Genomic DNA, 72,089 nt, shown 5'->3' on the forward strand with positions numbered 1-72,089 from the left:
GTGCATCTCTTGCTGAGTGAGTACACCCGTGCCATCCGGACCGCGCCGCGCTGTCCCTGCACCTCACCAACCCTGCCTCCCCGTCACTCCACCGGGCCCCGGGACCACCGACCCCTACCCACGGAGGGGGAAAACAACATCCCAGCTGCTCCCTACCATCGCTCCCGGGATCCCCGTCACCAGCAGCGGTGGTGCCCATCTTCACCACAACCCATGGGTGGCGTGACGGACTAAATCCCCCCAAACCAACCACCATTTTCACTCACGGGCGAGGAGCGCCACTCGAGTCCCTGGATCCGGCCCACCACTCGAGCCACCGAGCAGCAGCCGCAGCAGCGCCGGACCCGAGCGTTAGCGAGCGCAGCAGCGGTGTCCTCCCCGCCCGCGACATAAACATGTCGGCAATCACCCAACAAATTAATTGAGTTCTGCTCATTTATCCGGGGATTGGATTGTTTATGCCAGAACAAAAATCCTTGTTCTCAGCAGCACATTGACACCGGGGAGGGGAAATAGATAATTGGGCACAATTTGGCCATTTTCATTAGGGGTGTACTCACTTTTGTTGCCAGCGGTTTACACATAATGGCTGTGAGTTGAGTTATGGGCACCAAATTTACACTGTTATACAAGCTGTACACTGCCTACTTTATATTGGCTCAAAGTGTCATATCTTCAGTGTTGTCCCATGAAAAGATATAATAAAATATTTACAGAAATGTGAGGGGTGTACTCACTTGTGATATACTATACTTAACATGTGCCTGAGCCTGGGTAGAATCTGACATAGGCCGGAGTCAGACTTCAGAGTCTCGCATCACCCATCGCGGCCGCACACTCTCCGGACGCGAGCATCTCAGCTGCATAGAAATACATGCAGCCAACCCGCTTCTATCAGGAGATTGTGCGGCCGTGTAGGATGATGCGATAAGAGTCACTCGTAAATTAGTGGGACTCCGGCCATAACCTTAGATGCAGATAACCATTTTCTCTCCATCTGAGAAAAACAATCCAATTTGCCAATCAGGCTTTGGTCAGAGTGGGATCAGTTTTTTTCTCATAGGTGGAAAGAAAAGAAAGTTTCTCCACAGTCTCCAATATGGGAGTGCTGTCCGATGCTTTCCTTGAACGCATAGGCTCGTATTGCCAATTTTGAACAGACACTAAAATCAAAATTGGACAGGTCACCAGGTTTTGTTTTTTCACCCCCTCTCCCCCTTAGGGCAAGGTAGCAGGAGGGGGGAATTGGACGTATGCATGGCCGCATAGAAGAACATGGGTATGACTTGGGTGTGTGTAAACCACAGGTAGCACTCATCCGATCTAATCGATTGTGTGTATGAGTCCATAAATGGTGGCTTCATCCCCTGAATAGGATAGGACACAAACTTACAATAAAAATATCACTCCTATAGATCCACGCACCATATAAATATACCATAAAGTATTAGAACTCAGATTTAGGTTAATAAATAAGACGTGAAAGCGTCTGCATGGACCCACAGACAGCAGGGACATAACATAGAAAATATACTTCCCCTCAGATCACCTGGCCCCCAGGAAAGACAGAAAAAGAAAAAAAAAAACAACCTGTGGGCGGCTGCTCAGTGGTTGGATATATAGGCTGACAATTCATTTCATTAATTAACACCTGTCCTATCATTTCAGGCAGGAAGAATCCCCCTTCTGTGCTGCTGCGGAGGATGGACCACAAGGAAACTAGTTTTACAATAGAAAAATATAGGAAGAGACTTTCCAGTGTTTTTAAAGCAATTTTTCAGATATTTTTGGAGCTGATCCACTTAAAAAAAATCCTCAAAAAAACTCAATATAATGGGATCATCTGATTTAAAAATGAATCCAGGTTCGAGTGTCACCAATGAGACTACACCAAGAGGGAAAAGTTGTGGCATTATAGAAATGACAGGATAGATATGTCGCGGGCGGCGGGGCGCTGCGCTCGCTAACGCTCGGGTCCAGCACTGCTGCTGCTGCTCGGTGGGCCGGATCCGGGGACTCGAGCAGCGCTCCTCGCCCGTGAGTGAAAAGGGGGTGGTTTGTTTGGGGATTTAGTCCGTGACGCCACCCACAGGTTGTGGTGAAGATGGGCACCACCGCTGCTGGTGACGGAGATCCTGGGAGCGATGGTAGAGAGCAGCTGGGATGTTGTTTTCCCCCTCTGTGGGTAGGGGTTGGTGGTCCCGGGGCCCGGTGGTGAGACTGCGAGGCAGGGTTGATGAGGTGCAGGGTTGCACGGACAGCGTGGTGCGGTGCCGGATGGCACGGGTGTACTCACTCAGCAAAAGATGCACAAAGTCTCCGGTAAACCAAACGGCTGGATGGACGGGTCCCGCAGCCGGCTCCAGTGTCTCTCCCCAGACAGGTGATGGTGGCTGTCTCTCCCTGCACCTTTTGTGTACTGTGATGACTCCAATGGCTTCCCAACGGTAGTCCGCTCCCCGGTGTATAGATACCGGAGGAGCCCGTTTTGCCCACAGGCGCTGGCCCTTGGATTTCTAGCCGGAGGCGGTGGCTGTATATCCTCACGGTGTGAGCGGTTGCCTTCAATTGGGACTTGGTTGTTAGGGAACCCCGGGGGTTCCTGTCACATTCGGATTTGACTATTGACGGCGGCTCCAAGCCTGGTCGGGATCTGATGGCCTTGCCTGTGTGCTCAGCTTCACTCCGTTCCCCGGTTCGGTACCGGTGGGCCACCGCCCAGCCCCGGTCCTTACGGCTCTGCGGAGTTGCACCAACTCCTGCAGACGGCCACCACCGTCTGCCAACCTTGCTCTCAGTGCCTGGGCTCCAACCCAGACACTTGCAGTACGTGACCTCTCACTTTCACCTCCTGAACTGAACTACTCCAAACTCTAACTCTCACTCACTGCTTTTCCCGCCTCCAGGCCTGTGAACTCCTCGGTGGGTGGGGCCAACCACCTGGCTTCGCCCCACCTGGTGTGGACATCAGACACTGGAGGGAGGCAACAAGGGTTTTTGTCTGACACATGTAACTGTCTGGTGTGTGTGTGTGTGTGTGTGTGTGTGTGTGTGTGTGTGTGTGTGTTTTGTCTGTGGCTACTTGGCTAGTCCAGGGCACTACATTCCCCCTTGGTAAAATGCAGACTGTCCGCGGGCTGCCCGTCCACCACCGGTTTTATTTTTCAAACTGTAAAAATATAAATAACATGGGAAAACGGTAAAACATTAGACATAAGCATACTTTTTAGGTCCTCTTAAACGTTACAACACATATACATTTGTAATAACGGACGGATGTCTTCCGCTCTCCCACCCAAGCAACCTAGCCCTGATGCTGCCCCTAAGAAGTGGGCAGCACCCCTTTACCCCAGTCCAGGTTCAGGCTGCCCGAGCGGGAATGGGTACGGTAACTCACACCCGACTGTCACTTCAGGGGACCCCACGTCCAGGGGGATGCCTGACCCCCGGAGGATGGCCACCGGTCCAGGTGGTGGCCAGGCCCCAGCCTGCTCTGCTGCGGGCCCTTCCTCCAATCTGCCTCTCCGGAGGCGGCAACGGTATCCATCCCACAACATTATTTACAGACCCACAAGATCGTGGGTGGCCTGCCAGTTTTCGGCCATGTTCATGAGGAGTTTCTCATGTGGGTATGGGGAGTGAACTTGATAAAAGGGGCAACTCCAGTCCCAACGGGGACGGTTCTCTTCGGACGGTAATCTGGTGATTTTTCGGATTCATTAGTTTTCATTTAACGGAAAGAACAAAGTGCTGAGGGTCCCAACGGGGGACAACAGGGTGCAACGGCGGACCGCTGCCTGTTGCTCACTTTCGTACTCCTCACCCGCCTCCAGGTGAAGAAACACGAGTTCCAGCCCCTCCAGCGCACGGCAGGCGCGACGAGGAAGGGCTGCCCGGTATCCATTATTTCCGCTACGAGGGATGTAAGTGGCCTCCATGTCATACAAGCCGAAGACTCCCTCCTCCTCCGAGACAAGCTCCGTGTCAGCCCCCGAGCCGCTGTCATCTGACTCCAGGGGGTTAATGACGGGACCAGGCAGGACAGCCACGGTTTCTAGCTGAGCCCAGACTTGTGGTTCCTCAGTGGAAAGCGACCCGTCATCGGTCGGTGTATGTATGTCCGCTATCGGTTCTTCTAAGTCAACCGCTCCAGCTATTGGTTGGCTGGCATCCTCTTGGGCATCCGGGCCCTGGTGGGCAGCACGGACTCCACCACCTCCATCGGGGACGGTGGCCTGAGCAGGGCCGTACGGGCGGCCAGCATCGGCGATGGAGCAGGCTCTGCTGGGACCAGAGGTAGACCGAGTCCTTCAGCCGCAGCGGCCGGTCCCTCAAGGACACAAGGGCGTGGGGCATTCACCAGCTCCTCTAGCATGGCCTCTATTCCATGCGCCCGCACGACCGCAGCCAGCTCCTCCATCTCAGCGGTCCAGCGATCCAGCAGGTCCCGTACTTGGGCCCGGTTACGACAGCACAGCAGCATCACTTGCATTTTCAGCCACGACGCCGTCCCGGGGGCAGGCTCTGGAGACTCAGGCCTCTCAGGCGGTGCGGACATGTTGCAAGCTGCTTCCAGGAACCGGATATATCTTGCAGAGTCCTGGCGTCCCCGCTTTTATGGCCTCGGTTACATTAGGCAGGCTTCCACCCGCTCCCCCTTGGCTCTTTCTAGCACTTCCGCTTTGGGGGCGGGGCTTTGCTTTTCGCACCTTCCCTGCTCGGGGAAGACGCTCGAGCGGGAAATCTTCGCGCCAAAGATGGCGGCGCTTCAAATTTTTTGGCCGGACACCGCCGGCGGAGACCACAAGGCGCACTTCTACTGGTAAGTAGATCGGTTCTATCCTGTTCGTGACGCCAAGTTGTCGCGGGCAGCGGGGCGCTGCGCTCGCTAACGCTCAGGTCCAGTGCTGCTGCTCGGTGGCTCGAGCGGTGGGCTGGATCCGGGGACTCGAGCGGCGCTCCTCGCCCGTGAGTGAAAAGGGGGGTGGTTTGTTTGGGGATTTAGTCCGTGACGCCACCCACGGGTTGTGGTGAAGATGGGCACCACCGCTGCTGGTGACGGGGATCCCGGGAGCGATGGTAGGGAGCAGCTGGGATGTTGTTTTCCCCCTCCGTGGGTAGGGGTTGGTGGTCCCGGGGCCCGGTGGTGAGACGGGGAGGCAGGGTTGATGAGGTGCAGGGTTGCAGGGACAGCGCGGCGCGGTGCCGGATGGCACGGGTGTACTCACTCAGCAAAAGATGCACAAAGTCTCCGGTAAACCAAACGGCTGGATGGACGGGTCCCGCAGCCGGCTCCAGTGTCTCTCCCCGGACAGGTGATGGTGGCTGTCTCTCCCTGCACCTTTGTGTACTGTGATGACTCCAATGGCTTCCCAACGGTAGTCTTTTTGCCCGCAGGCGCTGGCCCTTGGATTTCTAGCCGGTGGCGGTGGCTGTATATCCTCACAGTGTGAGCGGTTGCCTTCAATCGGGACTTGGTTGTTAGGGAACCCCGGGGGTTCCTGTCACATTCAGATTTGACTATTGACGGCGGCTCCAAGCCTGGTCGGGGTCCGATGGCCCTGCCTGTGTGCAGGGCCATCTCACTCACTGCTTTTCCCGCCTCCAGGCCTGTGAACTCCTCGGTGGATGGGTGGGGCCAACCGCCTGGCTCCGCCCCACCGGCTGTGGACATCAGACCCTGGAGGGAGGCAACAAGGGTTTTCGTCTGACTCATGTAACTGTCTGGGGGGTGTGTGTGTTTTGTCTGTGGCTATCTGGCTAGTCCAGGGTGCCACAGATAAACATGGTAATAATATGCAAAGAATTAAAAAATGGAAATCAAATGTTCAAAAAATTTCTATATATTCAGTATTGATTATGAATGCCACATGCAGAAATCCCACAGTTACAGCCTTGGCTGCTATGAATGAGATTATTAATGGTTCACATGAGGAATGTTCTGCCATGCTGAATGCACCTGGGCAAATCATCAAGATCCGCTGCTGGCAGCTCCTTTTGCAAGCCCCAGATGTGCTTGGTGGCAGACAACTCCGAAGCCTCTGCAGGTTATGGTACTATGTTAATGCCACACAGGCTGCTCACAGTAGCACGAGCAACATGAATACCGTTGTTGTGTTAAAAAAAAAACAGAAATAGTTGGCAAGTACACGGGGAGCTGCCAGCAGAGGATCTTGATGATTTGCCCAAGTGCAGTCAACAGCAGAACATTCCTCAGACGACCATTAATAATCCCACTGATAGCAGAAAAGGCTGTAACTGCTGGGATTTCTGTATGTGGTGCTCATACTTATTGAATAGATGGGGATACATTGAAAATGTTGCTTCTATTTTGTTACCATTTGCAAATCATTAATGTGTCTATCCATTCTGTGACTTTCCAAATGCCCTGACTTTTCCACCTTGATGTTTCAATTACTGAGGGGTGTATAATATATATAATATATACAGTACAGACCAAAAGTTTGGACACATCTCATTCAAAGAGTTTTCTTTATTTTCATGACTCTGAAAATTGTAGATTCACATTGAGGGCATCAAAACTATGAATTAACACATGTGGAATGAAATACTTAACAAAAAAGTGTGAAACAACTGAAAATATGTCTTATATTCTAGGTTCTTCAAAGTAGCCACCCTTTGCTTTGATTACTGCTTTGCACACTCTTGGTATTCTCTTAATGAGCTTCAAGAGGTAGTCACCGGAAATGGTCTTCCAACAGTCTTGAAGGAGTTCCCAGAGATGCTTAGCACTTGTTGGTTCTTTTGCCTTCACTCTGCGGTCCAGCTCACCCCAAACCATGTCGATTGGGTTCAGGTCTGGTGACTGTGGAGGCCAGGTCATCTGGCGTAGCATCCCATCACTCTCTTTCTTAGTCAAATAGCCCTTTGACAGCCTGGAGGTGTGTTTGGGGTCATTGTCCTGTTGAAAAATAAATGATGGTCCAACTAAATGCAAACCGGATGGAAAAGCATGCCGCTGCAAGATGCTGTGGTAGCCATGCTGGTTCTGTATGCCTTCAATTTTGAATAAATCCCCAACAGTGTCACCAGCAAAGCACCCCCACACCATCACACCTCCTCCTCCATGCTTCATGGTGGGAACCAGGCATGTAGAGTCCATCCGTTCACCTTTTCTGTGTGGCACAAAGACACGGTGGTTGGATCCAAAGATCTCAAATTTGGACTCATCAGACCAAAGCACAGATTTCCACTGGTCTAATGTCCATACCTTGTGTTCTTTAGCCCAAACAAGTCTCTTCTGCTTGTTGCCTGTCCTTAGCAGTGGTTTCCTAGCAGCTATTTTACCATGAAGGCCTGCTGCACAAAGTCTCCTCTTAACAGTTGTTCTAGAGATGTGCCTGCTGCTAGAACTCTGTGTGGCATTGACCTGGTCTCTAATCTGAGCTGCTGTTAACCTGCAATTTGCGAGGCTGGTGACTCGGATAAAGTTATCCTCCGCAGCAGAGGTGACTCTTGGTCTTCCTTTCCTGGGGCGATCCTCATGTGAGCCAGTTTCTTTGTAGCGTTTGATGGTTTTTGCCACTGCACTTGGGGAAACTTTCAAAGTTTTCCCATTTTTTCGGACTGACTGACCTTCATTTCTTAAAGTAATGATGGCCACTCGTTTTTCTTTACTTAGCTGCTTTTTTCTTGCCATAATACAAATTCTAACAGTCTATTCAGTAGGACTATCAGCTGTGTATCCACCAGACTTCCGCACAACACAAATGATGGTCCCAACCCCATTTATAAGGCAAGAAATCCCACTTATTAAACCTGACAGGGCACACCTGTGAAGTGAAAACCATTTCCGGTGACTACCTCTTGAAGCTCATCAAGAAAATGCCAAGAGTGTGCAAACCAGTAATGAAAGCAAAAGGTGGCTACTTTGAAGAACCTAGAATATAAGACAGAGCGCCGGTCACAGGACCATGGATGAGATGGGGCGGCCGCTCCTACATGGGTGAGGCTGTGGTTTATGACCCTCATACACTGTTACAATCTCACATGATTATGAGTAGTAAACAGAACTTAAAAGAGTTGCTTATATCTGGTACTTTCCAGGCGGCTTGATTACAGGGAACGGTTTATTAATCAGTTGTTTTTGGCCACTTCTCAACTCTCTGCTTCAGCTTTGATGAATTGCATTCTAGTATTTCCATAAAATTTACATGGGATTGCAGGAACCTGATATAATTATGTATGAGCAGGTTAAAAGAATTAAAGGAAATTTCCAAAATGTGGATCCCTAAATCACTGACACTGCCTGAGGATGCCAGAGAGAGGTAGAGAAGGGTTTTCATATGCCGCACCAATGATCATTGTTCATATAATATGATTAATGTATCTTTATTTTGCACAGGTCTACGCGTTTCAGGAGGCTCAGCTCCCTTCCTCAGGACCGTCAGGCACAAGAAAACATCAAATCTCTCTCTCTCTCTCTCTGTATATATATATATATATATATATATATATATATATATATATATATTATAGATTAATCATGTTATATGATACATTAATCATATTATATGAACAGTGATCATTGGAGCGGCATATGAAAACCCTTCTCTACCTCTCTCTGTTATCTGCCGCTTGGGTTGCTGCTGCCTTGGTCAAGTTTTACATGTGTTTACAGTATTGTGACTTTCACAACTCCATCTGGTGAGTATTATTGCTCCCTGACCTCCCCCCACATATATTGGGGTAAGACCCTATTTGTGCTTTCTTTCCACAGCTCTTCCCATACTGCCTGAGGATGCGACATTTACAGTCTGGATGAAGTGACCTATTTTTTTTCCCGTGGGACACTATCTGACATCAGAATGCGCTGATTTACATTTACGGACGAATCAAAGGAGAATTTCCATCGAACTTTATTATAGGTTTATTAGTGTACAAAAATATACAGTGTGAATGATTGTTCTCTGTCACCACCTGGTGGCCATTAGTGGTACTGCATTTATGGGCTAACTTTCATCTTTTCCATCACTATAAATACCGGCACCAATAGATCTTCACCGGATCATGAAGATTTAGAGATCGCCTCTGTTGTCAGACGGCCATCTGAACATATTTAGTCTGTTCAAAAATATTCATAGACCTAGGTAGGTTGTGTCTAATTTGCTGGAGGTCCCATTAAATTGTCTATGGGGCTAATGGAGTGCTGTACTTGGCTATCTCTATCATTCCCATAGACTGAATGGAGTGGCAGTTTGACTCTTTGATTGCTGTTCTACTCCCCTGTTCTTGTGATTGATAGCAGCAGGACTCCGCTATCACCCATCTTAAGGATCAGCGATAAATGTTGATTTTTTTTGGAAAACCCCTTTAAAACTTGGGTCATTATAATTGACAGAACTTTGATCTTCATCATCTTTATGTCCAGAAGTGGAGAAGAGTGGAGGTCTGCCAGCCTCTATCGGCCTCCTCACAGATGACGTGAGCACAGGCCCAATATATCATGACTGGCTTATTGCACTGGAGTAAAATGCTCCAAATTCATCATTGGCATGTGCTTCTTAATGAGTTTGGCACATAGTTCAGCTGCCGAGCACCATCGCAAGAAATGCACGCCAATCAGGGGCTAGCATACATCTCTGTTGTACTGTACCTTTGTGGGACAAATTATGATGAATTTGTCAGGCCTCATTTGGCTAAGCTTCATCTGCGAGCTCCAAGCACTTATCAAAAAGAAGTAGTGTTAAATGGAATCCGTCAGCAGGTTTTCTGAGAGCAGCATGATGTAGGCAGAGAGATCCTGATTCTAATGATGCATCACTTAGATTACTGGCTGCAGCCATTCTCACACAATCAGACTTTTTTAGATTTAGCCATGTAGCAGAGCTGTGTAAGCTGTCCTGCCCACACCAGGCTCTCTATAGAGATTGTACATAGACAATGAGGTGTCAATCAGAGGAGGGGCATGCCAGACTACCATGCGCGGGACTTTTTAGTCCGAGCAATGATAAGTCCTGCTTCTTAAACAAACATAGAAAATAAACAACAGATCGGACTACGACAATACAGGCATCCCTGAATTCTCTGTGTTAACCCTTGCAGCATGCTGTCTTCAGATTACATAGAAAAAAACTGCTGACAGATTCCCATTAAAATTGGCAAACTTTGAGTTGTGCAAACATTTTGATACCTTTCAACCTGTTTTACTCCAGAATTCTGCCGAAAAAACTACTCAATGAATCAGCCGCGTAGTCTAAAGACCGCATACACATTAGATGGCTGTCAGACGAACGATGCATCTGCTGATTGCTCAGCCGACGACTATCTCATTCTCCTCTCCCAGACACAGGAGCGCTCGTCCGGCAGAGAACGCTGCAACTAGTCAATGGCCCCATAGGCTCATATACCCGAATCCTGTTTTGGATGTAAACACCGAACAGAGCCACTGAACTGAAGGGCAAACTTTCCGTGAACCCGGCCTCAGGAGTCAGGCTCGTCTTTGGACCTCAAGGACGTTTTTTTGGGGTTTTTTTTCTGATAGGGAGGTGATTTTTACATAATATTAGGTTATGTAACAGATAACACTTCAATCTAAACCTCAAATTTATGTTGCACACCATGCTTTACACTGCTGCTCTGCTTATCCATTTTGATTCTCATGACAGCCAGCCATGACTGATAACAGAGAACAATAGATACATGATGATCACATTGGCTGTACACGGATTCTGCAGAGATGTATTGTCTTCATAGGTGAAGGCTGAGATCAGAGCACAGTGAACGGCTCCATATAGTCCGGATTCTCGGGCTTCGTAGTCCGGTGAGAGGACGGAGTCACTTGGAGATCAGTCATAATAATTACATATCCCTGAGAGAGAAGATAACGTGGTGAGCATCCATGAAGATGATGGAAGGAGGGTAAGAGCCGGGTATCTAAGCTCATTATGTGTGGTGCTGTCTGATGAGCCGATCATGGGTCATGTGGTCTAGCTTCTGTATCTAGTCTATTATGTGTGTGCTGAATTGTGTATCTAATTTTCAGATGTTATACTGTTAGAGGAGTATATGTATCTAAGCCTCTCATGTGTAATCCTGTGTACTAAGCTGCTGCATCTACATCAGTTGTGTGATACTGTTTGCTGAGCTCCTTTGCTCAAAACTATTGTGGTCAATTGACTGCTGAGATGGACTATCTAATACTATAATATGACATACTATCTGCTGAGCCTATTGTGTGATATTGTCTCCTGAACTGCTGTATCTAAGCTTATCATGTGTGATACCACCTGCTGAGCTGCTGTATCTAAGCTTATAATGTGTGAAACCACCCGCTGATCATTTGTATCTAAGCTTATCGTGTGATATTGTCTCCTGAACTGCTGTATCTGAGCTTATCATGTATGATACCACCTGCTGAGATGCTGTATTTAAACTTATCATGTGTGATACTGTCTGCTGAGCTGCTGTATCTAAGCTTGTCATGTGTGATACCACCTGCTGAGCTTCTCTAAGTCTATTATATGTGATACTGTTTGCTGAGCTGCTGTATCTAAACTTAGCATGTGTGATACTGTCTGTTGAGCTGCTGTTTTTAAGCCTATTGTGTGATATCGTCTCCTGAGCTACTGTATCTAAGCTTATCATGTATGATACCATCTGCTGAGCTGCTGTATCTAATCCTATCATTTGTGATAGTCTGCTTTGCCATTGTATGTAAGCCTATCATGTGATATTGTTTCCTGAGGTGCTGTATCTAAGCCTATCATGTGTGATACCATCTGCTGAGCTGCTGTATCTAAGTTTATTAGTTATGGTGCTGTCTGCTGAGCTGCTGTATCTAAGCCTATCATGTGTGATACCTTCTGCTGAGCTGCTGTATCTAAGTTTATTAGTTATGGTGCTGTCTGCTGAGCTGCTGTATCTAAGCCTATCATGTGTGATACCTTCTGCTGAGCTGCTGTATCTAAGCCTATCATGCGTGTTACCATCTGCTGAGCTGCTGTATCTAAGTTTATGTATGATTCTGTCTGCTGAGCTGCTGTATCTAAGTTTATTATGTATGATGCTGCCTGCTGAGCTGCTGTATCTAAGCCTATCATATACAATACTACTTTCTGCTGAGCGAGTGACTTGGTGGAGCAGACTTTACCTGCAGCACACGAACGATGGGGTCTTGGAGACGGACCAGAGGTGTTGGCAGTGGGAACATTTTCGCGAGTCGCTCTGTAGATAGATAATAGAGGTGAGAGACGCTGCAGTGTTCATCATAGGGGTTTATCACTAATAAATCCTCTGCCCTCGCAGAAAACTATTGGGGCCCACTGGACTAGGTCCTTTGTAGCCTAGATAGCGCATGGGTGGACACAAGATGACTGCGACTGATAAAACATTATAAGATAAAATGGGCTGCATAATGGATGTCTGAGGACCCTCTATGTCCCGCCGTAATGTTAAAAGACCCTTACCATTCAGAAACGGGGTCATTATTTTCAGGCCAAAGTTAAGCATTTTCTGCAGAGAGTCCATCTAATGGAAAAATACATGAAACATGGATCATATAAGGTTCAAACAGTGTATGAATGCACAGAAACAAATTTAAGGAAGCAGTGCTGCACTGTAAAGTATGATTCTGGGAGAGATCAGCCATCCAATGTAGGAGATCGACTCCAAGCAACATAACTAAGGTGAAGTCGCTGATAAGCTGAGCCCTATTGGAGCAGAACTAAAAACCTGCCGCCACTAAGGAATGGAAAAATAAAAAGTATATATACAGTATATAGTCTATACCCCACAAATGCATTTAATGGTAGGAATTTATAGACTATTTACACTCCTCATTATTGAAATTACAACACCGAGAAGGAACGTTGTGAAGTTAGGTAAATCACAGATCACACATCTGGACATTTTTGCTCAGCAATTTCTCAGGAAACTGCCAGCAGCGGATCTTGATGATTTGCCCAAGTGAATTCAGCGGCAGAACATTATTCAGATGACCATTAATAACCTCAGTGATAGCAGTGAAGGCTGTAACTGCTGGGATTTCTACGCATGGTGATCATACTCCATAATGAATAAATTGTGATGTTTTGAAAGTGTTGCCTCCATTGTTTTATCATTTGCAGATCATTAATGTGTCTCTCCATTCTGGGATTTCCAGAGTTTTATGTCTTTTATTTCTTGGTGTTTTAACTCCAGTGTTGAGGGGTGTACGTATTTAATCTATGTATATATATATGTTATATTGGCAAGTTTGCCGATCACCAGGGCTATGGATGGGATGAGGCGACCGCTCCAGGTGAGACTGCGGTTTATTGGCCATTATACACTGTTACAATCTAACATAATTATGAGTAGTAAACAGAACTTAAAGGGAACCTGTAATGTGAATAAAGTGCTATTAACCTGCAGATATGAGGTTAATCTGCAGGCTAATAGCGTTTAGCGTTTAGAACCTGCCTGACGCCAGCACATCAATACTCACTGCCGGGAGGAAAAAAACTTGAATCCTCCCAGCAATTGTTCTTATTTCAGCTATCACTCAGTATATATTGAGGGCAGCTGTAACCGCGCCCCTCGGACTGACTGACAGCTGCAGGGCAGTAGAGGAGGCTGTCAGTCAGTGCAGGGGTCACAGCCGCCGCTCTCCATACACAGAGCAGTGACTGAACACAATAAGTGAATGCGGAACGCTGCCCGGCATCACGGTTCAACGTGCAGGCACAGGGCAGGTTATAAGCTATTAACCCCTTCACCCCCAGGCGATTTTCCGTTTTTCGTTTTATCCTCCCCTTTTTCTGAGAGCTGTACCTTTTTTATTTTACCGTCACTCTTGCCATATGAAGGCTTGTTTTTTTTTTTGTGGGACGAGTTGTACTTTTCAATTAAGCCATAAGTTTTAAAATATAGTGTACTGAAAAACGGGATAAAAATTCAATTTTTTTGGGATATTTTATTCACCGTGTTTACTATATGGTAAAACTAATGTGTCGGTGTGATGCCTCAGTTCAGTACGAGTTCGTAGACCCCAAACATGTATACTTTTATCTAAGGGGTTAAAAAAGTTCAGAATTTTGTCCAAAAAAGAGTAGTGCTTTTCGCACCATTTTCTGTGACCCATAACATTCTCATTTTTCAGGATCTGGGACTCAGTGGTGTCTTACTTTCTTGTCTTGAGCTGATGTTATTAATTATACCATTTTTGCATAGATGTGTTGTTTTGATCGTCGATTATTGTATTTTAAAACAAATGTTGCGGCGACAAAAAATTGTAATGTTGATGTTTGGAATTTTTTTCTCGCCATGCCGTGTACCGATCAGATTAACTGATTTTATATTTTGATATTGGGCATTTCTAAATGCTGCGATACCAAATATGTGCATATTTTTTATGTTTTTAACTGTTTTATTTTCAATAGAGTGAATGGGGGGTGATGTGAACTTTTAGGCCGAGTCCACACGGGGATTTGTGAGAGTGCTCGCATGACACTCGGCTCATGCTTGCAGCACAGCGGGAGCCGAGTGTCATGCGACTGTGGTCCGATCGTGCGATCAGAGCACAGCTGCGGAGGGGAGGGCGGCGCTGCGGATGGGAGGGATTTATATCCCTATCTCCTCCGTTGCCGGCTGATGCGAAAATCGCGCTGCTCTTGTGTTACACTGGTGTAATACGAGTGCAATGCGATGTTTCTCTTCCCCCATAGACTTGTATGGGTGTGAGTGGAACAGGATCGCATTACACCCACAGCATGCTGCGACTGTTATCTTGGTCTAATTAGGGCTGAGAAAATAATTGCTCATGGGTGCTGCTCCATAGAGTAATATTGGTCCGAGTGGATTGCGATTTTTTTTTTTTTTTTTAATCGCATTCCACTCGCACCGTTTTTCTCGCTGAGTGTCCTAGGCCTTGGTTTTTTTTTATTTTTTCATACTTTTAAAAACTTTTTTCTTCACATATTTTATTTATTTTACTTGTCTCCCTAAGGGACTATAAGGATTAGCAGTCGGATCGTCTGTGCATTTCTGCTGATTAGAGCTGCACAATTCTGATCAGCAGAAATGCAGCGTTCCTGTGTGAGTCGTCACTTTATCGGCTCACACAAGAAATAAGTGATTGTCATCACATGACCTGCCGCTATTATGGCAACCATTGGCTCCCCATGATCACTTCACAGGGCCTCCAATGGCGGTGGGGAACAGCGCAATCCCCGCCGCAGCCATTTAAATCCTGCTGTCACATTTTCACAGTGTGACATAAGTGGCAAGCAGGCGAGTGAGGATCGCGGATCTACCCGTGTCTGTTAGCCTCGCGTGTCTGCTGTTCAAATCAGTGCAGGGATCACCGCTGGCTCACCACAGCAGCGGGGGTGATTACCGTGACATGACTGATGACTTACCAGTACGTCATTCGTCGCCTACAGATTAACCCCAAATCTGCAGGTTAATAGCGTTTTTTCATGTGACAGGTTTCCTTTAAAAAAGGCGATTATATCTGGTACTTTTCAATCAGGGTTGTTTTTGGCCACTTCTCAACTCTCTGCTTCAGCTTTGAATAATTTCATTCTGCAATGTCTATAAAACTTACATGGCACTGCAGGAACCTGGTATATGAGCAGGTTTATAGAAAAGTTTCCAAAACTATGATTTGTAAATCACTGTGATTGCCTGAGGATGCGACATTTACAGTCTGGATGAAGTGACCTGTTCACACGGTGCGGCAGAACACCGCGACTAATGGACACATGAGCTCCAATACTGCCAGAAACATTAAACACGGATGATACTGAGGTCGCCTTGACGTGGTTGGAGGCTTTTGCGTGTTTGATAAAAAAAAATTCTAACTGATTACCTTACCTTTTTAATGTTCACAGCAATATTGGCGCTCATGTGTCCATTAATCGCAGTGTGCCGCCGCACCGTGTCTGTATATTGGACTCAGAGCGGAGTTATGCTCCTGTACGCTATACATTTACAAATGAACCAAAGGAGAATTTCTATTAAACTTTATTATATTATGTTTTGAACCTTTTGTTTCATTCTTTTCCATCATTTGCATATCATTAACATATACTGTATACATCCAGTAATTTCCATCACTCCACAATTTCATTGAGTGGATACAAACTATATTACCAGTAATGACCAATAGGTGGCAGTCTTTCCATTGCCAGGAATTACTGCATTGCTGCAGAATGCAGGGATAGATACATAATGGCTCTCACCTTCACAGGACCAACATCAGAATGAACCAGTGTCAGCGAAAAACTAAGAAAAAAAGCGAGTTATCTGCCAGAAAATGAGACATCTGATCTTAGCCTTGTTTCTTTAGACAAGCAGTCTACAAGCTACAATCACTTTGTACATTCATTTCTTTTTTCTTGTACTGATCATATATACACATTGAATACACCTGCAGAATAGTGAGTGTGTGACGCCCCTGGACTAGTCAGGTCGTCACAGGGTACTGCACGCTCTTTACCTCTTAGCGCAGGACTCCCCCCCTCCATGGTTCTGGGTTCCCAACCTATAGTACTGTCTCCATCAGCATCGAAAATCCCAATCACACCTCACACCACACCCTGTCAGACACACCAGTGGGCTGCTGAGCTGGAATAGGGCCGCCCACCTAGGGGTCAGGCAGACTGGTGGGAGGTGACAGAGTAGTCGGCTCCAGGGGAGCAAAGAGAGTGGAGTGGTAGCCCTCGAGCAGCGAGGAGCTAGGGATTGTGTGGCTCCCGGGCAGTTAAATGTTAGGTTGCAGACGGTGGTCTGGGCCTAGAGGAGTCGGAGACCCAGTTGCGGGATATTGGGACTGGGTGCTTAGACCTAGTATTGGAGGACAGTCAGCAGCTGGAGTCTAATAGCCGATCCGGGACCGAAAGCACAGCGGGGTACTGGACCCTTGGTCGGGGAGTAGCTTCAAGCAACCCGGCAATTAACCTGCGGAGGATAGGGCCTTTATGGACTGTCCCCACGAAGCTCAGAGATCAGGGGCACTAGCGCAAGAGGGGGATAGGGCTTTCCAACCCATGCAGCCCACAGAAATCCCAAGCGTGAGCCCTTGAGAGCACAGCTCCACTACTAACAGTAGGGAGTGAGGCCCGGACAGTTCTAAGCCTACGGTCCACCTGAACACTTCTAATTTGTGCACGGAGGCAGGCTCCGGACCACCCAGCAGTACTATAGGGGACGAATACCCTGACGAACTCCCCCAAGAGGGCAGCGGCACCCAGAGACCTGGTTTACCTTGTTGTCAGAGTCTGCTTTTCATCACCGATGCCGTCTGAGTGAGTACATGGTCCTCCTCCACATCCAACAAGCCCTGCGCTCCCCTGTATCCCACTATCCAGAGTCCCGGGGCCTTCCCTACCCGTGGAGGGAAACGTCATCTGGCTGCCCCCATTCCATCTCCCCCAGGCACTCCCATCGGAAGCGGCGGTAATCCCCGTTAACGCACACCACGGGTGGCGTCACGGACTATCTTTCCCCTGTAAATAGGCCTCTTTTCATTTGCGTGGCTGCAAGCCCCCGGGTCCGGAGACCCTTGAGCCATGGCAACCCCCGTATCCAAGTGGTTCGACCGCTGCAGGGGCGGCACAAGTGCAGCTCTGAAGTATAATACAAGATGTAACTCAGTATCAGTACAGGCTAAGTGATGTGATGTACGGTATGTACACAGTAGCTCCACCAGCAGAATAGTGAGTGCAGCTCTGGAGTATAATACAAGATGTAACTCAGGATCAGAGTAGGATAAGTAATGTAATGTATGTACACAGTGACTGCACCAGCAGAATAGTGAGTGCAGCTCTGGAGTATAATACAGGATGTAACTCAGGATCAATACCAGATAATTAATGTGATATATATGTACACAGTGACTGCACCAGCAGAATAGTGAGTGCAGCTCTGGAGTATAATACAGGATGTAACTCAGGATCAATACCAGATAATTAATGTGATATATATGTACACAGTGACTCCACCAGCAGAATAGTGAGTGTAGCTCTGGAGTATAATACAGAATGTAACACAGGATCAGTACAGGATGAGTAATATAATGTATGTACACAGTGACTGCACCAGCAGAAGAGTGAGTGCAGCTCTGGAGTATAATACAGGATATAGCACAGAATCAGTACAGGATAAGTAATGTAATATATGTACATTGTGACTGCACCAGCAGAATAGTGAGTGCAGCTCTGGAGTATAATACAGGATATAACTCAGGATCAGTACAGGATAAGTAATGTAATTTATGTACACAGTGACTGCACCAACAGAATAGTGAGTGCAGCTCTGGAGTATTCTATACAATTTAATGGAGTTAATAACAGAATGACCTTTTAAAGGTATATTAATGTAGGCATATCCTTTCAGGATGTAGGTACAGGAAATTCCTAATGACATGTGGCTATTGGTTATATGGATTTTTGCCGACTTACTTCTTTATGGATATAGTTGCTCCCACTGTCTCCGCAGATAAGATTACATTAACAGCCGTCTCTGAGTCCTGTGCAGAGTATATTGGGATCATTACATGGATCATTGATGGGACCTATGTCATCTCGACGTACAGCAACTCACGGCCTGCATCTGGAAAACCGGGAACCGCGTCTGGTTCGGATACAAGACAAAGGCCTGGATATCTGCAGACATCTGCACTGTTAGAGAGTTTGGCTGGCAGCTGATGGACGGGGCTGATAGGGCAGAGACCTGGAGGACCACTGGCGGGGAGTCCGGGAAATGACTGGGAAGCTGCGGGTGAAGGGAAGACATCAGGAGGCGATCCTCTTGGCATTTACACAATTAAGTTTTGACATTAATGTTTTATGTATCAGGAGAATACTCTTACCTCTGGTGCAAACATGGTGAGACTCCTCACAGTCAGGCGCAGAGGAGATTGCTTCGGGATCTAAAAAGGCCAAAAATAATTCTTCTCATTGCATTGGACAATTCATGCCCAAAATAAATAATCACAGTCAATATCAGTCATTGATAGTCAAGATCCTACCGAGCTCATCACCCCGTCTGGGGGTATATTTGTCTAAGGGGTCTGGCTAAGAGTCTGACTCATTCAGGGGTCTTTCTGAGGACAATATTTAGGAGTCTAGTCTGGGTCTGTATTTTTCTAGGGGTCCTGTCTGGGTTCCAAAAATTTTAAGGGGTTCTGATCTGTGTCTAAATTTGCTTACGGGGGAGAAGTTATTCAAGGCGTCTGTGGTCTGATCCAGTTAGGGGTCTGGTTTGGGGTCTTTTTAGGAGCTCTAGTTTTGGGAGTGCATTTATTTAGGGGGTCTGTTTTATTTAGTGCATTTATATAGGGGTCTGTATTTGTTTAGGAGCTCTAGTTTAGGGAGTGTATTTATTTAGGGGTTCTGGTTTGGGGGATGTATTTGCTTAGGAGTCCTTCACTGGGGTCTGTGTTTGCTTGGGGGTCTGGTCTAGGGTTTGTATTTGTTCAGGAACTCTGGTTTGGGGAGTGCATTTATTTTGGGGGTCTGGTTTGGGGGTTGTATTTGTTTAGGAGCTCTAGTTTAGGGTGTGCATTTAATTAGGGGGTCTGGTTTGGGGTCTGTATTTGTTTAGGAGCTCCAGGTTAGGGAGTACATCTATTCTGGGGGGTCTGGTTTGGGGTTTGTATTTGCTTAGGAGCCCTGGTTTGGGCAGTGCATTTATTTAGGGAGTCTGGTTTGGGGGTTGTATTTGTTTAGGAGGTGTACTTTATGGAGTGCATTTATTTAGGGGGCCTGGTTTGGGTTTTGTATTTCCTTAGAAGTCCTTTACTAGGGTCTGTATTTGCTTGGGGTCTGGTCTGAGGTCTGGATTTGCTTAGGGGGTCTTGTTTGGTGTCTGTTTATTTAGGATACCTGCTTGAAGTCTGATTCAGTTAGGTGTCTAGTCTGGGGTTTTTATTTAAGAGCTCTGGTTTAGGGTCTGTGTTTATTTAAGTGATCTAGCCTGGGGTCTGTATTTATTTAGGGGGTCTGGTTTAGGATCTTTATTTATTTAAGTGATGTTGTCCAGGGTCTCTATTGGCGATTTGTATTTGCTTAATAGTTCTCAACTGTGGTCTGTATTTACTTGGGGGTCTGGTTTGGGGTCTGTATTGTGGTCTGGTCGACAATCTATATTTGCTTAGAAGATCTGGTCTGGGCTCTGTATTTATTTAGGGGGCTTGGCTTGAGTTTTATAGTTGCCTAAGAGTTCTGGTCTTGGATCTATATTTTTTAAATATTCTTGTCTTTAATGTATATGTATTAAGGGTGCAGGCCTGAAGTCTATATTAAGAGTCTGTATTTGCTTAGGGGGTCTGGTCTGGGGTTTGACTATTGGCTTAGAGGGTTTGGTCTTTCAGGAATTTGGACATCTGTTTCATAATATGAGGCACCTCTGCTCACCATGTCATCAGTGACGTTAATCTTTAGTACCCCCGCTTTATAGTGCACAAATCCAGCGGAGTTTGCCGTGAACTCGGACAATCCTAGGAGCAACATGCGGGAGTTGATATCCGGAAGGACAAGCTTTTCAGGAAGAAACGGTAGATCCAGTGCTGATACCGACCCTCAAATTCACCCTAGAGAGAAAGAAAAGTAATGATGGGGCCATATGTTCTCCCGCCACTGATCCATCCTTCATATCACTTACTTTCACCGAAAGATCAAAGCTCCTTTCTGTGATGAGTGGAGGACCCAGCAACAAGACCTCAAATATGGAGACCTGGTCCACTGATAAGGAAACTGCAGATACAAATGATGTGGAATTATATTGTATTATATACTGTACTGCTCTGTGTCAGTCTTCACTGTTCTTCTGCCATTCCATTCATAACCAGGAGGGAAGAATCCATAAGCTCTACATAGGAGTACATAGAAATATGGGCGGACACAAGAGGACATCCTCCCAAGAGGACAGAGACTGTATAGGTTGGTGTCATTGCAGACTGGTTACCTGGTAAGCTGCTCAAAATTTCCTCCACATTTTTAACTGCTTCTGAAAACGCGGGACAAATCTACAGGAAACAAAGAAGTCATGAAGAATTTCTCACCTACCCTGATCATGACGTGTCCATTCAAGTTCTTACCTGTGTGTGTAGAGCGTTGCGTATGGGTCCTATTATTGAGCCTTTAAACATGCTAAGTAGCCATCTGTGGATAGGTAGAGTTACAAGAAAAAGTAAGTGAACCACAGGGATTTACCCACATTCCTGCATTGATAACTTAAAGTGCACCAATCACCAGAATGTTCCTTTATAACCTAAAGCCAGTGCTATACTGGCACTATCATGCTGATTCTATACATACCTTTAGGTATCAGCTAGGATGTATAGGTTTTGAAACACAAGCAAGTAAAGTTTGTAATATGAGCAGCTTTATGACAGCAGCTGCCGATCAGCTAATAGTTGGGGTGGGTATTCATAGTGATTCCCACCCCCCTGCCTGTCCATGCTCCCCCTGTTATTTTTGCTAATTCTATTATAGAATCGTTTTACTAACTGACTAGAAGGACTTGGGCTGATGTCATACTCATGTGACCGGAAGGCGCGGGGCCTCAGCCAACAGAAAAATAATATTGCTTCCTGTTATCAGCTATGTTGGCTGAGGCACTGCCCCTTCTGGTGACATGGGTATGACATCAGCACAAGTCCTTTGTTGATTAAGCAATGGAAGTGGGAATTTTCCACGTGTCCCATATAGTGATTAACTGAATGCACATAATGATTTATTACAGAATACTTGCGAAATGTAAATACTTGTCTGCCATCATATACAAATAATTTATTCTGACTTTTTTGTCAATGGCTTACATGATTCTCTACTTGTGTAAATGGGCTCTTTGAGGACCTCAGAAAGTGTTAGGATATGTGCACACTAAAGAGTGCATTACACGCTGCGACATCGCTAACGATATATCGTCGGGGTCACGTCGTTAGTGACGCACATCCGACGCCGTTAGCGACATCGCAGCGTGTGACACCAAGGAGCGACGATCAACGAGCGCAAAAACTGCAAAAATCGTTGCTAGTTGACACGTCGCTCCTTTTCCAAATATCATTGCTGCTACAGGTACGATGTTGTTCGTCGTTCTTGCGGCAGCACATCGCTGTGTGTGACACCGCAGGAACGACGAACATCTCCTTACCTGCGTCCACCGGCAATGAGGAAGGAAGGAGGTGGGCGGGATATTCCACCCGCTCATCTCCACCCCTCCTCTGCTGTTGGACGGCTGCCGTGTGACATTGCTGTGACGCCACACGAACCGCCCCCTTAGAAAGGAGGCGGATCGCCGGTCAGAGCGTCGTCCAGGGAAGGTAAGTCCGTGTGACGGGTGTTAGCAATGTTGTGCGCCACGGGCAGCGATTTGCCCGTGCCGCGCAACCGTCGGGGAGCGGGTACGCTCACTAGTGATATCGGTACCGATATCTCAGCGTATAAAGTACCCTTAAGTCTTTTTCAGGCAGATTCTGGCAGGAAACCACCTGAAAAAGCTCTAAATCACTGCGAAACAGCATGAACATTGCATAAGTCAAAACAGCTGGCTGTGCAAATGTTCCATCTTTCATCACTTTTTTTAACAGCTTCAGGCTTCGAAAGGCGTAAAGTAGCTAAAAGATGTGACCAGACCATTCTTCAATATAATGTAGAAGTGCGGCACTCCAGCAAAATTAATGGTGCCTGGATAGGGTCCAACCTCTCTGTCAAAAAATCCAAAAAATCCAGCACTCATATACGGTTTGAAAATTAGAAGTAATCCTTTATTGGAACAATTCTTTATTGGAACAAACAGTTGTGTACATATAATATTTCGGTCAAATGACCTTCATCTGATTACACTGTGACAGAAAAAAGAAAAAAGAAAAAACTTATATGTAAATATGACCATTAGCATAAATAAACATACATGCATTAATCTCATAACATGTTTTATCTCAAAATAATTCAAAGACAGACTCTGATAATAGCTCAGAGTGTTGGGCCATATATATACATGTGTAAATGCATATATATATATATATATATATCCATATATAGAGAAAAGACAAGTAAATTTTTCAAAGAGAAAAGGCTGCATCACGGTCAGATCTGATTCATGCTTTAGAAATTGTCAAATACATATCCTATAAAATAAAGGGAAATGAGACATAAGTGAGGCATAATGCCAGACAGATAGGACACAGGCACCACGGACCCGGACGGGCAGTTGTTTAAACAAATAACCTAGCGATTCCTATCATTTCCATAACGTTGGTAAGTGCACTTATTTCCTTTATTTCCCTTGGCTTTTTTCTGGCCTTATGCTATTTATGACGGGAACCTCTGATTAAGTTCTTATGACATCCTCATCTTACTCGCACAGTACTCAGTTTCTATGACAGCTACTTATGTCTCATTTCCCTTTATTTTATAGGATATGTATTTGACAATTTGTAAAGCATGAATCAGATCCGTGACCGTGATGCAGCCTTTTCTCTTTGAAAAATTTACTTGTCTTTTCTCTATATATGGATATATATATATATATATATATATATATATATATATATATATATATATGCATTTACACATGTATATATATGGCCCAACACTCTGAGCTATTATCAGAGTCTGTCTTTGAATTATTTTGAGATAAAACATGTTATGAGATTAATGCATGTATGTTTATTTATGCTAATGGTCATATTTACATATAAGTTTTTTCTTTTTTCTTTTTTCTGTCACAGTGTAATCAGATGAAGGTCATTTGACCGAAATATTATATGTACACAACTGTTTGTTCCAATAAAGAATCAGACCATTCTTCAAGCGGCTTCCACTTGGAAGCACCCACTATGTTATATATAAAATAAAAAAAGAAAACAAAACTGCAGTAGCAAAAACGAAGCAAAAGACATCAAAGATGCTTCAGGAAAAACACCACCATATGCACATACCCTAAGGCTATGTTCCCACGATTAGTATGTATCCGTTGAGTTTTTGATGCTGCAGAATTTCTGCACCATCTCTGCACCTTAGTTGTTCGGTTTATGGTGAAATGATGTACTTTCCATTATGGCCCCAGCAATGCTTTTTGGGACCTTCATTAGTTTAGAAATTCTTCTGTAACCCATGCCTACAGTATTTTTGCAACAATAAGGTTGCAAAGGTCTTGACACAGGCTCACTGGTTTTACCCATTAGGAAAGGTTTCTTGTGTGACACGTTGGTAAGGAGACAAGTTTTTATGGACTATAAGTTGAATCAGCTGATATTATTTTTCACTAAGTGGCAGGATTGCTTTCTAATTTCTGATAGATTTCATCTGGTGTAATAACTTTCCATTTTTTTTGCACCTCTCTTTTGTCATGTGTTTACTACTTTTTCCCTATTAATTTCTCATTATTACACATAACTTAGTATGTGAACATTTATTGTTTAATTTCTTTGCCTGTGTGGATTGGATGGATCGTTACCAACATCTAGTGAGAATGTCATGTCAACAGCACCTTTAGAAATATATTTACTTGGAAAATTGGTGATGTGTTCAATACTTATTTCACACACAGTAAATTGATAGATCGATAGATAGATCGCTCACTGACCCAGCTCCTCCATGAAACCACAGGTTGACATCTCTAGCATTGGAGGAGCATCCAGCGTCCCATACAGCTCCATGTCCGTTATCGTCACTTGTGATCCCCAGAACTCCATTAAGAGTCAGACCTCGGACGCTGAGCTCCAGCCAGGTTGAAGCATAGCTGCGGAGAAGAATATCCAATTGTTCTGTCATTGGCTTCTTAGTTTTACCTTTGACATGACATCATAGTGCTGTCATGGTGGCCGTATATAGTAGCTTGTCATCCAAAATTTGCAAAAATGGGTATAATTAATAAAATTACTTTTTATAACAGAGAAGGATCTCAGCTAATATCTTTTCACCACCCCATATATATTATAGTTATTCCTTCCCGTGAACACTTACAAGAGGACTGTTCTGATTTGCAGGAGACCAGTCACATGGATTTGTCCATCATTTATAGAGACTGTAACTCCAGTGTCTGGGGAGAAGGAGATATCTGAAGAGGAAAGATCTACGTTCTGTATCTTTAAACTGCAGAGGAAGCAATGACATACAGAAGATTAAACGACATACAGAAGGTGAAGCGACATACAGAAGGTGAAGCGACATACAGAAGGTGAAGCGACATACAGAAGGTGAAGCGACATACAGGAGGTGAAGTGACATACAGAAGGTGAAGCGACATACAGAAGGTGAAGCGACGCATCTGTTCAGCTGTAATACTTGTTCTTTTCCATTCACATTCAGAATTCTGTTTTCTCTTAGTACTCAAACTGCAGGATTTGACACGTATTATCCATTGCTGTATTGTAAGATACTGTTTACACCTGGCAAATTAGTTTAGAAAAGTGACTACATCACTGGTGGGCTTCATGTCACTGACTTAGCACTTTTATTGTAACACATGGGCTGGTGTCACAGAGTTAGGTCCATCTCTGCAGCCAGGGATCATGACCTAAGGCTAGGATCAGCCCTGCATTAGGATATAGGAGCAGAAAAATAGGATTCATAGAAGTAACTGAACTGTCCCATGATGAACACCATCAGCACCCAAAGATTCCAGTGACTGTAATTGGCCAGCTGAATTTCTGCTGTCTGTAATTCTACAAAAATAAAAAATATAGCTAATGCAGTACAGTTGTTTATAATCTACTGCTCCCCCTAATCAACCACAAAGAAACCCTCCAATAGTTACATAAAGTTCTGGCTACCTGCAGTCACCACTAGGGGGAGCTTATTGTGTATATTAACACATAGGGGCACTTTGCACACTACGACATCGCAAGCCGATGCTTGCGATGCCGAGTGCGATAGTCCCCGCCCCCGTCGCAGCTGCAATATCATGGTGATAGCTGGTGTAGCGAACATTATCGCTACGGCAGCTTCACATGCACTTAACTGCCCTGCGACGTCGCTCTGGCTGGCGAACCACCTCCTTATTAAGGGGGTGGGTCGTGCGGCGTCATAGCGACGTCACACGGCAGGCGGCCAATAGAAGCAGAGGGGCGGAGCTGAGCGGGACGTAAACATCCCGCCCACCTCCATCCTTCCGCATAGCCGGCGTGAGCCGCAGGACGCAGGTAAGGAGATGCTCCTCGCTCCTGCGGCTTCTTACACAGCGATGTGTGCTGCCGCAGGAATGAGGAACAACATCGTAACATCAGTCCTTCCGAAATTATGGAAATGACCGACGCTACACCGATGATACGATTTGGACGTTTTTGCGCTCCTTAATCGTATCAAAAAGGATTTACACACTACGATATCGACTGCGACGCCGGATGTGCGTCACTTTCGATTTGACCCCACCGACATCCCAGCTGCGATGTCATATTGTGCAAAGTGCCCCATAGAGCTCAATAATAAGACATGTAGTGAGCTCCCTCTAGTGGTGGCTGCAATGAGACAGGATTTTATCATGTATAACAATATCTTTGCTGGGTATTTTGAGCAGAAAAAAAGCTACAACTACTAATAATATACATTGTCAATTTCATTAGCACTGACTGCTAGATCTTTAAAGGGGTATTGCCATCTACAAGAGCCTATCCTAATATATAGTAGGTGTAATAGTAATAATATTAGCAAATACCTCCAATTAACAATGTAGTGTAATTCTCCTGATACAGCCATGTCTCTTATATCACGTGCAGGACATTCATATAGTGACAGTTAGTTACTCGTGGCCGTAATCATGAATACCTAACCTGCAATGCCCTGCACATGAGGTATGGGAGAATCATATAACAGCTGAGGAAAAGAAGAACTAAATCTCTCCATCTTCTCCATTGTCTGTGTTGGCGTATGTTGTACTGCACTCGGATGTCAACAGAGTGCAGTCCGATGACTTCTACACACCCACAGGCTTGTGTGGGTGCGTGTCATCCAATTATCAAATACAATCACATCATGCTCCCCCATAGTATAACACCGGTCTGAGTGCTATCTGATAAAACATTGGATAGCATCCGACTGTGTTAGACGCTCATGTTAGTGAGCCCTACGAATGAGTGATTTCTCACCAGAACTTACTTTGAGACATAATAGGAAATCCGACCAAGAACAGCAACTGAGACAGAGCCTCTTACATCGGGGATTTTAATGGTTTCGAGTCTCTTGTGCATCTCCTCTAACCCCACCTGCCAACCTGTGGAGCAAAAATAGTACAAGAATTGCCATAAAACGCATTGCTTTTGTTGCCTTTTGTGCTCGAAAGATACGAGGCCATATTTGGCTGCCCATTAGTACAACACACATGGATTCTAAGTCAGCAATATCTAACTACATTTACGCCTTTCCCAACTGGGCGATTTTACTTCTTTGCACTTTTGTTTTTTTCTCCTCTTGTTTCAAGAGCCAAAACTTTTAATTTTGCAGTCAACTCAGGTGGATGAGTTCGATCAGACAAGTGTATTATAGGAAGGTGTGCCGCCATATGTTGAGTTCGGATAGCGCCCAATGTAATTAAACACGGCTGCCTGGATGATAGATTTTACATATGGATTGGGTGTCCGTGTGAAAAAAAAATAGCATTATGCAGTAGTTTCTTCCATATTCCCTGGATGAGATTCGCCTATTCAAGTCTATGGGTGGGCAAAAAAATGGGGTCATCCAATTTTTACCGCTACATTGCGATTTTTGACATATTGTATTAAAATGTATTTAGTTGTATACATGTTATTTACTGCTGATGTAGAAAAACAGATGGAGGTTAGTCCAGATAGTGGCATTTCAAGTTAGATTTTTAGTCTACCTGCCCAGACACGGATGTTTTTAACATAGATAGTGGCATTTTGGTTAGGTACCCGGAATATTGAGATTTACCTTGCCGTTGGTTTCTGGGCTTACATGCATTGGCCAATTCATAAACTAAAAATCTCATTTTTTCATATAGCAGTAATGCAGTACCAGAGTTCCCTTATACATTGATGGCATTTAGTGTGCGGCTATATCCATTTTGTATTTGCTATGTTTTTTTCAGCTGGCACCTATACACACTTGTAGGATGTGCGGGTCAGTTTTTTTAAATATTTGTAGAAAAACAGATGTCACACGGATATAAAAAACGTACACAAGGATAACAATGCAGATAAAAATCAAATGATTTATCATACACTAGTCCTAACTTGTAGTTTTTTATTTTGCCTTACAATGTACTGAAAAATCTAATATATAAAGCTGAGTGTATGTACAGTCATATGAAAAAGTTTGGGCACCCCTATTAATGTTAACCTTTTTTCTTTATAACAATTCAAATAGGAGAACAACTTGCAAGTGGCCACCTTAAATACCTTTTCTCATGATTGGATACACCTGCCTATGAAGTTCAAAGCTCAATGAGGTTACAAAACCAATATAGTGCTTTAGTAAGTCAGTAAGTCTAAGTTCACATTTCCGTTGATTTGTATCAGTCACATGCGTCGCTTGACGCATGTGACTGATGCGCTGTTCAACGCTGTACAACGGATTACAAAGAACAGAATTCTTTGTCGGATTCCGTTGTGTGCGGGGGGCGGAGTTCGGGGGCAGAGCCGAGCGGGGGGCGGGGCCAGGCGCTGAGGATGTCAGTGGAAGTGCTGCGGTCTGCATGGCTGGGGACAGGTGAGTGTATCTGTGAGTGAGTGAGTGTGTGTATGTGCATGTATGTATGTATGTATGTATGTATGTGTGTGCACATGCAAAGTGCGGGAGGGGGCGGAGCCGAGCGGGGGGCGGGGCCAGGCGCTGAGGATGTTAGTAGAAGTGCTGCGGTCTGCATGGCTGGGGACAGGTGAGTGTATGTGTGAGTGAGTGAGTGTATGTATGTATGTATGTATGTGTGTGTGTGCACATGCAAAGTGCGGGAGGGGGCGGAGCCGAGCAGGGGGCGGGGCCAGACGAGGGTGTCAGTGGCAGTGCTTGTCTGCATGGCTGGGGACAGGTGTGTGTGTGTGTACATACATGTGCGGAGTGCGGGAGGGGGCGGGGCCGAGCGGGGAAGTGTCGGCCTCCCTGCACACGTAACCAGCCTAAATATCGGGTAACAGCAAAGCACCCGATGTTTACCTTGGTTACCCGATATTTACCTTGGTTACGGGCCTACACCGCTTAGCGCTGGCTCCTTGCACCGTAACCAGGGTAAATATCGGGTAACCAACCAAAGCTGGTGACGTGTGCAGGGAGCCAGAGAGCATGCGCAGCGAAATCCGACGGATCTCGCTGCTCAAAAAACGTTACATGCTGCGTTCCCCCCGCCCGGCGGTCAGTCGTTCCACGACTGATCAGTCGGGCGGAGGGTGCAACGCAGCATCATCAGTCACAATCCGCTGCTCATACAAGTCTATGGGAGCAGCGGAATCCGCTAAACGGATTCCACTGTTTACAAGAGCAGCGGATTGTGACTGATAGATTTTAGCGGAAATGTGAACTTAGCCTAAAAAGTAGTTAGGAGTGTTCAAATCAAGAAATTGATAAGGGTGCCCATACTTTTCCATCGGTCAAATTTTGTTTAAATACGGATTGCACATTTTCTGTTAGTACACTAAACCTCATTTCAATCCAGAAATATTACTCAGTCCATCAGTTATTAGATATATAAAACTGAAATGGCTGTTGCAAAAACCCAAATTGTTATAAAGAAAAAAGGTTAACATTAATAGGGGTGCCCAAACTTTTTCATATGACTGTATGTATAAGTATGTATATGTGTGTATGTCCGCTAACGGAATTCGCACCATCGCATTTACAATCACAAAATTTTGAACAGATACTCCACTTGACTCGGGGAACCTCACAGACTATGTTTTGAGGCGAAAATTTAACCCCGCGCTTTAGTTATTCACCAAAAAACCTGCTTACATTAAAGTCAGTGGATCTGGGAACGGATCTATTATTATAGACTCCTATTATGGACAGAGAAAGAGACACACAGATACAAAGAGACGCACACAGTCACAAACACAGAGACACGCAGAAAGAGACACAGACACAAAGAAAGACACATACCAAAAAACACACACAGAAAGACACATACACACACAGAAAGAGACATAGACAGAAAGAGACACATATACAGAAAGAGACATATGGAGTAAGAGACACACACAGAAAGAGACACACACACAGACACACAGAAAGAGAGACACACACAGAAGCTGTTTGGATATTTGAGGTAATCCATTGGCTGTTTTGACAGTTACCCTGGATATTTATCAGGTGGCCTATAGCAACCAATCACAGCTCTGCTTCTATTTTGTTAGAGGTCAAAGAGCTCTGATTGGTTGCTATAGGCAACGAAGGACATTGTTAGTATAGGACAGCTTATGTGTGAGTTAATATGATTTTGATGGTGATCTTTAGCCAACACTGTTGTGGAGACTGATGTAAGTCACATGACCTTACCTGTATACTAATTGTGTGGGGTTTTATGAGGCAATATATTGGCTGCTAGCCTGAATATTTATTAGGTCGCCTATAGCTTCTATTACTTGCTTCCTGTTTAGTTTGTGACATTTATGTGCAAAATAATTTTCAGTGTTAATGCATTTTATTTTGTTAGAGTTAAGAATAGTTAGTTACTATCCATGCAACACCAGGTAATACAGCTAATCTAATATATAAAGCTGAGTGTATGTGTGTATGTATGCATGTATGTGTGTGTGTGTGTGTGTGTGTGTGTGTGTGTGTGTGTGTGTGTGTGTGTGTATGTCTGCTAAAGGAATCCGCACCGTCGCATTTACAATCACAAAATTTTGCACAGACACCCCATGTGACTCAGGGAACGTCATAGACTATTTTTGACAAGAAAATTTAACCCCGCGCTTTACAGTTACTCTCCAAAAAATATGCCTCCATTAAAGTGAATGGAGCTGCGAGCTAAAGGCTATTAATAGGAGCAATGATTGGTTACTATAGGAACAAAGGAGAAGCATATGTGTGAGGTAATATCATGTCAGTGGAGAGACGGATAGAGAGAGAGACAGACTGAAAGACAGACAGGCAGGCACAGACATAGAAAGAGGCACACAGGGAAAGAGACAGAGACAAACAGAGACAGAAAGGGAAAAAGAAGCCAGACAGACAGAAAGAGACAGAAAGAAATACACAGGAGGAAAGAGACAGACAGAGGCAGACAGGGAAAGAGACAGAGAGACAGACAAGGAAAGAGACAGATGGGAAAGAGACAGAGAGACGGGGAAAGAGTCAGACTGGGGAAAGAGTCAGACTGGGGAAAGAGTCAGACTGGGGAAAGAGTCAGACTGGGGAAAGAGTCAGACGGGGAAAGAGACATACCTGGAAAGAGTCAGACATCAAAAGAGACAGACGGGGAAAGAGACAGATGGGCAAAGAGACAGACAGACACAGAGAAGGAGAGAGATAGACACAGAGATAGAGAGAGAGACACACACACACACACACACACACACAGATAGAGACAGACAGACACAGAGAGACAGACAGACACAGAGACACAAAGATAGAGAGAGACTAATACAGAGACAGACAGAAAGATAGACACAGACAGACACACAGAGACAGACAAGGAAAGAGACAGACAGGGAAAGAGACAGACAGAGAGACAGACTGAGACACAGACAGACAGAGACTGTGAGAGAGAAAGAGGGACAGTTACTATCCCGGGCAACGCCCGGGTACTACAGCTAGTCTAATAAATAAAGCTGAGTGTATGTATGTATGTCCGCCAAAGGAATCAGCACCGTTGCATTTACAATCACAAAATTTTGCACAGACACCCCATATGACTCAGGGAATGTCATAAACTATGTTTTGACAGGAAAATGTAACCCCGCGCTTTACAGTTACTCTCCAAAAAACCTCCATTAAAGTGAATGGAGCTGCTATATATATATATGTGTGTGTGTAATATAGCAGCTGTGAGTGGTTGCTATAGGAACAAAGGACATTCATAGTATAAGAAGCTTATGTGTGAGGTAATATGATGTCAGTGGGGAGACAGACACAGACTGAGAGACAGACAGACAGAGACAGACAGGCACAGACAGAGAAAGAGGCACACAGGGAAGGAGATAGAGACAAACAGAGACAGATAGGAAATAAAAGCCAGACAGACAGAAAGACACAGACAGAAAGACACACGGGGAAAAAGCCAGACAGAGACAGACAGGGAAAGAGACAGAGACAGACAGAGGCAGACAGGGAAAGAGACAGAGACAGACAGAGATAGACAGGGAAAAAAAGAGAGAGAAAGAGACAGACAAAGGCAGACATGGAAAAAAAGGCAGACAGACAGGGAAAGAGACAGAGGCAGACAGTGAAAGAGACAGAGGCAGACAGGGAAACAGACAGACAGACAGACAGGGAAAGAGACAGAGACAAGCAGACAGGGAAATAGACAGAGACAAACAGACAGAGAGATAGAGAAATAGACAGACAGGGAAAGAGACACAGACAAACAGACACACAGAGACAGACACACAGAGTGATAGAGAGAGACAGACAGAGAGATTGCTACAAAGACAGACAGTTAGACACTGACAGAGACAGACATACCCACTGACAGAGACAGACACAGACAGACAGACAGACATACAGACAGACACACAGATAGACAGACAGAGAGAGACAGACAAAGATACAGAGACAGACAGGGAAATAGATAGACAGAGAGACAGACAGAGAGAGACAGACAAAGACATACAGAGACAGACAGGGAAGGACAGACAGACAAGGAAAGAGATAGACAGAGAGAGACAGACAAAGACATACAGAGACAGACAGGGAAAGACAGACAGACAGAAGGAGACAGAAAAAGAGACAGACAAACACTGACAGACCAAGAGACAGACAGACAGAGAGAGACAGAAGCAGACAAGGAAAGAGACAGACAGACAGAGACAGACAGAAGCAGACAGGGAAAGAGACAGACAGAGATAGAGAGACAGACAGACAGAGACTGGGAGAGAGACAGAGAAACAGTTACTATCCCGGGCAGCGCCGGGTGCTACAGGTAGTTCGAAATAAAATTCCAAATATGGTGAAATGGTGAAAGAACCGCAGTGCTCGTCCGGGACGGAAGTATGCTCTAATTTCTGTTATTATATGCTGCACATTGGGGGCATTTAAAAGGGGTTGTCCCAGGAGCTACATACCATTGTTGCAATAGGGGCCCAAGAGTAAAGGGGGGCCACTTTCACCTCCAGAGCAGGTGGAACTGTGCATTATGAGTTATTGGGCTGTAAAGGGCCCATATATTACTCTTGCACAGGGGCCCTCTTCTGTTTGTGCCACAGTAGACAACCCCTTTATGACAAAAAATAAGTTGCGTCCTTAAATAGTTATTAGCAGTTTCTTGCCATGCACTCACCATACTGCAGTCCTTTTAGGGTCAGTCGGCCCTTTATGCCAGGATCATCGGCTTTGGTCTCAGAAACAATTAAACCAAAAGTAACAAGGATCAGACTGAGCTCCATTATCTGAAAGTGAGAAATATACAGCTATACAGCAGACATCACACCATGTAGACGACTTTATATTCCATTTCTTCTTTTCTTGCTGTCAGTGAATGATACATCCAGAAACTGATCTATTATCATTCACAGCTGAGGGTTTGTTACAACTGTATCCAGTCTAGACAATCCTCTGTGAGAGAAACATATCAGCCGCAGAAATGTCTCCAACCATGATAGTTGTTACAATGTATCAGTGCAAGAAACATATATTAGACAGAGGATTGTTCAGACTGGTTACAATTGTAACAATTCGAAAGCTATAAGATGTCCTCAGTCCGAGGGGGCTACAGAAAATCCACTTTGAATAACTTGATCCAACAGGTTGGAGATAAACCTGTTGCCACCTTTTACATCCTCCTGAACCGTGCTGTACATATCTGCCATCTATTCCATTTTTCCTTCTCTATTATTTGTATAGCACCGACATTCTGTAGAGTACACAAGTTGTGTTAACTAAATCCCTGTCACATTGGTGGCTCACAAACTAATATTCCTGGCAACACACCCAGCTATCAGTGAATTATTCTTTAGGGAAGAAAATGGGAATACCCAGGGGAACAACCTTAATACTTGATAAAAAGAGGACAAAAAAACTTGTAGAGTAATAAACAGTCAGAGGAAAATAAACTGATCTTGCATTACATCTGATAACTGGGCCTCTAATACACTTCTTTACCACCTCACCGATTCTGTGACCCTTGCATTCTAAAGCCGACATCGTCACATTCATATCTCCGAAACACTTCTCTTGTGCTGCAGCTGTATTCTTGAATGCTCTCCCTTGGCAGTCACACTTAAGTCATATACAGTCAATCTGCCCCTGATCCAGTCTTCTTTTTAGTAGTTTTTGCTGGTAATATCTGCAGAAACTGAGATGGTTTACAATATCCTTGTGCCATACATTGACTCTGGCAGCAACAATCAGGAAAAGTCTCTAGCAAGCGCTTCATAGAGATTATGGTTAGCGCTGACAAACTAAGTAGTAATGGTTAAGAGACGTTGACGCTACTAGGTTAATTCAGTGTATTGTCAGGGTGTCAGTAGAAAGTAAAAGGTATCCATACGTTGTCAGAGATTGTCAGGAGTTGTCCAGGTTTGTCAGAAGTTGTCAGAAATTGTGAAGAGTTGTCAGGAGTAGTCAGAGAACACTAACCTGGTGACTGCACCCTCTGAGATCTCCGTCTGGTCTGTACTAGGTGTTATAGACTCTTATCTGGTGGAACAAATACACTAAAAATGAAAGAAGGAACTGCACGAGGGAGGAGCCGCAGCACAAAAGTACTGAAAAAAGTCCCAAACGTGATCACAATCAGCGCTGACACACAGGAAGGAGAACACAGGTGACCGTCCAAAATAAACCAGTTATTCACACTCTGCTGCGAACATATATAGTGTATCTAGAGGAAACAACTAAAGAATGAGGGCCTGATCCCGTCCAGACCAAAGTCCTGACAAAAGTGTCCAGGATTCAGGGAGACCTGAGGTTCTCCAGCTACATAAGAAATGTCCTGCATGACACGTGGTGAATCAAAATCCATAATGTGTGATACTATTTGTTGTATCTAAGCCTATTATATACAATAATGTGTGCTGAAATGCTACATCTAAGCTTGCCGTGTATGATACCTTGTGCAATACTGTGTGCGGCGCTCATAATCAGCTGTATCTAAGCATATCATATATGATACTGTCAGCAGAACCCCTCTACAGTATGTATATTGACTCCTAGGTGGTTTTAGTATCTTAAAGAGAAGTGACCATCACTAAAAACACTTTTGTGGTTTTTTTTCCCATATTACAATCCTTCATAAAAATAAAAATATACATTTTTCAGTTTTCACACTGGTCACTGGAGCTTTATTAGATTAATACTCCTGTTTCAGGAAACAATATATGTACATGGCCGCAATGAACAGACTCTTATAAGAGTTGGTGCAAATCATTCGCAAGATCCAGTCCACTGGCCACGGCAGTAATTTATGGCTGCTGGACATGAGCCGCTTACCTGATGAAATCTGTGACTCTTCTTTTAAAAAGTCAGTCTGTCTAGAGAAGAAACAATACAAATAATGTCCACATTTGTGTCTACGGAATGGTACATGAAGGAAGACCTGTCAGGGTCCCTGTGCGAGCTGAAAGTATAGTTGGCCAAATTCTGGGTTGTGTCGCATGGAGAGGGGAGGGGGGGGTGGGAGGGATAGTGTTTATAAGTAATGTTTGTAACAAGTTATCAAGGAATGCTGAAGGGGGGTAGCGGAGACTGAATAATGGAAATATACATTGACGAAGAAGGGGAAGGAGCAAATTTGATGACCGTGACAAATATTTGATCGATAAATTGTAGAGACTATGTTATTTGATATTTTGATTTGTTGACCCTTATTTTCTTCATTCTGTACCCTTTTTTACCATTACAAGAAAAGAAATAAAAATTTGGTTTAAAAAAAAAAAAAAAGTCAGTCTGGAGCGATGTCACATGTGCGTTACACCGCAACAATGACGTCGCAATAGGTGGGTAATCCAAAGCGGAGCTGGAGATGCCATCAGGTAGGAGGCGGTTCTCAGGTCTCCAGGAGCCAAAAACTGTAAGATTACTAATGGTGTTTTAAAATAAAGATCACGACATTAGAAAAAAAAAAATTGCCCCCCAAAAAGTAAATTTAGCACAAAAATCGGATTTAAACAATACGTAATTTCTGATGACACATTCCCTTTAAGGGCGGTTTCACATATTCACTATTCATATACACTCTTGTAGGCCCCATGATGCTGTTAACGTCGCCAGAACCAGATTGGGGAAAGTTCAATGAAGGAGACCACCATTACAAAATAAACTCTTTACTAGATGATAACGAGGAAGGACGTAGGTACAGAAGATAGCGGGTACAGAAGATAGCGGGTACAGAAGATAGCGGGTACAAAAGATGGGTACAGAAGATAGCGGGTACAGAAGATAGCGGGTACAGAAGATAGCGGGTGCAGAGCTTCATGAACGTTTCTTTCATAATACACAACATTTTCATACACAGTCTATTACTTCTTCAAACAAAATTTCTTTACTTCTTTAAACATAATTTATTTGCAGCTTCAACACAGTCTCGTTCCTTCAACACAATCCAGCTCAATACTACAGTCCATTTAGTGAGAGTTCTATTCTCACCTGCGGTTCCATGTCTTTTTCCCTTTTAAAGGAATTATTTTGCCAATATGCCTAGACTAAGGGGCACTTTGCACGTTGCGACATCGCAGGCCGATGCTGCGATGCCGAGAGCGATAGTCTCCGCCCCCGTCGCAGCTGCGATATCCTTGTGATAACTGCCGTAGCGAACATTATCGCTACGGCAGCTTCACATGGACTCACCTGTCCTGCGACCGTCGCTCTGGCCGGCGACCCGCCTCCTTATTAAGGGGGCGGGTCGTATGGCGTCACTGCGACGTCACACGGCAGGCGGGCAATAGGAGCGGAGGGGCGGAGATGAGCGGGATGTAAACATCCCGCCCACCTCCTTCCTTCGCCATGTCCTACGGAAGCCGCAGTGACGCCGGTAGATGTTCCTCGCTCCTGCGGCTTCACACACAGCGATGTGTGCTGCCGCAGGAACGAGGAACAACATCGGACCGTCGTGTCAGCGTAATCATGGATTACACCGACGCTGCACCGATGATACGATTATGACGCTTTTGCGCTCCTTAATCGTATCATCGAGCCTTTACACACTACGATGTCGCATGCGATGCCGGAAGTATGTCATTTTCAATTTGACCCCACCGACATCGCACCTGCGATGTCGTAGTGTGCAAAGCCCGCCTTAGGGCGTCACATGCTACAATATATCGGGCGATATGTCGTCGGGATCACGTCGTTAGTGACGCACATCCAGCATCGTTTGACATATCGTAGCGTGTGACAGCTACGAGCGACTGTTAACGAGCAAAAATACTCACCTTATCGTTGCTCGTTGATACGTCGCTCATTTTCATAAAATCGTTCCTCCTTCTGCGCGCTGGTTGTTCGTCATTCCTAAGGCAGCACACGTCACTCCGTGTGACACCCCGGGAACGACGAACTGCAGCTTACCTGCGGCCGTCGGCAATGCGGAAGGAAGGTGGTGGGCGGGATGTTACGTCCCGCTCATCTCTGCTCCTCCGCTTCTATTGGGCGGCCGCTGTGTGACGTCCCTTCAGGAAGAGGATGTTCGCCACCCACAGCGAGGTCGTCCGGGAGGTAAGTGCATGTGGCAGGGGGTTAACGACTTTGTGCGCCACGGGCAACTAATTGCCTGTGACGCACAAGACGACGGGGACGGGTACGATCGCTCATACGATCGCACTATATATCGTCCCGTGTGACGCCGGCCTTAGCCTTTCTAGCTCTGACGCTTTGGGAACTTCACTTGCGACCCGCTCTTTATCTTACGCACTGTTTTGTACTTGCCCATTACCTCTCTGAGTTATAAACTCAGGGCCGTACTGCTATGCATCCTGGTTAGTCTCTTAAAGTCCGGTGTGGGTGTGCTCAGATGTGGCAGTATGGAGGTGGTTATTCAAACGTGGCAGCACGGACGTAATGGCTCAGACGAGGCAGCATGTAGGTGATGGTAGTGAGCAGGCTCTAGGATGAGACACAGGTTAGAGACACGAGACTGGTACTAGGACATGACAAGCTGAACTAGACACAGTAGTGCAATGAGACCTGAGAACTAGCAACGCACTAAACAAATATGCAACATTGCTCAGGCACCTCCACTAAGGGGAGGCAGTCTTAAATACCTTCAGAGTAATAGGTGACCTCAGGGATTATTTGTGACGCCCTGGCCTATCAGGTCGTCACAGGGTATTGTACAATCTGCCCTTCTGCACAGTATCCAATCCTCCTTGGTTACGGGTCCTGGTCCTTTGGTGTTGCTAAGAGCTTAGCCAGTCAAAACCCTAGAAACACTTTACATCATACCCACCAGACACACCATTGGAGGCCTGAAGGGAATAGGGCCGTCCACTTGGGGGGTTGGTAGGGGAAGGTGAAAAAGTGAAAAGGAGAACTGAGAAAGGAGTGGAAGGAGTAGGAGGTAGAGTGGTGACTCTCTGAGACGGAGAGGTCACCGGATTGGAGCAGGGCTCCTTGAGTACTAGGTGGCAGACGTTGGTCTGGGCCTGGTAGGAGCTGGAACCCCGGTCACAGGGCATTGTGTCAAGGGGCACGGATTGCCGAGGAGGGCAGCCGGCGGCCTTGAGCCATCTCCAGGCAGGGGCCAGGGCACGACGGGTACGCGAACCCTAGGCCGGGAAGTAGCTTCAAGCGTCCTGGTAATTTACCCGACAGGGATGAAGCCTTCAAAATTCATCCCTCACCCGCTCCAAAATTGGGGTACTAGCGCACCGATGGGATAGTCCACCAAATGCCAAGCGTGAACCCTGAGAGCAAGCTCACTCCGTTAGCCATACGGGTGAGCGGGACCCGACTAGTTCCACACTACAGGGTCCAAACAGTGTAAAAACAAAAAAACAAAAAAGTGAGCCGGAGTATGAGATGGTATACATGGAACTTGTGAGACCATGTTCACACTGGCCATGAGACAAAGAGAAACCAAGGAAAAAATTGTGAAAACATACCCTGCTGTAACTAAATAAAAGCATAGTGCATATAAACATAGGGTACTTAGTAAACACTGTTTTTGATCAAAAAAAGCATAAAGCTATCCCACCAAACGTCAAGGTGTACCCAGTTGGGATAGTACCTACACTCTCTAATATTTGAGCTGGACATTTCATTCTGTGAATCCCCCTGACTGTGTGTGTCCTGTTGGGACCCGGTCACTCTCAGCCCTTAGCCACATTGAGGCCTATTTTAGACCCATGGTAAGGTTTTAATATTAGAGAGTGTAGGTACTATCCCAACTGGGTACACCTTGACGTTTGGTGGGATAGCTGTATGCTTTTTTTGATCAAAAACAGTGTTTACTAAGTACCCTATGTTTATATGCACTATGCTTTTATTTAGTTACAGCAGGGTATGTTTTCACAATTTTTTCCTTGGTTTCTCTTTGTCTCATGGCCAGTGTGAACATGGTCTCACAAGTTCCATGTATACCATCTCATACTCCGGCTCACTTTTTTGTTTTTATGTAGTTTTTTTGTATTCAGTACAAACAGGGAGTGGCCCCCTTCTCAGTGAGCTGGACATTTCATTCTGTGAATCCCCCTGACTGTGTGTGTCCTGTTGGGACCCGGTCACTCTCAGCCCTTAGCCACATTGAGGCCTATTTTAGACCCATGGTAAGGTTTTAATATTAGAGAGTGTAGGTACTATCCCAACTGGGTACACCTTGACGTTTGGTGGGATAGCTTTATGCTTTTTTTGATCAAAAACAGTGTTTACTAAGTACCCTATGTTTATATGCACTATGCTTTTATTTAGTTACAGCAGGGTATGTTTTCACAATTTTTTCCTTGGTTTCTCTTTGTCTCATGGCCAGTGTGAACATGGTCTCACAAGTTCCATGTATACCATCTCATACTCCGGCTCACTTTTTTGTTTTTATGTAGTTTTTTTGTATTCAGTACAAACAGGGAGTGGCCCCCTTCTCAGTGAGCTGGACATTTCATTCTGTGAATCCCCCTGACTGTGTGTGTCCTGTTGGGACCCGGTCACTCTCAGCCCTTAGCCACATTGAGGCCTATTTTAGACCCATGGTAAGGTTTTAATATTAGAGAGTGTAGGTACTATCCCAACTGGGTACACCTTGACGTTTGGTAGGATAGCTTTATGCTTTTTTTGATCAAAAACAGTGTTTACTAAGTACCCTATGTTTACATGCACTATGCTTTTATTTAGTTACAGCAGGGTATGTTTTCACAATTTTTTCCTTGGTTTCTCTTTGTCTCATGGCCAGTGTGAACATGGTCTCACAAGTTCCATGTATACCATCTCATACTCCGGCTCACTTTTTTGTTTTTATGTAGTTTTTTTGTATTCAGTACAAACAGGGAGTGGCCCCCTTCTCAGTGAGCTGGACATTTCATTCTGTGAATCCCCCTGACTGTGTGTGTCCTGTTGGGACCCGGTCACTCTCAGCCCTTAGCCACATTGAGGCCTATTTTAGACCCATGGTAAGGTTTTAATATTAGAGAGTGTAGGTACTATCCCAACTGGGTACACCTTGACGTTTGGTGGGATAGCTTTATGCTTTTTTTGATCAAAAACAGTGTTTACTAAGTACCCTATGTTTATATGCACTATGCTTTTATTTAGTTACAGCAGGGTATGTTTTCACAATTTTTTCCTTGGTTTCTCTTTGTCTCATGGCCAGTGTGAACATGGTCTCACAAGTTCCATGTATACCATCTCATACTCCGGCTCACTTTTTTGTTTTTATGTAGTTTTTTTGTATTCAGTACAAACAGGGAGTGGCCCCCTTCTCAGTGAGCTGGACATTTCATTCTGTGAATCCCCCTGACTGTGTGTGTCCTGTTGGGACCCGGTCACTCTCAGCCCTTAGCCACATTGAGGCCTATTTTAGACCCATGGTAAGGTTTTAATATTAGAGAGTGTAGGTACTATCCCAACTGGGTACACCTTGACGTTTGGTGGGATAGCTTTATGCTTTTTTTGATCAAAAACAGTGTTTACTAAGTACCCTATGTTTATATGCACTATGCTTTTATTTAGTTACAGCAGGGTATGTTTTCACAATTTTTTCCTTGGTTTCTCTTTGTCTCATGGCCAGTGTGAACATGGTCTCACAAGTTCCATGTATACCATCTCATACTCCGGCTCACTTTTTTGTTTTTATGTAGTTTTTTTGTATTCAGTACAAACAGGGAGTGGCCCCCTTCTCAGTGAGCTGGACATTTCATTCTGTAAATCCCCCTGACTGTGTGTGTCCTGTTGGGACCCGGTCACTCTCAGCCCTTAGCCACATTGAGGCCTATTTTAGACCCATGGTAAGGTTTTAATATTAGAGAGTGTAGGTACTATCCCAACTGGGTACACCTTGACGTTTGGTGGGATAGCTTTATGCTTTTTTTGATCAAAAACAGTGTTTACTAAGTACCCTATGTTTATATGCACTATGCTTTTATTTAGTTACAGCAGGGTATGTTTTCACAATTTTTTCCTTGGTTTCTCTTTGTCTCATGGCCAGTGTGAACATGGTCTCACAAGTTCCATGTATACCATCTCATACTCCGGCTCACTTTTTTGTTTTTATGTAGTTTTTTTGTATTCAGTACAAACAGGGAGTGGCCCCCTTCTCAGTGAGCTGGACATTTCATTCTGTGAATCCCCCTGACTGTGTGTGTCCTGTTGGGACCCGGTCACTCTCAGCCCTTAGCCACATTGAGGCCTATTTTAGACCCATGGTAAGGTTTTAATATTAGAGAGTGTAGGTACTATCCCAACTGGGTACACCTTGACGTTTGGTGGGATAGCTGTATGCTTTTTTTGATCAAAAACAGTGTTTACTAAGTACCCTATGTTTATATGCACTATGCTTTTATTTAGTTACAGCAGGGTATGTTTTCACAATTTTTTCCTTGGTTTCTCTTTGTCTCATGGCCAGTGTGAACATGGTCTCACAAGTTCCATGTATACCATCTCATACTCCGGCTCACTTTTTTGTTTTTATGTAGTTTTTTTGTATTCAGTACAAACAGGGAGTGGCCCCCTTCTCAGTGAGCTGGACATTTCATTCTGTGAATCCCCCTGACTGTGTGTGTCCTGTTGGGACCCGGTCACTCTCAGCCCTTAGCCACATTGAGGCCTATTTTAGACCCATGGTAAGGTTTTAATATTAGAGAGTGTAGGTACTATCCCAACTGGGTACACCTTGACGTTTGGTGGGATAGCTTTATGCTTTTTTTGATCAAAAACAGTGTTTACTAAGTACCCTATGTTTATATGCACTATGCTTTTATTTAGTTACAGCAGGGTATGTTTTCACAATTTTTTCCTTGGTTTCTCTTTGTCTCATGGCCAGTGTGAACATGGTCTCACAAGTTCCATGTATACCATCTCATACTCCGGCTCACTTTTTTGTTTTTATGTAGTTTTTTTGTATTCAGTACAAACAGGGAGTGGCCCCCTTCTCAGTGAGCTGGACATTTCATTCTGTGAATCCCCCTGACTGTGTGTGTCCTGTTGGGACCCGGTCACTCTCAGCCCTTAGCCACATTGAGGCCTATTTTAGACCCATGGTAAGGTTTTAATATTAGAGAGTGTAGGTACTATCCCAACTGGGTACACCTTGACGTTTGGTGGGATAGCTTTATGCTTTTTTTGATCAAAAACAGTGTTTACTAAGTACCCTATGTTTATATGCACTATGCTTTTATTTAGTTACAGCAGGGTATGTTTTCACAATTTTTTCCTTGGTTTCTCTTTGTCTCATGGCCAGTGTGAACATGGTCTCACAAGTTCCATGTATACCATCTCATACTCCGGCTCACTTTTTTGTTTTTATGTAGTTTTTTTGTATTCAGTACAAACAGGGAGTGGCCCCCTTCTCAGTGAGCTGGACATTTCATTCTGTGAATCCCCCTGACTGTGTGTGTCCTGTTGGGACCCGGTCACTCTCAGCCCTTAGCCACATTGAGGCCTATTTTAGACCCATGGTAAGGTTTTAATATTAGAGAGTGTAGGTACTATCCCAACTGGGTACACCTTGACGTTTGGTGGGATAGCTTTATGCTTTTTTTGATCAAAAACAGTGTTTACTAAGTACCCTATGTTTATATGCACTATGCTTTTATTTAGTTACAGCAGGGTATGTTTTCACAATTTTTTCCTTGGTTTCTCAGGGTCCAAACAGTGAACAAGGTGCCACGGAAAAGGCCACAGGCTAACAAGCAACACCAAGGGCAGGGACCCAAGCGTGCTCCCTCCTTGCTGCAGCGGTGCTCAGAATTCTGGTTTACAAGCTGTCTGTACCAGTATTCTTGGACTGAGTGAGTACGTAGAAACCCTTCCTTTTCCCAAGTGCACCCCACTCCTGCACTACCACCACCGGGCCCCGGCGCACAAACCCCCTTCCCACGAAGGGGTTAAACACCTTGCTGCCGCACCATCGCCACCAGGCTCCCCCTTTCCCCAACAGCAGCGGTGGTATCCCTCCTTACCACGCACCGTGGGTGGCGTCACGAACTTCTAACTCCCCTGTACATACTCCCCTTTTCAAACTCGAGTGTCCGCATGAACCCCTGGGTCCGGAGACCCCTCGAGCCACCGCGGTTCCAGATCCGAGCGGCTCGGCCGCTGGCACGGGGGCGGTACATATTTCCGGGTAATGGGATGCTAACCCTTTATGAAGGGGTGTGGCTGCACGTGCACCCTTAGGGCACTCCCAGAATGCCTGTGCATGGCCTGGAAGCAGGAGGAAGCCAGTGTAGACCCTGGTATAGGAACGATGCACATGGAACTGCCGGGCAGGTGAGGAGATTAGTGACCCCGCCGGGGCCTGGGACTGGGAGTGCGCGGGGGTGCCGCACCGGGACTAAATGATACAGATGGCTTGTCAACTTCAAAGCCCTCTTTGGCCATTATCAATTCCCACTCTGCCAACACACAGCTCTGCTTCCTCCTCAACTTCCTGTAGACAAATGGCTCTATCTCATACACTACTTGCCGTTTTACATCCCTGCTCCACCTTTCAATGGGTGGGGTCTTCTTCGGCTCACCACACTGCAGGCCAGCACTTCCAGATACAACACTCCCTTGAGTAGGTGTAATCTCCCAATGGTTGGACGGATCTTTGCGCCCATTCATGTCTTCGATGTCCACGATGAGTGGGACATTGCTGGTGTAGCGCCCCTGAGCCCCTCAGGGCACCACAGGAAACTGTATCCTCTTGGATATGCAGGACTTACCCCCTGGGACCTGGAGCACCAGTGCCGATTCCACCAACACCCATCTACAATCCTAGTTCTCCTCTCCACACTGGGCAACCATGTAAGGGGATGGTCGCCATGGGAACGAGTCCCTGGGTATAGCCAGCCTGGTGGGAGGGGTCAGCAGTCAGTCAGTAGTGAGTGGAGAGTCGGGAGCACACAGGAGAGGTGTGCGGATGTGCCTGATCTGGGTCCGTGTAACGGTGACCCTGGGGCACAGGAGAGAGGTCACCAGGACGGGTACCGAGATACCGCTAGGATCGGAGCACGCACGGGGCACAGGGCCCTAGGACAAGTGCAAGTTTTAGACTGTTTGGCAAATATCTGCACGGTGAGGATACCTTCACGGACTTCATCGAACCAAATAATGTGGGGGCATCAGTAGTAAACTAGGATCGGGGTTCGGACACTTACCTCCCTGCAGAGTCCGCACTGCCCGCCGTACGGAGGAGACTGTACCCCTAAAGGGACAGTCGGTGTCCTCAAACACTCCACACTACGGGGACTCAATCTACAGAGAGTGCCGGGGACAGAGCTACCTGGGTCACTACATTGGCACTGGTCCTCCGGGGACCTGAACCAGCAACCCCTGGGTCCACAGTGAGTAGAGACTGTTAAAGACAACTCGGTGTGGTCTCTATTATTGCACCACTACATCTCCCAGGCACAGCCCTACCTGCGGAGGGCCCACCATCTCAGCTGCCACTACCACTATCCCTGGGAGTACCTACATTGAGCAGCGGTGGTTCCCCATCCTTAACCGCAACCTGCAGGTGGCATCACATGACAAAAACTCTTATCACCCCATTAACAAAAGGGGCCCAGAGCACGGGACCGGGCAACGGCCACCAGAGTGACATCCCCGTCTCTTACCGCCCGGGACCGAGTACCCCTTCTCTTAGTGCTACATTGGCACTATCTTAGGCTAGCGCCACACATCCGTGCTGCCGGCACGTGTTTGTCATTTTTTACACGTACCGGCGGCACGGAGACACTTTAACCAATGCTACCCTATTGTAGCAGGCACACACACGTAAAACCACACGGAACGTGTGTCCGTGTGCGTTTGTACGTGTGTGCTTTTTTGAAAGCGCTGACATGTCAGTGTTTTCTCCCGCAGCACGGGTGTCACACGGCCCGCACCTGCACCACACGGGTGTAGTGTGGATGCGGTCCCGTGTGACACGCACCGGAGAAACCACACATGTCAGTGAAAAATAAAAAAACATTAACTCACCTTCTCCAGCCCTCCTGTCTCTGCCGCTGCTGCCTCTTGCTGCCGACCGCCGCTCATTATTCTCATTGAATATTCACTTCACTGCCTGGCGGCAGCAGCAGCGGGGAGACGGGAGGGCTGGAGACCAAGGATCAGCACCACGGACAGCAGCGCGGACATCAGGAAGGACCAGGTGAGTATAATAATTACCGGTTCTACGTGTGCTATCGCGGATAGCACACGTAGAACACACGTGTCCCGCACGTACCAGAGACACGTACTTACCTGCACGCAACACGCAGGGAAAATACGTGTCTCTCGGCACGTGCGTGAATTTCACGTGAGTGTGGCAGAAGCCTTAGACTGCACAATGGTCACCATCCTCCATGCAACTTGAACCTTACATGCATTATCTTGTTCTTCCGGCAGCAAAGCTCGATCCTGCTAACTATGCCAAATATAACATGGCTTGAGGTAGTACTCGGTGCCATGATGATTTCTTTTTCCCTGAAGAAGGAGACGGTCCTTGTCTCTGAAACGAGTTAGATTGCTGAAATAAAAGAAATTCCGTTATATTCCTTGTACCAGTGGTTTTTTAGCGCGGCATATACCCGTTTTCCGGTTTGGCATTTTTTATCACGTTTTATACGGGGCCGCTGCATGGACCACGCGGACACTCACATGCTTATTCAGGAGTTGTGACTGGCACAACCCGACCAGGTGAGTGTACCTCTCTATACTTCTATACGGTAAATACCGGGTAAGACCCTATTGCGCCTTCTGTCTCCCCATCTTTAGCAACAGTCTATTACTTGTCAAACACAATTTCTTTGCTGCTTCAACACAATCTTGGTTTCTTCAACACAATTCAGCACAGTACTACAATTCAGTTAGAGTCCTATTCTCAACCGGCAGTTCCACGTCTTCTTCCTCTTAGGCCCCCTTCACACGCACGTGTCTCCGGTACGTGTTAGGTCCGTGCCCGCATGTACTGGAGACACGGGCACACGTAGACCCATTAAAATCAATGGGTCTTCGCACACATGCGTGTTTTGCCATGGAACGTGTGTCCGTGTGGAGCATACGCGTGTCCGTGTGTTCCACACGTAGACATGTCAACGTTTTCTCCGGCATCACGGGTGTCACACGGCCCGCATACGGACCACACGGATGTAGTGTGGATGCAGTCCCGTGTGACACGCGATGGAGAAAACTCACGTGTCAGAGAAAAAAATAACAAACCTTCACTCACCTTCTCCAGCCCTCCTGTCTCTGCCGCTGCTGTCACTTGCTGCCGACCGCCGCTCATTATGTTCATTGAATATTCACTTCACTGTGGCCGGAAGCAGCAGCAGCAGGGAGTCGGCAGGGCTGGAGTCCAAAGATAGCACCACAGACAGCAACGCCAGGGACAGGTGAGTTGAAAGTTCTCGTTCTCCGTGTGTTATCACGGATAACACACGGAGAACACACGTAGTGCCATAAACACGGCTCACGGAGGGGAAAACACACCTTTGACACGTCCGTGAAACACGTGCGTGATTTTCTCGGACGTGTGAAGGGGGCCTTAAAGGAATTATTTTACCATTATGGCCGAACTTAGCTTTTCTAGCCCTGACGCTTTGAGAATTCCGGCCGGGTGCACTCTTTTCGTCTCACTTACTGTTCCATCCTGACCTATTACTGTTCTGAGTTATAAAATCGTGGCCGTACTGCTAGACATCCAGTCCCAAGACCCATCTCCAGCCGTTCACTCTGTATCTCGAACAACTCTGTTTTGCTCTCTCCTCCAGATCTTGCTATCCTCTATCTTGGTCTCTACTTATTGTAGGGACACCCACATCATGCAACTCTATGTTGTAGTCAGACGTTAGGTCCGTCACCATGGCATGCTGGGCCCTATCTGATCTCCTAACAGGAAACAGTTACTGTTCCCTCACTATAGCCCCTCCCACTCTGGGCTAGTCCCAAACATTCAACAACATTACTAACATATGTCCCAGCTCACTTTGCAATAACAAGGGGAAAATATGGCAGTATGTCCATCTTCTTACATCTTCACAACAGAACCAGTAGCATACAAATAAATCATGGTGCATCATTGCAGAAGTTATAATTTCCTCCTCCCCTGTGCACAAAAAAGTTAATTAATGAATTAACATTCAACTGGGTCACAAGAAGATACCACAACTTTGCAGCCCTTACAGAGTAATTTTCCTCCTATTATAGCCTCTAGTTTCCATTTCAGTACACCCATAAAGTATGATGCCAATAAAAGTGCCTCATAAACACTGTATGATATGTCACAGTGAATTTCTCCACAGTACCCTCCACACACCTATTATGATGAGCCTACTGTACCCATCCTCAACTACCCTGCCAAAGTATGGTGACCCCAACACAATATGATCCTTAATTGTGACCCCGACACAGCGCTCCATGCAGTATAATGGACCTACATACAGTATAATGGCTCACATACCTCTTCACACTGTATAACTAGCCCTCCAAATAGTATAATGGACCCCACAAAAACCATCTTACTGTATAATTGCTTGCATACCGTATAATGGCCCTCAAATAGCCCTCTATAAAATATAAAGGCTCCTTCATAGTCTTACCAAATCTTTTAATGGCCTCCACATAGCCCTTCAAATAGTATAATGGCCTCCACATAGCTCTTCAAATATTATTATGACGTCTACCTAGCCTTCTACATAGTATAATTGGCCCCTCATAGTCATCCATATGGTATAATGCACCCCATAGTCCTCCATGTAGTATAATGGGCCCCATATAATCCTCCTTATAGTATATGGCCCACATAGTCCTCCATATAGAATAATGCACCCCCATAGTCCTCGATATAGTATAATGGGCCCACATTGCCTTCCATATAGTATAATGCCCCCCATAGTACTACAAATAGTATAATGGGCTCCACATTGCCTTTCATATAGCATAATGCACTCCTCCATATAGTATAAGGTACCCCATAGTCCTCCATTAAGTGTAATTCACCCTGTAGTCCTCCATATATTATAATGCACCCCCCATAATCCCTCATATATCATAATGCACACAGTATATTCAATGATTTAAAAATAAATACAGATATATATACGTATGTCACAAATATTAGTAAAGGCAGATGGCATGGTGAGGGGCCAGATTATACACTTGTGACAATAGGACTAAAGGAAAAAACTGATTTCAATTATATGCCCCAATACTTTATCCCATATAGCGTATGAGGCTGTTGAGTTCAGGACACACGGCCGATCTGGACATCAATTCTAACATCATGAATTTCAGATGTGTAAAATCGACTTTAGTTTCTCCTCCCGTAATGACTAATGTAATGTAGTGTTGGTGCAGATAATTCCTTTTTTTACCCCAAACAAGACCAACAAAGCAGAAACTTCCCAGCTGCAGCACTGTAAGCGGAAGCCTCATTATCTACAAAACAAGGAACAGAAACTCAAAATCATGAATAGCTTAAAATGACAAATGAAGGCAAAATAACCCCATAATATCTGTTTATAAAATTGCGGTGGCTGAAATGACCAAAAAACACTCAGCCTCATTCACACCATGTTTGAGCTTGTAGTCCAACCAACATCTCTCCCAGATAACTACAAATGTGTAATTATAAGTTATAGATCTCTCGCATTAAATTTATTTTTTCATTTGTCTGGGTTATGTTGGCACAATAAGTATACTGTATGTAGGTGTGGCGCCCCTGAGGCTTCCGTCGCCACAGGACATTGCACCCCATCCAGCGGTGTGATGCCCCATTCTGGGTGAGGAAAGGAGTGAACACAGGTCCCCTGGTAAATCTACACAACACCCATTGTTAGGTACACACTGGGACCAGGGACAGTGGCAGTAACCCTCCCATGCTGCATGCTGGGAGGGGCCGTAAGACCCATCCCTGCCCCTATAGGGTACAGCTTAGCAACTGGGGAGGTGGGAGGAGCCACCAGAGAGCAGTCAGAGAAAGGAAGGTCAAGTTTGAGTAGTCTGAGAGAGAGTGGGGAAGGAGGAGGAGGTCTCAGGAGGCAGACGAGAAGGAGAGAAGGAAAGACAGCTCTAGTCAGTCAGGAGCTAAGAAGAAGAAAGTGACGCTTCCTGGTGAAGATCCTGGGACTCAGAGGGTCCAGGTGACACCAAGCAGAGAGAAGAAGGGATTCCAGGGCCACGGATAGCTGTAGAGCTGTGGTGGCCTGTTCCACAGGAACATCGGTGGAGGGATCAAGCTGCAACAGGGGACGGTCCCTAGAAACCGGAGGAGTGCAAAATTATCTCCAAACAGTAAAAACCGAGGCCCAGGGAAAGTTGTAAAGTCCCCGGGCCACAGCCCACCGCAGAACCTCTAGAAAGGGGACAATCATCCGACAGGTGACCCCCCAGCCTGGAGGCTGTAGTGGAGGCCGAGCAGGTTCATCCTGAAAGAGCTAGGCTTAGGAAGACAGCGGAAGACAGAGACACCTTAGAGAGAAGGGTACCGGTTTTCCCTCCAGGAATCACCCAGAAATGGCGGAGGTCCCTGACAGTGGGTTCCAGTCGTCTGAGGGCACCAGTGTGCGCATACCAGGATGTGTGAGTAAACAACTTGAAACTGCACCCTTGGTGTTGCCTCTGTTATTCCGTCTGCTTAGACTTCCACTACACCATAGACTCTCACGAGCACCAACTGTGCCCCGGGGCACCGCTCCACCTGTGGGGAGCAGTACCACCATTGCTGCCACTTCATCACCCCGGAGGCCTTACACAGCAGCGGCGGCTTAATAGCCGCAAACCACAGGTGGCGTCACGAACACAAACTTTATTCAAACCCCAAGTCACCAGCCATATTTAACTGACACCCACCAGGGCCACGGAGCCGGGCCCCGCCACCACTGACGACCCCCGGACTAGTCCGGCCCGGCACCGGGTGTCCCATAGCCCTGGGGTGGGCGAGTCATAGGACATATTTTTTTTATATATATAAAATGAATGCAAGATACTACCTTCATTTCATAGACAATCATCTTGGCTATCTAATACATAAATTTGACTTGCAACTATTTAGCATATGATTAGTTATGTACATTCTTGTCCTGTCACTTCATTGTTACTGTTTTGCTCCTGGCGTTAGGGAAAATGTTTTTCTTCCTGTATACTACAAATTACAACATGTTCTCACATTGTTTAATAGCTCAGATTTTTATAAGGTTGATTCCCAAGAGAAAGGTCACTGGTTTCGAATTGAGGGGCAGCCATGAAGATTTCCCAAGAAAAGAGAAACAGCATCATCCAGCTTAAAGATAGTGGTGTCTCGGCCAAGAAAATTGCTAAACTGCATTATGCGAGTGCCATGACATTAGGAAGAATAAGAAATTAATTCTGTCCATCCGTTCAAAAGCAAAGAGGTGGACATCCAGGCAAAATATCGGAGTCAACAAGTTGGCTCATCACAAGGTCTATCAGTTCTGGGGCAACAAACCCGGCAGTGGAGGCGGCTCATATGCTTCATAATAGTGAGGTCACAGATGTCCATGCAAGCACGGTGCGATGCATGTTACAAAAGTCTGGAACAGTAGCCTGAAAAAAATTGAAGACGCTTTGACACCAATATCATCATAAGCATCGAGCTTGCAAAGAATACGAAATGTGGACAGTAGAAGATTGGAAACGCGATTTTCAGCAATGAGACGAAAGTCAATAGACTAGGCTCTGATGGATGCAAAGGGTCTGGAAGAAATAAGGGAAAAAGAGGCTAATGGATCAAAAAATTGAAGGAACAGTCAAGTTCGGTGGAGGAAGCCTGATCATCACAGCCAAAGGCACTGGATACTTGACCAAGATCAATGGTGGTCTCAATGCGGAGCCATATGTGAGTATCCTACAAGTTTCTTCGTACATTTGAGTACTGTATGTATGAAAAAGATGATATAGTGTTCTAGGAGGAGAAAGACCTGAAGCATACATTGAGATTAGTGAAGAAATAGTTCAATGACAATGAAGTGGGGGTGCTGGATTGGCCCCACAGTTCCCAGACTTCAACCCTATAGAACACGTGGGTAGAGTTGAAGAAAGAGCTGTCTATAATACCCAAGTGAGGCAACCAATATGCACCAATATTGGGAACGTGTAGAAGAGACCTGGAATCAGATTTCAGTGGAGACATGATTGAATCTGATCCAGAGCATGCCCAGAAGTATTCAGGCAATCTGGAAAGCCAAAGGTTAATTTACAAAATACTAACAGAATAATAAAAATTAAAGTTTTGATTTTTAGGAGCAAAACAGTAACAATGCAGTGACATGATAAGAATCTTCATAACTAATCATATGGTAAATACCTGCAAGCCATATTTATGTATAAGATAGCCAAGATGATTGTCTTTAAAATGACGGTAGTCTCACGCTCACAACTGTAGTGGATGGTGAGATATGGAGAAAGAAAGTCAAAAGGTCAAAACATTGTTACCCTTTTGCTTGTCCTTTTCGTACAAGAATATAATTACTATAATACTGTCCCTATGTACAAGAATATCCATTAATAAACATTTTTGGCAGTGATGGGGTGTGGGAATAAATGGTTGATAATTCGGTAGAGCGTAACTTAGGCCTAACACCTTTCTTTGGGTTAGCTTACATCTCGAATAGGCAGAAGAATGCATTAGTTTTCCAAATCTCGCCTATTTTTACAGATGGGTAAACATCCATATCATGCTAGACCCTGAAGACTGTTGTGCTTCCTTATCTCTTAGGCTCGGGCCACATGACAACACTGAGCTCGCAGTGTCACATTGCGACATAGCATCTAACACTTACCTAAGGTGTGACATAGTGACCTGTGACCATTTGCACTTTTGCTAATTTTTCCAAACTTGTTGGATTTTCTGTCGCTGCTCGTACATGACTCACGCGCCATCAATGACACCCAACTGCGATTTAATCGTGACTTGTCTGTAATTTGGCTGCTTTATTTACAGTAAACTGAAAGGTATCAAATAATAGTCTGATTACACAGGCAGAATCTGTAATAGAGCGCTCAGTGCACATGGACTGAAAGTGCTCTCGGCAGCGCCGATTCTGTTAACATAAGACAATGTGCTGCCGAGAATGATGCCGCACAAAATATAATTTCTTCTGATGAAAGAGTGTTTTGTTTGCTCAATAGATGATTGGCAGCCTGTTTTGACTACAAGACTATATAAAAATAAACTTTCCTAGGGGAAAACTCATAACTCATTCATGATAATCTTGAAGTGTTAATGAACCATAAAGCCCCCCCCCCACACACATTAGATGTGTCACGATTGACAGACAGTCATGTGGTTTCTGGCAAAGAAGTTCACAGCGTTTGGCTACATAAAATTCTCCCTGACTGTCTATTGTTCTTGCTGTTAGTATTCATTGTACTAGGTAGTGTTCCTGCTGAGTTTTCATCTCCTCCCCTTTAGGACCCAGCAGAGCACTCCCTCCTTCCAGCTGCTGATTATCAGTATTCTCCATGTGCTTAAATACTCTCATCTTCCCTGGAATTGTGCTGGTGATATTATTCAGTTCATTCAAGCTCTGGTTGCAAGCAGGTGGCTTGCTCTCATCTGTAGTATCGTTGCTGAAACTTTGCTGAACTTCTACCTGACTCATCTGTGATAAATAATTCATGCCTTTTTACCCTCTGTATTCTTCTTGCTGTCTTCTTTTAGTGTTTGGTGGGGCTGACGAAGAGCTCATCCCACCCGTTCCCTATTTAGGGTCCAGCACTAGGGATACCTAGGGTGAGGTGAACCAGCTGTAGGTTTTGGTCAGGAGTCACCATCTCTCCCTTCCCTAAACACAAAGTTTTCCTCCCCTTCCCTTTCACCATACTTCCCCGTACCTAGCATGACAAGAAGGCCAAATGATGCTTCAGCCTATCATTTGGCTGACAGAGGTCTCGTCCGTCTCTTCCGTACACAGTACTATATGCTCGGCCGAGGACGCCTGGGTTCTGTCTGAGAAAGCCATGGGCAGACATCTTTGCTTATCTTTGGTAAATCAAAGCTATTGGCAGCCTGATATTGGACATGTGTAATGATGTGCCAGGGGCGTCTCTGGCCTCGTAGTCGTGGCCCTTGAGGATTGACTTACCCCTGGCTCCACCATTACTTGAAAACCGGGCTCTTCTCTTGTGGGGCAGTGTGTGACGGCGCCTTCGCCGGATGGTGCACAAACAGTCTTCAGGCAAAAGCTGGTTATAATAAAAGATGACATTTATTTGCACAATACAATCCGGTCAGCAGAATCCGGCACTTTCTGTGGAGCTGGGGACAACCTGCCCAAACGCGCCCTCTGGTGGGGATATGCCCTGGGTACTCCGCTTCTCCGGGCTCCCACTCCTAGGTCAAGCACACACCGGACCCACACCAGCGGTTTCAGACCTTGAGGTTACGTTCCCCTCCGTTACTCCGGCGTCCCCTGATGTTCCGCTCACACACACTGCCACCGATGTTCACACACTGCTGTCCCGGATCCCACTTCACTCCACACACACAGACCTTCCCTAGACATCCAGCCGACTCCTCCTTCCCCGGTGGCAACAGCCGTCCCACCCGGCCACTAGGGGGTGCCCTAACACTAGACATCAATATCAACAGACATTTTTATTAACAACATTTCCGGTCCTTTAGTAGGGGTTATGAGCACCCACTACATGCCTCCCCTCTTAAAATCCGAGCCTCCCGGCACGGCTCTTCTTTAAAACACACATAACATGAGAAAACCTTTAGTCCAGTTCACAACAACAGAGACACCAGTCCAGCACCCGGCAGCTCAGCAGCGCTCCCGATCTTTAGGTGGCGCCCGGAGACGCAGCAGCGCTCCCGGTCTTACATGGCGCCCGGAGGCTCAACAGCGCTCCCGGTCTTAGGTGGCGCCCGGAGGCTCAACAGCGCTCCCGGTCTTAGGTGACGCCCGGAGGCTCGACAGCGCTCCCGGTCTTAGGTGACGGGCAACAGGCCCGTAAAACTTTTAACCCTTTGGAACAAAAACTTCTGCCGGTCTAGGAACGATACCGGTCTTCAAACAGGATATCTGCGGAGATCTATTCCGGAGGCCAGGACCGCTTCCACTCCTCCGCCTGTGCCTGTATGTAGGCACCCAGAGACTGCCCCGGTTGGCGGCGTATTCTCCGGAATGACACGGGGGCAAAAGGTGGCTCTGCTGGCACAACTTCTTCAGCTCCCGGCGGGGGTGATGGCGTCACTCCCCGGGGTGGTTGTGGCGCGGGTTGCGGCACGTCCAGAACTATGACCGGTCTGTTGGTCACACTCTGATTCACCGCTACCACCGGGGTAACCCTCTCCGGGTCAGCGGTCGGGCCAGATGGTACTTCCGGTGCAGCTGCCAAGGGGCGCCTGGAATGAGAGGCCGCGGTCGGTACCGGTTTTGGGTGGCTCCGGCGCCGTTCCTGTTGCTCCTCCCATTCCAGCTCTTGCTGCCACTTGGCCGCTTCCCGGGCGGTCGGCATCCGAGTGACCCCCACCGCGAACAGGCCACGACTACCCGCATCGGGCAAGAATTGCACCCTCTCCCCCGGATAGAGCGTGTGGAGACGTTTCGGCAGCCCCTCTACGTCCAGGTGGACCCGATTGTAAAAGTAGTCGTCCCCGGTTTTGCTTCGCGGATAAACCCGTAGCCCTCCTGCTGATTGAACTTCACCACTATGCCAGTGGTGAATTGCAGGGCCAGCTCCTCACCGCCGGGACCGGACAGCATTTCCCGGACGATGGTTTCGGCAAGCAGGCGTTCTCGGACAGGGTCGGGTACCGGTGACGGAGCTCTGGGGTGCGGTACGGGGGACGGGACGATTACCGGATCCCAAACAAAGCCCAGGTGGTCTTCCTCCAGCCGCTCGGCAGGCACTTCGGCCGGCTCCCCAGATGGGACAGATGGTGTGGCGGCGGTGGCGCCAGGCTGTGGTGTCTCCCAAGGGGAATATGTAATCCCCGGAATCCGGTCTCTCACTGGTGGCTGGGTGGCATACGTTGCCCGTACCTCCGTAATCGTACCTCCGGTCTTCGCATCCCAAGTGGTCTTCCAGGTCACCTTCTCGGGACGCGTGGAACCTCCCGGCCCGGTCGGAAGGTCTACTAGGGATGCCTCGCTTGCGGCAGCAAACTTGGGACGCCCCCGGCCTAGGCTGACCAGAGCCATGGTGGTGGCAAGTTCTTCTGGTTGTCCGGAAGTCTCCATCCCTGTCTCCGATCGTTGTACTAACAATGGCGGCGGCGTCAGAGCTGAGACTGAGGAGAGCGGAGGCGGGCCTTTGTTTCCCGCTCTTAAACAGATCCCTCCCCCAGCCTCACGCATCATCTTGACTCCTCCGCGGCGGTACTTCTTTTTCTTCCGAACACCGCCCACTTCGTATGTCTTCCTCAATGCCCTGGGACTGGCGCCTCCCCTCTTTGGGCGGAGTACTCTGTACCTCTCCTTCGGCACCGGCCAGCCCCAGGCTCTTCTTTTGGCGCCAACTTTTCGCGCCTTTTCTTCATCTTCACAGATAACAGCCCTCTTGCCGCCATCTTGTGCCCGGTCCAACGCTGCGGGCACTGTGTTCTCTTCCCACCAGGGGACTGGAAATCTTCTCCCGTAGTCGGGATCCTGTGCCCCAGGCACCACTTGATCTCCAGCTTCTTGGGTCCCTGGCAGGGGATTCGCATCCTGCCGACTACGCCACATGTAATGATGTGCCAGGGGCGTCTCTGGCCTCGTAGTCGTGGCCCTTGAGGATTGACTTACCCCTGGCTCCACCATTACTTGAAAACCGGGCTCTTCTCTTGTGGGGCAGTGTGTGACGGCGCCTTCGCCAGATGGTGCACAAACAGTCTTCAGGCAAAAGCTGGTTATAATAAAAGATGACATTTATTTGCACAATACAATCCGGTCAGCAGAATCCGGCACTTTCTGTGCAGCTGGGGACAACCTGCCCAAACGCGCCCTCTGGTGGGGATATGCCCTGGGTACTCCGCTTCTCCGGGCTCCCACTCCTAGGTCAAGCACACACCGGACCCACACCAGCGGTTTCAGACCTTGAGGTTACGTTCCCCTCCGTTACTCCGGCGTCCCCTGATGTTCCGCTCACACACACTGCCACCAATGTTCACACACTGCTGTCCCGGATCCCACTTCACTCCACACACACAGACCTTCCCTAGACATCCAGCCGACTCCTCCTTCCCCGGTGGCAACAGCCGTCCCACCCGGCCACTAGGGGGTGCCCTAACACTAGACATCAATATCAACAGACATTTTTATTAACAACATTTCCGGTCCTTTAGTAGGGGTTATGAGCACCCACTACACATGCGCGATCAACATCTTGCTCCCACAATCGATAGCTGTCAACAGCTCGGCAATCTCTCTAGACTCCTCCATAGACATGAGTCAATCAATGAGTTGACTGATTGGCTGCAGCACTATCCATGTGACTTCAGTGCTGCAGCCAAATAACAGAAACTGGGGCAGAGATCAGGTGCTAGACCAAGGGACGGTAAGTAATACTTTGTTGTTTTATAGCTATCCCAGCGTATAGAGGGAAGTTTTCTGAAAGGGGACAATCCCTGTTATGTGCTGTGCATGAAGATTTGTGCTAGAATGTGACAACATTTATTTCTATAAGGCTTAAGTCAATATATTGTGACTTTTTGATGAATTGACAGATAAAAAAAGAGAAGTGTGAGAATTTGTATGTGCTTTGCCATGTTTTAGATAACAAAGAATGAGATCCTGAGCGGGATGTCTAGTATCTACATATACAGTTAGGTCCAGAAATATTTGGACAGTGACAGAATTTTCGCGAGTTGGGCTCTGCATGCCACCACATTGGATTTGAAATGAAACCTCTACAACAGAATTCAAGTGCAGATTGTAACGTTTAATTTGAAGGTTTGAACAAAAATATCTGATAGAAATTGTAGGAATTGTACACATTTCTTTACAAACACTCCACATTTTAGGAGGTCAAAAGTAATTGGACAAATAAACCAAACCCAAACAAAATATTTTTATTTTCAATATTTTGTTGCGAATCCTTTGGAGGCAATCACTGCCTTAAGTCTGGAACCCATGGACATCACCAAACGCTGGGTTTCCTCCTTCTTAATGCTTTGCCAGGCCTTTACAGCCGCAGCCTTCAGGTCTTGCTTGTTTGTGGGTCTTTCCGTCTTAAGTCTGGATTTGAGCAAGTGAAATGCATGCTCAATTGGGTTAAGATCTGGTGATTGACTTGGCCATTGCAGAATGTTCCACTTTTTTGTACTCATGAACTCCTGGCTAGCTTTGGCTGTATGCTTGGGGTCATTGTCCATCTGTACTATGAAGCGCCGTCCGATCAACTTTGCGGCATTTGGCTGAATCTGGGCTGAAAGTATATCCCTGTACACTTCAGAATTCATCCGGCTATTTGTCACGCTCCCCGGGTCCCCTGTCCAGCTCCCCTGCCACGCTCCCCGGCTTCCCTGGCTCGCTCCCCGGCTCCTCTGTCTGGCGTCCCCCGCTCCACAGCCTCCAGGCCTCCTCACCTATGATTCCCAGGCGTCCCGGTCCCCGCTCCCAGCGTCCGCCGGCAGCTTCGCTCCAGCCCGGCTCCCCTGCCTCCTGTTCGCCGCTTCCTGCCCTGGCTTCTGGCACCCGGGCCTCGCGCATGCGCATTAGGGCGCGCGCGGTCATTGACCCTTTCTTAAAGGGCCAGCGTCCACAGACAGGATATTGAACACACAGGTACAGGGTATAAAGGGGTTTAATGTCCAAGTGGGCGGGGCCTGTTCTTCGTGTTTCCTAAGCTAGGAGTCAGGTCTCTTTGTGTCTCTGTGATATACTTACCTCTCTCTCTCCTAGAGCCGCTCCTGCCTCGCCATCCGGTCCTGCCGATTCCCGAACCCCGACTATCTGCCATCCCGTCAGTCCGTACCATCTCTGATCCCTGTGGTGACCCGTCCTCTCGCTCCATCGGTTCCGGACTCTGCCTGACAACATCTCGGCCTCCGAACCTGAGCTCCGTCACCCGGACTACCATCAGTGACTCCGTGGTCCCAGGGACTTCTCCATTCCACTCTTTTGCACGGACTGTCCTGCTACCCATAGTGCTCCGGCTACCGGACCCCTTGCCTTCAGTAAGGTGTTCGGCCCAGTGGATCCACCTCCTGGGTCCGCCCGTCCACCTGGCCCTAACAGTAAGAACAGGCCATGGATCCCGCCGAAGCACTAGCAGCCTTGCAGGAGGAACTCACACGCCAGCGTGAGACCCAGACCCGCATGCTAAACTTCATGTCTTCTGTGGACGCCCGCCTGAACACGCTACAAGCGTCAGTCACATCTTCGGCATCTCGAGCTTCCACTGTACCATCCACGGCCACAGCTCCCGTGGCAGCCTCCTCGGATGCTTCCAGACTTCGTTTGGCCTCACCACCCCGGTATGCCGGAGATCCCAAGACCTGCAGGGGATTCATAAATCAATGCTCCCTCCATTTCAAGCTGCTGCCGCACCTTTTTGCCTCTGACCAAGCCAAGGTCGCGTTCATGATGTCCCATCTAGAGGGTGAGGCACTGGCCTGGATGAACCCCTTGTGGGAGAAGGAGGATCCGGTGACCACCAACATCCAGGAGTTCCTGCAGGCATTTCGTGGCACCTTTGACGAGCCCGGACGCGCCTCCGCGTCTGCCTCATCTCTCCTCCGGCTACGTCAGGGGACTCTAACGGTGGGTCAATATGCCATCCGTTTTCGTACCTTGGCTTCGGAACTCGGGTGGAACAATGAGGCTCTAACCGCCGCCTTCTGGGAAGGCCTCTCAGGTCGTATCAAAGATGAGCTGGCTGGTCGTGACGTGCCGTCCACCCTGGATGCCCTGATTGCCCTAGCGACTCGAGTGGATCTTCGTTTTCAGGAACGATCCAAAGAGGTGTCCCGTGAGAGACGTCCGATACGGCATTCCTCTCCTCCGCAGAAGCCCGCCGTACTTCAGTCAACGTCATCTGGTGTCTCCGTCCACGAGCCCATGCAGATCGACCGTTTGCGGCAGTCTGAACAACGCCGAGCAGAACGGCTCGCCAAGGGTCTCTGCTTCTACTGCGGAGAGGGCACACATCTTCTACGCTCCTGTCCAGAGAGGCCGGGAAACTCAAAAGCCTAGGGTTGGTAGGAGAGGCCACCCTAGGTGCTGGGACTCTCTCAGACCCGGTTACGTGGACTGTTCAAGTAACAACGGGAGAGACGCGGTTCACGGCCGAGGCGTACCTCGATTCCGGGGCAGCAGGCAATTTCATCCAGCAGGCCACGGTGGACAAGTACCAGGTGCCTGTTACTCCACTCGACAAACCCCTAGTGATTGCCTCTGTGGATGGGAGACCCCTCTCTGACACCATCACGTGGTGGAACTGCGTATCGGTGCCCTGCACACCGAGAACATCGCTCTCTATGTCCTCCCACACATGTCCCATCAAATCCTGCTGGGACTCCCCTGGTTACGGACACACGAACCCTCAGTCAGCTGGGGTACTGGTGAAATCACCAGATGGGGCTCCTCTGGCCACGAGAACTGTCTGAAGACTATTCAACCCATCCGACGACCTCCGGTACCAGAGTCCCTACCGGGACTGCCCTTGGCCAATTGGTCCTTCGCGGACGTCTTTGATAAAAAGGAGTCAGCGGTACTGCCGCCACATCGTCCTTACGATTGTGCCATCGACCTGCTCCCGGGAACTACACCACCTCGAGGACGGATATATCCGCTGTCTCCTGCCGAAACAAGGGCCATGTCTACCTACATCACAGAGAACCTGGCAAGGGGATTCATTCGGAGATCCTCCTCTCCTGCTGGAGCAGGCTTCTTCTTCGTTAAGAAGAAAGAGGGCGACCTACGCCCATGCATTGACTACCGGGGATTGAACCAAATCATCGTGAAAAATAAATACCCCCTGCCGCTCATCCCCGAATTGTTTGATCGGCTTAGAGGAGCTCGTGTGTTTACCAAGTTGGATCTTCGGGGTGCCTACAACCTGGTCCGCATCCGCTCTGGGGACGAATGGAAGACCGCGTTCAATACTCGCGATGGGCACTATGAATACTGTGTGATGCCCTTCGGCCTGTGTAACGCACCAGCAGTCTTTCAGGAATTGGTGAACGACGTGTTCCGGGACCTTCTCTACATCTGTGTGGTAGTGTATCTTGATGACATCCTGGTCTTTTCTCCGGACCTCCAGACCCACAGAGAGAACGTGCAGCTGGTACTACAAAGACTGAGGGAAAATCGTCTGTACGCCAAGTACGAGAAGTGTGTCTTCGAGCAGTCTTCTCTTCCCTTCCTGGGTTACGTAATCTCCGATACCGGACTGCAGATGGATCCGGAGAAGGTCTCTTCCATTCTCAACTGGCCCCCTCCTTCTGGACTGAAGGCAATCCAACGCTTTCTGAGATTCGCAAACTATTATCGTCAGTTCATCCCTCACTTCTCGGCTCTGACTGCACCTCTCTCCGCCTTGACCAAGAAGGGGGCTAATCCAAAGGACTGGTCACCTGCGGCCGACGCCGCGTTTGGCTCCCTGAAACAGGCATTTGCTTCCTCCCCTGTGCTCCACCGTCCGGAGTTAAACCGACAGTTCACCTTGGAGGTGGATGCCTCCTCCTCGGGAGCCGGAGCAGTGCTCATGCAGAAGTCCTCCTCCGGGAAGATGGTGACTTGCGGTTTCTTCTCCAAGAGCTTCTCAGCGCCTGAACGCAACTACACCATCGGTGACCGAGAGCTATTGGCAGTCAAACTGGCTCTGGAGGAATGGCGCTACCTTCTGGAGGGAGCAGTGTACCCCGTGATCATTTACACGGACCACAAGAACCTGGAATACCTGCGGTCCGCTCAGCGACTGAACCCACGGCAAGCCAGGTGGTCCTTGTTCTTTGCCAGGTTCGATTTCCAGCTCCATTTCCGACCTGCGGACAAGAATGTACGCGCAGATGCCTTGTCCAGGTCATTCATGCCCATGGAGCAGGAGGAGGAGACATCCCAGACCATCATCTGCCCTAGTAAAATCATTCCGGTGGCCCCTGTCACCCTGGCCCAGATACCGCCCGGGAAGACCTACGTCTCTGAGACTGACAGGCAAAAAGTGTTGCACTGGGGCCATGCCTCGAAAACAGCCGGCCATGCTGGTCAGAAAAGAACATGGAGTACGACTGTACGTCATTACTGGTGGCCATCCCTTCGCACGGACGTCGCGTCCTTTGTCTCAGCCTACTCCTCTTGTGCCAGGAACAAGACGCCCAAACACCTGCCATATGGCCGTCTTCTGCCTCTGCCTATACCCTCAGTTCCGTGGCAACACATTGCAATGGACTTCATTACGGACTTGCCCCTGTCCTCCGGACACACAGTCATATGGGTCGTGGTGGATCGGTTCTCCAAAATGGCTCATTTCGTCCCTATGGCTGGACTGCCCTCGGCCCAGGAACTCGCTGACGCCTACATACAGCACATCTTCCGGTTGCATGGCTTTCCATCACACATTGTGTCCGACAGAGGAACTCAGTTTACCTCCCGCTTCTGGAGGGCCCTCTGCAAACATCTGGGAGTGACTCTGGACTTTTCTTCAGCCTACCATCCTCAGTCGAATGGCCAAGTGGAACGAGTCAATCAGATCTTGACCACCTTCTTACGTCACTACGTCAACGCCCATCATGACGACTGGTCCACGCTTCTTCCTTGGGCTGAATTCTCCCATAACCACCACGTCAGTGAGTCCTCCTCCAGCTCTCCCTTCCATGTCGTTTACGGACTTCAGCCTTCCGTCCCTTTACCTGTATCCTCTTCCTTGGATGTCCCTGCTGCTGATGCTGTAGCCCGTGACTTTGCAACAATTTGGGACTCTGTCAAGGCGTCCCTTGGACGTGCTTCCCTCCGGATGAAGAGACACGCAGACAAGAGGCGTTTGGATCCTCCGTGTTTCTCTCCAGGAGATCTCGTCTGGCTTGCTTCCAAGTACGTCCGATTGAAGCTACCATTATACAAGCTGGGTCCTCGCTACATCGGGCCATTTAAAGTCCTCTGCAGAATAAATGAGGTCTCCTACAAGCTGCAGCTCCCGGCCACGATGAGGATACCCAACTCCTTCCACGTCTCCCTGCTCAAGCCGGTTGTCCTTGGTCCCTTCTCCGCTGCTGCCAGTTCGGCTCCTCCTCCTATTGCTGATGATGATATCTATGCGGTAAGGGATATCGTGGCCATGAAGACCGTGCGGGGCCGACAGTTCTTCCTGGTGGACTGGGCGGGGTATGGTCCTGAGGATAGGTCCTGGGAACCCCGGGAGAATGTGGGTACTCCTCTGATTCGTGCCTTCCTGTCCCGGTTGCGGGGAGGGGGGCGTGGGGGAGGGGGTACTGTCACGCTCCCCGGGTCCCCTGTCCAGCTCCCCGGCTCCCCTGCCACGCTCCCCGGCTTCCCTGGCTCGCTCCCCGGCTCCTCTGTCCGGCGTCCCCCGCTCCACAGCCTCCAGGCCTCCTCACCTATGATCCCCAGGCGTCCCGGTCCCCGCTCCCAGCGTCCGCCGGCAGCTTCGCTCCAGCCCGGCTCCCCTGCCTCCTGTTCGCCGCTTCCTGCCCTGGCTTCTGGCACCCGGGCCTCGCACATGCGCATTAGGGCGCGCGCGCGGTCATTGACCCTTTCTTAAAGGGCCAGCGTCCACAGACAGGATATTGAACACACAGGTACAGGGTATAAAGGGGTTTAATGTCCAAGTCGGCGGGGCCTGTTCTTCGTGTTTCCTAAGCTAGGAGTCAGGTCTCCTTGTGTCTCTGTGATATACTTACCTCTCTCTCTCCTAGAGCCGCTCCTGCCTCGCCATCCAGTCCTGCCGATTCCCGAACCCCGAACGCTGACTATCTGCCATCCCGTCAGTCCGTACCATCTCTGATCCCTGTGGTGACCCGTCCTCTCGCTCCATCGGTTCCGGACTCTGCCTGACAACATCTCGGCCTCCGAACCTGAGCTCCGTCACCCGGACTACCATCAGTGACTCCGTGGTCCCAGGGACTTCTCCATTCCACTCTTTTGCACGGACTGTCCTGCTACCCGTAGTGCTCCGGCTACCGGACCCCTTGCCTTCAGTAAGGTGTTCGGCCCAGTGGATCCACCTCCTGGGTCCGCCCGTCCACCTGGCCCTAACACTATTCTTGTCTGCTGTTATGTCATCAATAAACACAAGTGACCCAGTGCCATTGAAAGCTATGCATGCCAATGCCATCACGTTGCCTCCACCATGTTTTACAGAGGATGTGGTGTGCCTTGGATCATGTGCCGTTCCCTTTCTTCTCCAAACTTTTTTCTTCCCATCATTCTGGTACAGGTTGATCTTTGTCTCATCTGTCCATAGAATACTTTTCCAGAACTGAGCTGGCTTCATGAGGTGTTTTTCAGCAAATTTAACTCTGGCCTGTCTATTTTTGGAATTGATGAATGGTTTGCATCTAGATGTGAACCCTTTGTATTTACTTTCATGGAGTCTTCTCTTTACTGTTGACTTAGAGACAGATACACCTACTTCACTGAGAGTGTTCTGGACTTCAGTTGATGTTGTGAACGGGTTCTTCTTCACCAAAGAAAGTATGCGGCGATCATCCACCACTGTTGTCATCCGTGGACGCCCAGGCCTTTTTGAGTTCCCAAGCTCACCAGTCAATTCCTTTTTTCTCAGAATGTACCCGACTGTTGATTTTGCTACTCCAAGCATGTCTGCTATCTCTCTGATGGATTTTTTCTTTTTTTTCAGCCTCAGGATGTTCTGCTTCACCTCAATTGAGAGTTCCTTAGACCGCATGTTGTCTGGTCACAGCAACAGCTTCCAAATGCAAAACCACACACCTGTAATCAACCCCAGACCTTTTAACTACTTCATTGATTAAAGGTTAACGAGGGAGACGCCTTCAGAGTTAATTGCAGCCCTTAGAGTCCCTTGTCCAATTACTTTTGGTCCCTTGAAAAAGAGGAGGCTATGTATTACAGAGCGATGATTCCTAAACCCTTTCTCCGATTTGGATGTGAAAACTCTCATATTGCAGCTGGGAGTGTGCACTTTCAGCCCATATTATATATATAATTGTATTTCTGAACATGTTTTTGTAAACAGCTAAAATAACAAAACTTGTGTCACTGTCCAAATATTTCTGGACCTAACTGTATACTCTTCTTGGTGATAGTGAAAAGTTTTATAATGTGTGAAATGAAGCTTTGTGAAGTGTGTAAATATAATGAGCCAATGTATTTTGTTTGGGGAGTAAGTTTCTGTAGATATTTGTGTGTTACATTGGATCACCTGCAAAACTGGTCTAAATTAAGATAATTAACATGTGATTATTGTGTTTGGAAAACTAAAGATTGTGATGAACAGTTTCCCACAGTTCTAGACAATGGATGTAAAGAATGTCTCATATTCAACCGCAGTGTCCTGGGTTTTATTTTGTGCCATGAAAAAATGACTTTACTCGGGGTTAGATAACAATGTATTCGATTTTAAAGAATCGTGCATTTACGTCTTCAGCTTCTGTTTGGAAATGCAGCATTTTATTTGTGTGATTTCTCTTTGGTCTCGAGCTCCAGGGGATATTCTGTGTGATGATTGTAAAACATGGCCCTTTGTCTGTGTGATTATTGTAATACATGAGCTCTTCTCTGTGTGATGATTGTAAACCATGGCCCTTTCTCTGGTGTGATGATTTTAATACATGAGCTCTTGTCTGTGTGATGATTGTGTACCGCCCTGGTGTTGGGGGCACTTTGCACACTACGACATCGCAGCTGCGATGTCGGTGGGGTCAAATCGAAAGTGACGCAGATCCGGCGTCGTTGTTGACATCGGAGTATGTGAATCATTTTCAATACGATTAACGAGCGCAAAAGTGTCGAAATTGTATGATCGGTGTAGTGTCGGGCATTTCCATAATTTTGCAGCCGCGACGGTACGATGTTGTTCCTCGTTCCTGCGGCAGCACACCTCGCTGTGTATGAAGCCGCAGGAGCGAGGAACATCTCCTTACCTGCGTCCCGGCTGCAATGAGGAAGGAAGGAGGTGGGCGGGATGTTGTCACGCTCCCCGGGTCCCCTGTGCTGCCCTCCGGCTCACCTGTCACGCTCCCCGGGTCCCCCGTCTCGCTTCCCGGTTCCTTGGTCCGGTCACCGCCGCTCCCCGCTCTCCAGCACCCCTTGCCAGCGCGTCCCCAGCGTCCTGGTCCCCGCACCCGGCGTCCGTCGGCTTCACGGCCCCATCCTGGCCCTGCTGCTTCCTCCTCGCAGCTTCCTGCTCTGGCTTCTGGCACTCGGGCCATGCGCATGCGCATTAGGGCGCGCGCGCGGTCATTGACCCTTTCTTAAAGGGCCAGCGTCCATTAACAGGAAATGATGCAAAACAGGTACAGGGTATAAAGGGGGTTTATGTCCAAGGGGGCGGGGCCTGATCTTCGTGTTTCCTAAGCTAGGAGTCAGGTCTCCTGGTGTATATGTGTATATACTCACCTATCTCTCTTGTAGAGCCGTGCCTGCCTCGCCATCCGGTCCAGACCGAATCCCGAACCCCGAACGCAGTCCATCTGCCATCCTGACAGTCCGTACCATCTTGGATCCCTGCGGTGACCTGTCATCTCGCTCCAAAGGTTCCGGACCCCGCCTGACATCTTCTCGGCTTCCGAACCTGAGCTGCGTCACCCAAACTACCACCAGTGACTCCGTAGTCCCAGGGACTTCTCCGTTATACTCCTGTGCACGGACTGTTCTGCTGCCTATAGTGCTCCAGCTACCGGACCCCTTACCACCATCTAGGAGTTCGGCCCAGTGGATCCACCTCCTGGGTCTGCCCGTCCACCTGGCCCTGACAGTAAGATCAGGTCATGGATCCCGCTGCAGCACTAGCAGCCGTACAGGAGAAACTCCAACGCCAGCGTGAGACTCAGACCCGCATGCTGCAATTTATGTCTTCTGTGGACGCCCGCCTGAACACGCTACAAGCGGCAGTCACGTCTTCAGCATCCCGGGCCTCCACTAGTCAAGCCACGGCTCCAGCTCCCGTGGCGACTTCTTCAGATACTTCCAGACTTCGTTTGGCCTCACCACCCCGGTACGCCGGAGACCCCAAGACCTGCAGGGGATTCTTAAACCAATGCTCCCTCCATTTCACGCAGCTGCCGCATTTGTTTGCCTCTGATCAAGCCAAGGTCGCCTTCATCATGTCCCATCTAGAGGGTGAGGCACTGGCGTGGATGAACCCCTTGTGGGAGAAGGGGGATCCTGTGACCACGAACATCCAGGACTTCCTGCAGGCATTCCGTGGCACCTTTGATGAGCCCGGACGCGCCTCCGCGTCTGCCTCGTCTCTTCTCCGGCTGCGTCAGGGGACTCTGACGGTGGGCCAATACGCAATCCGGTTTCGCACCTTGGCTTCGGAACTCGGGTGGAACAACGAGGCCCTAACCGCCGCCTTCTGGGAAGGACTCTCGGGGCGAATTAAAGATGAGCTGGCGGGTCGTGACGTACCGACCACCCTGGATGCCCTTATTACCCTAGCGACTCGAGTGGACATCCGCTTTCAGGAGCGATCCAAGGAAGTGTCCCATGAGAGACGACCGGTACGGCATTCCTCTCCTCCGCAGAAGCCCGCCGTACTTCAGTCTTCGACAGCTGGGGTCCCCGTCCACGAGCCCATGCAGATCGACAGAGTGCGGCAGTCTGAACAACGTAGAGCTGAGCGGCTCGCCAAGGGCCTCTGCTTTTACTGCGGAGAGGACACACACCTGCTACGCTCCTGTCCTGAGAGGCCGGGAAACTCCAAAGCCTAGGGTTGGTAGGAGAGGCCACCCTAGGTGCTGGGACTCTCTCAGACCCGGTTACATGGACTGTGCAAGTGACAACGGGAGAGACGCGGTTCACGGCTGAGGCATACCTCGATTCCGGGGCAGCAGGCAATTTCATCCAGCAGGCCACGGTGGACAAGTACCAGGTGCCTGTTACTCCACTTGACAAGCCCCTCGTGATTGCCTCTGTGGATGGGAGACCCCTCTCTGACACCATCTCCTGGATCACCAAGCCGGTAGAACTGCGTATCGGTGCCCTGCACACCGAGAACATCGCTCTCTACGTCCTCCCACACATGTCCCATCAAATCCTGCTGGGACTTCCCTGGTTGCGGACACACGAACCATCAGTCAGCTGGGGCACTGGCGAAATCACCCGATGGGGCTCTTCGTGCCATGAGAAGTGCCTGAAGACCATACAACCCATCCGACGACCTCCGGTTCCAGAGAACCTACCGGGGCTGCCCTCGGCCTATTGGTCCTTTGCAGACGTCTTTGATAAAAAGGAATCCGAGGTACTTCCGCCACATCGTCCCTACGATTGTGCCATCGACCTGCTTCCTGGAACTACACCACCTCGAGGACGGATATATCCATTGTCTCCTGCCGAAACAAGGGCCATGTCTACTTACATCACAGAGAGCCTGGCAAGGGGATTCATCCGGAGATCCTCCTCTCCTGCTGGAGCAGGTTTCTTCTTTGTCAAGAAGAAAGAGGGCGACTTACGCCCATGCATAGACTACCGGGGTTTGAATCAAATCACCGTAAAAAACAAGTACCCTCTGCCGCTCATCCCTGAATTGTTTGACCGGCTTAGAGGAGCTCGTGTGTTCACCAAGCTGGATCTTCGGGGTGCTTACAATCTGGTCCGCATCCGCTCTGGGGACGAATGGAAGACCGCGTTCAACACTCGCGATGGGCACTATGAATACTGCGTGATGCCCTTCGGCCTGTGTAACGCCCCAGCCGTCTTTCAAGAACTGGTGAACGACGTCTTCCAGGACCTTCTTTACCTCTGTGTGGTAGTATATCTGGATGACATCCTTGTCTTCTCTCCGGACCTCCAGACCCACAGAGAGAACGTGCAGCTGGTTCTACAAAGACTGAGAGAGAATCGTCTGTACGCGAAGTATGAGAAGTGTGTCTTTGAGCAGTCTTCTCTCCCCTTCCTGGGGTACATCATCTCTGATACCGGACTGCAGATGGATCCAAAGAAGGTCTCCTCCATTCTCAACTGGCCTCCTCCTTCTGGACTGAAGGCAATCCAACGCTTCCTGGGATTCGCCAACTACTACCGCCAGTTCATCCCTCACTTCTCGGCTCTGACTGCTCCTCTCTCCGCTTTGACCAAGAAGGAGGCTAATCCAAAGGACTGGTCACCTGCGGCCGACGCCGCGTTTGGCTCGCTGAAGCGGGCATTTGCCTCCTCTCCTGTACTTCACCGTCCGGAGTTAAACCGCCAGTTCACCTTGGAGGTGGCTGCCTCCTCCTCAGGAGCCGGAGCAGTGCTCATGCAGAAATCCTCCTCCGGGAAGATGGTGACTTGCGGATTCTTCTCCAAGAGCTTCTCAGCGCCTGAACGCAACTACACCATCGGTGACCGAGAGCTCTTGGCAGTCAAACTGGCTCTGGAGGAATGGCGCTACCTTCTGGAAGGAGCAGTGTACCCCGTTATCATTTACACGGACCACAAGAACCTGGAATACCTGCGGTCTGCTCAGCGACTGAACCCACGGCAAGCCAGGTGGTCCTTATTCTTTGCCAGGTTTGATTTCCAGCTCCATTTCCGACCCGCGGACAAGAATGTACGCGCTGATGCCTTGTCTAGGTCTTTCATGCCCATGGAGCAGGAGGAGGAGACTACCCAACCCATCATCTGTCCTAGCAAAATCATTCCGGTGGCCCCTGTCACCCTGGCCCAGATACCGCCCGGGAAGACCTATGTCTCTGAGACTGACAGGCAAAAAGTGTTACACTGGGGTCATGCCTCGAAAACAGCCGGTCATGCTGGTCAGAAGAGAACATGGGGTGCGATTGTACGCCATTACTGGTGGCCATCCCTTCGCACGGACGTTGCTGCTTTTGTCTCTGCCTGCTCCTCTTGTGCCAGGAACAAGACGCCCAAACACCTGCCATATGGCCGTCTTCTGCCTCTGCCGATACCTTCAGTTCCGTGGCAACACATAGCGATGGACTTTATTACAGACTTGCCATTGTCCTCCGGACACACAGTCATATGGGTCGTGGTGGATCGATTCTCTAAAATGGCTCATTTCGTCCCTATGGCTGGATTGCCCTCTGCTCAGGAACTCGCGGACGCCTACATACATCACATCTTCCGCTTGCATGGCTTTCCATCTCACATCGTATCCGATAGAGGAACTCAGTTCACCTCCCGCTTCTGGAGGGCTCTCTGCAACCATCTGGGAGTGACTCTGGACTTTTCATCTGCATACCATCCTCAGTCTAATGGCCAAGTGGAGAGGGTCAATCAAATATTGACCTCCTTCTTACGTCACTATGTCAACGCCCATCACGACGACTGGTCCACGCTTCTTCCTTGGGCTGAATTCTCCCATAACCACCACGTCAGTGAGTCCTCCTCCAGCTCTCCCTTCCATGTCGTTTACGGACTTCAGCCCTCCGTCCCATTGCCTGTATCCCCTTCCTCGGATGTCCCTGCTGCTGATACTGTAGCCCGTGACTTTGCAACCATTTGGGACTCTGTCAAGGCGTCCCTTGGGCGTGCTTCCCTGCGGATGAAAAGACACGCAGACAAGAGACGTCTGGATCCTCCGTGTTTCTCTCCTGGAGATCTAGTCTGGCTTGCATCCAAGTACGTCCGATTGAAGATACCATCCTACAAGCTGGGTCCTCGCTACATCGGGCCGTTTAAAGTCCTCAACAAGATCAATGAGGTCTCCTACAAGCTACAGCTCCCGGCCACGATGAGGATACCCAACTCATTCCACGTCTCCCTGCTCAAGCCGGTTGTCCTGGGTCCCTTCTCCGCTGCTGCCAGTTCGGCTCCTCCTCCTATAGCCGATGACGACATCTATGCGGTAAGGGATATCGTGGCCATGAAGACCGTACGGGGTCGACAGTTCTTCCTGGTGGACTGGGCAGGGTATGGTCCTGAGGATAGGTCCTGGGAGCCCCGGGAGAATGTGGGTACTCCGTTGATCCGTGCCTTCCTGTCCCGGTTGCGGGGAGGGGGGCGTGGGGGGGGGGGTACTGTCACGCTCCCCGGGTCCCCTGTGCTGCCCTCCGGCTCACCTGTCACGCTCCCCGGGTCCCCCGTCTCGCTTCCCGGTTCCTTGGTCCGGTAACCGCCGCTCCCCGCTCTCCAGCACCCCTTGCCAGCGCGTCCCCAGCGTTCTGGTCCCCGCACCCAGCGTCCGTCGGCTTCACGGCCCCATCCTGGCCCTGCTGCTTCCTCCTCGCAGCTTCCTGCTCTGGCTTCTGGCACTCGGGCCATGCGCATGCGCATTAGGGCGCGCGGTCATTGACCCTTTCTTAAAGGGCCAGCGTCCATTAACAGGAAATGATGCAAAACAGGTACAGGGTATAAAGGGGGTTTATGTCCAAGGGGGCGGGGCCTGATCTTCGTGTTTCCTAAGCTAGGAGTCAGGTCTCCTGGTGTATATGTGTATATACTCACCTATCTCTCTTGTAGAGCCGTGCCTGCCTCGCCATCCGGTCCAGACCGAATCCCGAACCCCGAACGCAGTCCATCTGCCATCCTGACAGTCCGTACCATCTCGGATCCCTGCGGTGACCTGTCATCTCGCTCCAAAGGTTCCGGACCCCGCCTGACATCTTCTCGGCTTCCGAACCTGAGCTGCGTCACCCAAACTACCACCAGTGACTCCGTAGTCCCAGGGACTTCTCCGTTATACTCCTGTGCACGGACTGTTCTGCTGCCTATAGTGCTCCAGCTACCGGACCCCTTACCACCATCTAGGAGTTCGGCCCAGTGGATCCACCTCCTGGGTCTGCCCGTCCACCTGGCCCTGACAGATGTTTACGTCCCGCTCATCTCCGCCCCTCTGCTTCTATTGGCCGCCTGCCATCTGACGTCGCTGTGACGCCGCATGACTCTCCCCATTTGGAAGGAGGCGGTTCGCCGGCCAGAGTGACGTCGTAGGGCAGGTAAGTGCATGTGAAGCTGCCGCAGCGATAGTGTTCGCTACGGCAGCTATCACAAGAGATCGCTGCTGCGACGGGGGCTCGGCATCGCTACAATTGGCTTTCGATGTCGTAGTGTGCAAAGTACCCCTTAGTCGGGCTGCTCGGATCTGGGATCATGGTGGCTTGAGGGGCCAACTCCCGGGTTGGAGGACACTTGGATCCATGAAAGGGGGGGTATTTACAGGGCATAAGTTTGTGACGCCACCTGTGGGTTGCGGTAATGGGAGTACCGCCGCTGCTGTAAGGAGTACCGGGGGAGATGGAGTTAAGCAGCCTGTTAGTCCCTCCACAAGTAGGGATGGACCCGGGCTCAGGGATGTTGTTGGTTGTTTGGGAGCGCAGGGTACAGGGATCAGGGTACTCACTGTGGGTAGTCGTGGTGCAGGATGAGGATTATAAAGTAGACACACACGCAGCAAGTAAACCAAGTCCTCTGTGTGCCACAGTCACTACAGGGG

The 72,089-nt window shown here is 48.0% G+C and overlaps 1 protein-coding gene across 1 annotated transcript; it reads right to left on the bottom strand.

Moving 5' to 3' along the window:
* Positions 1-8,678: 8,678 nt before the first annotated feature.
* Positions 8,679-34,698, bottom strand: LOC142310304 (bactericidal permeability-increasing protein-like). The gene is given in 17 exon segments (XM_075347816.1): positions 8,679-10,831; positions 12,113-12,186; positions 12,429-12,489; positions 16,185-16,227; positions 18,405-18,472; positions 18,547-18,717; positions 18,815-18,874; positions 20,361-20,506; positions 20,509-20,536; positions 20,608-20,699; positions 20,911-20,971; positions 21,044-21,107; positions 24,538-24,693; positions 24,918-25,046; positions 27,048-27,162; positions 33,340-33,448; positions 34,638-34,698. Coding segments are annotated over 16 exon segments (1,476 nt in total). The 5' UTR covers positions 33,446-33,448; positions 34,638-34,698; the 3' UTR covers positions 8,679-10,729.
* Between the last annotated feature and the right edge of the window lie 37,391 nt (positions 34,699-72,089).

The sequence above is a fragment of the Anomaloglossus baeobatrachus genome, chromosome 5 (genome assembly GCF_048569485.1).
Source record: "Anomaloglossus baeobatrachus isolate aAnoBae1 chromosome 5, aAnoBae1.hap1, whole genome shotgun sequence".
NCBI classification, from domain to species: domain Eukaryota; kingdom Metazoa; phylum Chordata; class Amphibia; order Anura; family Aromobatidae; genus Anomaloglossus; species Anomaloglossus baeobatrachus.